Source organism: Pteropus alecto, unplaced genomic scaffold, assembly GCF_000325575.1.
Source record: "Pteropus alecto unplaced genomic scaffold, ASM32557v1 scaffold110, whole genome shotgun sequence".
NCBI lineage: Eukaryota > Metazoa > Chordata > Mammalia > Chiroptera > Pteropodidae > Pteropus > Pteropus alecto.
Window position 1 is genome coordinate 12,006,764 of NW_006431920.1, and position 71,029 is coordinate 12,077,792.

The 71,029-nt window shown below is 49.1% G+C and overlaps 2 protein-coding genes and 1 long non-coding RNA gene across 3 annotated transcripts in view; 1 reads left to right on the forward strand and 2 right to left on the reverse strand.

The window, feature by feature from the left end:
- The first annotated feature begins 27,783 nt into the window (after positions 1–27,783).
- Positions 27,784–43,327, forward strand: IGFBP5 (insulin like growth factor binding protein 5). Its single transcript, XM_006906735.3, has 4 exons — positions 27,784–28,870; positions 40,420–40,649; positions 41,228–41,347; positions 42,226–43,327. Exons 1-4 carry the CDS (start codon positions 28,537–28,539, stop codon positions 42,355–42,357), a joined length of 816 nt encoding a protein of 271 aa, XP_006906797.1. The 5' UTR covers positions 27,784–28,536; the 3' UTR covers positions 42,358–43,327.
- A 7,075-nt stretch (positions 43,328–50,402) lies between these two features.
- IGFBP2 (insulin like growth factor binding protein 2) overlaps positions 50,403–71,029 on the reverse strand; it is a 24,664-nt gene continuing 4,037 nt past the window's right edge. Inside the window, exons 2-4 of the mRNA XM_006906736.3 lie at positions 53,936–54,159; positions 53,071–53,211; positions 50,403–50,900 (exon numbers count right to left, since the gene is read on the reverse strand). Coding sequence (XP_006906798.1) covers positions 50,751–50,900; positions 53,071–53,211; positions 53,936–54,159 — 515 coding nt within the window. The 3' untranslated portion in view covers positions 50,403–50,750. The remainder of the gene's footprint in view (positions 50,901–53,070; positions 53,212–53,935; positions 54,160–71,029) is intronic.
- LOC107195303 overlaps positions 65,995–71,029 on the reverse strand; it is an 8,243-nt gene continuing 3,208 nt past the window's right edge. Inside the window, exon 2 of the long non-coding RNA XR_003044701.1 lies at positions 65,995–71,029. This exon is cut by the window's right edge and continues 1,344 nt beyond it. This is a non-coding gene — a long non-coding RNA (uncharacterized LOC107195303).

Genomic DNA, 71,029 nt, shown 5'->3' on the forward strand with positions numbered 1-71,029 from the left:
TCCTGAAGCCTTTCACTGAGCTTAGGAATCCTCCTTGGTTTTCCTGGCACAGCACTTAGCACACTGTATCCCTTGGAGTGTTTACTTCTCCACACCACACACTGGACCGTGGCTCACCAAGGAAAGGGGCTGCTAGTAAGTCTCTGGTACTCGGTGTGGTGACTGGTACCTAGTACGTACTGAAAAATGATCTGTTGGAGGTCCAGTCAAGATGGCATAGATGGCAGACACTGTGCTCACATCTTCTCATGACCACTTCAAAATTACAACAAAACTACAGGACAGCCATCACTGGGAGTCACCTGAAGTCTGGCTGAACAGAAGTCCCACAACTGGGGACACACATAAGAGGTCACCTGGAGACAGGAGGGGCGGAGATGCGAAACAGGCTGGCCCCACAACTGCGTGTGGTGGTTGAGAATTGGGCAGGTTTTTTTGGCTACAGAACCCCTGTCCAGGGTTCCAGAGATGGAGACAGAAGTCCCCACAACCTCTGGCTGTGAAAACCAGCAGAGACAGGGGCTGAGTGAGACGGAAGGCTGTGGGAGTCACAGACATTCCTCTTAAAGGGCCCACACGAACTTACTCTATGATGGATTCACTCGCTCTGAGCTTCAGCACTGGGGCAGCTGCTCAAAGAGTGCCAGGGACACTGAGTTGTCTGGCTTCAGGGCGAGGCCTGGAGGGGTGGCTTTCTCCCAGTTGTGCTAGCAGTGTCCATTGAGCTCTCCCTCCTTCCAGAGTCAGATGCAGGTGGCCACCATATCAACCTGCTTAACACAGGTCGCCCTGCTCAGGTGATTCCCTGAGACTCCGCCTCCCCCAACCTGCGGCCTACCCAAGCTGCCTCAAGTGTTTTTTCCCTTACAAATGGCCTGTCTTGGCTCATACTGCGGACGTTCCTAAAATCTCTGAAAGGCTCACAAAACCCAAAGAAGTAGCATCGGGCCTTGGTATACTCCGTACATCTTGCTGAGCAGCCCTAAGCCCAGCACTAGTGGCAGCTGGCCTTGGTTCCTGGCTTCGCCTCTCAAAACACCTATAAGCCCAGCGCAGGTGGCAGCCAACTGTGGATTGCTTAATAACTCTTACCAGGTGGCCCTGGAAGTACACAGGCTACAGCTGAATTTGGCCTGCAACTGGGCCCCTCCCAAGAAGCCCTTGGACCAGCTTACCTGGTGGACTGCTTCAACCAGTGCTGGAGCTGGAGCAGCACCCAGGGCTGCATCTGAGGAGGACACACCCAAAGGGCAGACTGGGCAGGCACGAGGACCCTGCTGAAGTGAATCCTTCTCCATAAGGTCAGCGCCTCACCAGCCAATCCTCACAACTGTGAGCTCAAGGGTCAATCCCTCCCACATACATGCAAACAGCAACCAAGGCCCAACTACAACAGGAGGGCACACCAGGAGTACCTGGCTCAGGTGACCAGGGAAGACTATGCCACTGGGCCCCTCAGGACATCTGTTACATAAAGCCACTCTACTAAGACCGGGAGATTTAGGAGCCCTGCCTAATACACAGAAATGAACTCAGTGAAGCAGCCAAGGTGGAGAAACAAAGAAACATGTCCCAAATGACAGAGTAAAACAAAGCTCCAGAAAAAGAACTAAACAGAGACAAGCAAACTACCAGATGCAGAGTTCAAAATACTGGTTATAAGAATCCTCAATGGACTTAGGGGGAGAGGAGATAAACTCAGTGAGAACTTTAACAAAGAGATAGAAAACATAAAAATGGAGATGAAAAACATTTTGAGGGTTACCAGATGAGAAAGGGTTGGGGGGGGGATCAATGAAAAAGGGGAAAGAGATGAAGAAATACAAATTGGTAATTACAAAAAGTCATTGTGATGTAAAGTATAGCATAAGGAATAGAGTCAATAATAATATTGTAATAATTATGTACGGTGGTAACTTCTATGGGTACTAGATTTATCAGGGTGATCACTTCATAAGTTATATAAATGTCTAATCACTATGTTGTACACCTGAAATTTATATAATATTGCATGCCAACTATAATTGAAAAATAAATAATATTTTAAAAAATTGAAAAATAAAAAATGATCTGTTGAAGAAATGTATGGGAGTTGGATATGAGACATGGCTATGCGCGCCCTGGTGGAGAAGCCTAGTCCACTTGGATTTATGAAACTGGAATTGGGGAAAAGGATCAGGCTTAAAATCAGATTTTTAAATCCCAATATATGGATGGCATGTTGGGACCATAGGTGGGACTATTCTTGTCTAGGAAAACTATTCTTGAAGAAGAAAAATAAAGCCAAAGCACACAAACAAAAACCCAGCGGGAGATGGGGATTCTTTGGGGGACTGACATAGGTGGCTCAGTGGGTCAGAGAAAAGCTGAGAGCCAGATTCAGAAAGGCTGGGTCCAGAATAGGTCAGGGTGTCTGTGGAGCAGGAAAGAAGCCCACTCTAGAACACGCCAGCATGGCTCAACCTGCTCACTCACTCCAACTAAGTCCCCGAAGAGAAAATCCACTCGCACCACTTGGGGCACGGCCCCGCCTCTTGGTTAGACCAGTATGGAATCTTATTGAGACCAAAGCTGCACCAGGGGTAACGCTGCCATATGAATATAGGATGGTGTTATCAGAAAGCAGAGCAAATGGATCCTGGTCAGCCAACCTACAAGAGTCCTTATAATTATGAAGCTTTGCTGAAATGTCAGAAGGCAAAGTACTGGAACACGTGACCCAAGGACACTGCAAAGTCTCCTGTGGTGAATTCTAAGAAAAATCATATGCAAACCCCTTCCTGAGATTATTTGAATGGAGTGTTAACTGGAAGTTGCAGAATAAGCTAGGTAACATCTTTAGTTGTTTCCAGATCTACATGAATCAATCTTTCAGAACAACCGAGGGAGCCTGGAAGGTTTGATGTCATCTTTTAGTATATCATTCCTGTGTGAGACAGAATGAAGCTGTGGTATTTCATTTTTGCTGTGGTAGTGAGAGGGGTGGGGGCCACGATGGGGTGAGCTGTTGGAATGACCAACTTCAGGTTGGATGGATAACGTCTAATTTATGGGTAGCTGTGCCTTTAGTGTTACAGGCGTGTATATCAAGATAGACATCTGGACGTGTTGAGATGCTGCAGGCAAGTTGCCCTTCCTGTTGGAGCACCTGGGATTTATAGTTTTGGAAGAGGCCTCCCCATGCAAGCAACTGTCAAGAATGATGGGTGCTGAAATCTCAGGAGAAGAGCATAAACGAGAGCCCTGAGCTCTGGAAACCTGTTGGAATTTAGTTCCATTCTCTTTATCCTCAACTATCAAAGACCAATGATTGGTGATTCTTTCCAGGACATCTGACCCAAAGCACCAGAGATGTGATTGCAGAGGTAGTAAGAATAGCTTAAGAATTTTCCGAGGGTAGTGGGGGAGAGAAGGAGAGGGGAGGGAAGCAGAGTGGTGATGGGGGAGAGAGATGTTGGGGCAGAGACCCCATGGAGGAGATCAAAAGGTGGCTTTGCATGTCAGTAAGAAACCAGGATGATTTTCTTTCGAAACTATTGTCTTGGACAAGAAATTCTATTCTCAAGCTGTGATATCAATCATCTTCCTCCTAATTTTTAAGACTCAAGAGTCTCTTCGTGACATTCCTAAATTGCCCTGCCCAATTAATCTTTCCTTCCACTTCCCATTCCTCTGCTTCCTATTTAAAATCGAGATGTGACTTGCATGATAAGCATTCAGATGTTGGAGCCGACAGACCCTATGTCTCCAAGATTTTTTAAAAATAGCAGCAATCCTTTCGTGTCCGTCATCCTGACCAGATTAAAAAGCATTTTCACTAATGCAATCCCTCCCAATTGTCACATCAGCCCTGTGAAATAGGTGGGGCTGGCATTATTTTGCTTCAAAGCTGAAAAAACCGTAACAGAGAAATAAAGAAATGTGCTCAAGATCGATGTAGCTGGTGAGGAGTAAAGCAGAAGGGTTAATTTCAATCTTTTTTTTTTTTTCCTTGCTATTAGAAACATCTTTTCTACCTGTGTGTTTCACACCATTTACACGGTTGACAGTGTGGTGGGGTCACATTCGGTTACTGAAATAACGCTGACCTTCAATCTGCACACAAGTAGCTCCTTGAAGTAATGGGGACACAGTAGCTGTTCTTGGTGCCAACTGCAAACAAGTCCGAAAAGAATGGAGCTCCACTACAGCTGAAGAGATTTGAGTTAGGTATCAAGAAGAACTTCCTTACTCTACTGGGGCTGTGATACACTTTCAAAGGTCATAATGGTTTCTTTTTTGGAGATTTTTAGAAATGGTGGATATCTTTCTAGTATGGCTTGTGTGAGACGATAAGTGGACAGATGTCTAGTGTTCTTTCGCAGGCCTGGGTCAAAGGAGCAGAGACAGCAGAGCCATGAGACCTGACCTGACCGTCAGGGCCTAAACATCCGGGCCGATGCCTCTGAGCCGGCCACGGAAGCTGTGCCCAGGGCTGCCTACAGCTTGTGCAGGTTCGGGGGCAAGGAAGTGGGGGATGGGGTTGTGAGGAATGAGTGATGTAATTTCCCTACGGCAGTCTGAGCATCTTAGGAGAAAGGTGTGGCATGAATACCAGGTATTATTATTATGAATCAGAATTTCTTCTCTTTAAATCCCTTCTTCACTTACTGCTCTTAACAAACCATCTCTAGGAAGAGGGAGTAGGTTTTCCAGTTGAGTGGAGTGTTTTCGAGACTTTCGACCAGGCTTTGCAATCTTTTTTTTTTCCCCTCTCAGGATCAAACGTCACCGACTGACCAGACACCATTCTGTCTAAACAGGAAATTCCCAGCCCTGACCCCAATCTTCTCCTCCCATCTCCCCCCACATCTTATTTGCCCTTTGACCTGAACATAATATAAATATTTAATCTCACTTATTACCTGAAAATGATCTGTATTTATTCTGTTTGTGATAGTTATGTAAAAACAAAACAAAAACTACAAGATTGGGGCAAACAATCTTGGCCAGGCACTTCAATTGGGTCAATGTATCCGACTTTTTTCCCACTGAGGTGGGAAAAAAACCTTTTGGTATTTAATTTAGATAATTGACTGGTTGCTCCCCCAAAACACACCACATATTTTCCCAGCACTCTTGCTCACACTCCCCCACCCCCATTTCCACATCTCTTCTCTGCCGGGAAAAATCCCACTCACCTTCCTAAACCTATTTCAGATACCCCTTCCTCCAGGAAGACTTCCCTGACAGCCCCTCCCACCTCTGCAGCAGGACTGGGGCTCCCTTCTCTGTTCCCAGAGAGCCTTGGGCAGACCTGCATCGTTGGTCTCATTGCAGCATGCTATTTGCTGGGACTTCCAGGAAGACAATGAAATGGAGATGTCTTAGCAGAATTCTAGTCACATTCTGATACAGACTCTACAGCTTTCTAATCCTGAGACCAAAGGCCAATGTCTGAGATTTTCTATGGGTCAGGGAGTCCGTGTTATAAGGTTCTGCTTGATAAGCTTCTGGTTTCTAGGGAATGCTATGCGATCCTTGGAGGATGGATAGATAAGGAAGAAAAGAGAACTAAACAGAAGAGTAAATAAAGATGGGAATGGGGAACGCTAGAGGGAAGAGGCAGGAAAAGAGGAAAGATTTTTCCAATGAGGAAAGAATGTATCATTTGTGAGTGTTTGAGATGACAAATGTTTAAACCCCTAAGTTAGTCTCCCACACCCCAATCTAGCAGTGGCCATGGCCTATGGTTTGGGAGTACAGTTCAAGCCATCAAGAGCTCTGTGCTCCTGCAGACCGGTGAGGTCTGGAGCTGAAGCTCGGGTGCAGAGGCAGGCTGAGACATGAGCAAGCAGGTTCCACGCTCCGTCTGTCCTGGCGCTGCTCACAAAGTCTGCCTCTAGGGCAGGACCTGGCTTTGGGACTATCGCACCCCCTGCTCTACCAAACCAGATCCACTCAGCCTGGAGCTAGAAGCCCAATTCCATATAACTTGGGATCAACTTATCTTTTTAACACGCAAGCCGGTCACCATGCCAGTCCCTTGCTCTCCATGCCTTGATGGCTTCCTCAGTTACTCAGGATACAATCCAAGGTCCTTCCCGTGGCCCAGCTCTCCTGGCCACTTCTCTGCCCTCTGTCCCCACCTGGCCTCCTTGCTGTTCCCTAAATATACCAAATGGGTTTCCTCTAAAGGCTTTTGTATTTACTCTTGCTTTTCTGAGACTCCACCCTTCCAGATACAAGCAGGGCTGCCCGCTCCTTTCATTCAGGTCCCTGCTCAAATGTCGCCACTTGGGAGACATCTTCCACAACCACGTTATCTAAGGCAGGCTCCCTTCATCCTCCCCACGCTTACCCTGCTGTACTTACCTTCATCTCTCTCATCTCATCTAACGTGACATGTTACCTCCCTGCTCATTGCTTTACTTGGTTATCATCTGCCTCCGCCTCTACACACGCTCCGTGACTGCAGAAACCGTATTTCGTTCACTGCTGTATCATCGAAGCGCACACTAGGTGCTCAGAAAACGGTTGTTGAGTGGATGACAGAATGAAGGACACCAATCCTCCCACTCACAGTGGGGAACCCAGGACCCAGAGCTGGAAGAACTGGTCAAGGTCACACTCACCAGCTCACATGTGGCAGATCTTGAACTTACCCCTGGCTCCCAGATGGAGGCTGTGGTGCCACTCTACACTGTGATCTGGGTAATGGCCCCATCACCCCCACAATTCGTGCACACACACACACACACCCCAGGGTAGACTCTGTAAAAAAGGCTTAGCTGCAAAAAGCCCACCGTGCACCCACACTGCTTTCTGTGCTGTACGCGAGTCTCTTCACATCTATTATTCCAAATAGGTTCTAAATCTGAATGTAAAGTTGCTTTAAGAAACTAGGTCAAGATGATCACAGGCTGGTGACTAGTCATGGACTATGTCCACAGAAGGTAGGACAATGGTCCATTGGATTTGGTTGGCACAGGGTTAGAGGGCAGAAGGAAACCATAATAACAAAAGGCAGTCAGAACTGGGAAGGGTTTCCAAGACGGGGTGACATATTATTAGAAGCCTGCAGAGACAGGAGAAAGCCACAGCTATCCATTTATGTAACATTCATTCAAACATTCAGCAAATATTTATTGAATGCCTACTGGAGTATTTTAGTATACCTAAGGACAGGTGCATGGTTAGGACAACCTGTGAGGCCTCAAAAGCCCAAGGTGCCTAATCCTGTATGACTTTGTCCTCAAAGAACCTCTTTAAAGAACAGCTTCTTCATCAGCTGAAGTCCTAAGCACTAGGGACAGGAAGTATCCAACGAAGTGACACACTCTTCCTCTTCCTCTGCTCTGCTTCAGCGACTTGCATAATGGCCTATATCACAGAGTCATAGATGCTGGGCTTTCTGGGCCCTCTGTGGCTCATTTTTCCACCCCCTGCCCCTAAGAATAAACAGCACTTCCTTGGGCCCAGGCAAGGGTGGGTCATTCTCAGAGATTCCCCAGCACAGTCAATCCCATGTCTCCTTTGCTCAACAGTCAGTGACTATACCACTAGCCTTTTCCATCAGAAAGCTCTTTCTGAAGCCTCATACCTTCCTGCTATACCTCGAAGTTCTTTTATAAATTAGTCTCAGTCATCATAGATAACTCTTCAGATACCAGAGCTCCTTTTGTATCATTTAAGAAAAGATACATTAAAAATGTGATTGGCCAACAAATATGCACTGGTCATCAGTTATATGCAAAAGTCTACGGTAGATTTAGGGAGCTGTATAAAGAGAAGGTGGAGGAAAGAATGATGGGTCTGGAGATGGAGACTAAGTTGGACTTACATCTCTGACACTTCTCTCTAGGAGGACGAATTCTCTCCCTCGTGTCAGGTTTATTGTCTGTGAAAAGGGGTGAGCAATTCTTGCTTCATCTCTCACGCTGGGTTGTCATGAAGTTCAATAAAAGTTATAATAAGCAGGGGCTTTATAAACTGTAAAATTCCATAGAAATGTGAGTCAGATAGAATATGGGGTAGTGGAAAATCACTGAACTTACAGCCGCAGGGCTGATGAGCCTTACCCTAGCAGTACTAACTCTTGTCTCTTACTTCCTCTGGGGCTTTGGGATGGTCATTTAACCTCAGGTTTTTTCTCTGTAAAAAAATGCTTACTGTGCAAAGGGAGACATCATACATACAAGCCTTCATCATTGGCTCCTGGTACCTAGCAGGTCCTCAGTGTGTATCTATCTGTTCATTCATTTGCAACTGCTGAGGAGAGTACAGTGCAAGCAAGCAGACCCAGAAGAAATGTAACAGCCGTGAACACCTTGGTCTGACCAGGCTTGAAGGGTCAGCCTGAGGAGCAATGAGAGATGAGACTGGAGAGCTGTGAAGCAGGGGAGAGGGAGAGTGAATAGCAGACTAAAGACTTTGGGCTCGAGAGAAGCATTAGGAGCCATTGATGAGCAAGGGAATAATAGATGCAAGGTATTTCTGTTCTTTATGGGAAGTGGCTCAGGAATGGGGAACATTCCGAAATTGTTGGGTCTACAACTCCAGGGCTGGGCAGCTAACCTGTTGGAATGGAACACAGCTTCAAAGGGTCAAGGCCTGACTAATATTTCATCTGACATAGCTAGAGCTGACAGCAAAACCTGACCAGCTTTCTAGAACTTGGGCCTTGTATCAATCATCTATATAGCTGCATAATAAATTACTTCAAGAAGTGGCTAAAAACAAAATAAATGTTTATTATATCACAGTTTCTGAGTATGTCCTAGCTGAGTGGTTGGACTCAGTGTCTCATGAAGTTGCAGTCAAGATGTCAGCCGGGGCTGCTGTCATCTGAGGGGCTGGCTGGGGCTGGGGATCCACTTGCAAGATGGCTCATTCACACAGCTGGAAAACTGCTGCTGGTTGTTGGCAGGAGGCCTCAGTTACTCACCACATGAACCTCTTCATAGCGCTGCTTGAGAGTACTCATGACATGGCGTCTAGTTCCCCAGAGCGTCAGAGAGAGAGTGAAGCTACAATGTCAGAGAAAGAACAAAGCTACAATGTCTTTGATGCCTTGGCCTCAGAAGACACATGCTCTCCCTTTCATGGTATTCTATTGGTCGCTCTGACCAATCCTTGTACAATGTGGGAGAGATCAAGGATCATGGGGACCTTCTTAGGGGCTAGCTTACCACAGCAGAAAGAGTGAGGTGTTGAAGAGAATGATCTTGGAAGCAAACACACCTGGGTTCAATCTCAGGTCCTTAACTTACTGTGTGACCTCAAGCAAGTCACTTAAATCTCAGGCTTTAGTTTCTTCTCTGTAAGTTGAGAATAAAAATAATAGTGCCAGCATCAGAAAGGGTTGCGAGGAGTCAGCAAGGCTCTGTGCACAGAGCACTTGGTCCAGCTCCAAGCACAGAGTTTGTGTTTGGTAAATGGTAGCTTTGATTGCTTGTATAATGCACAGGCAGGTGGGTGGAGAGTTGAGCTGCACTAGAAGCGCAAACGATGCCTGTGGTAGCCTGAAATATGCCCCCCAAGGACATCTACGACCTTATCCCTGGAACCTCTGATTAGGTTACTTTATATGGTAAAATGGATTTTATAGACGTAAGCCAAGGATCTGAGAGGAAGAGATTGTCCTGGATTAATTAGCCAAGTGGGCCCAATGATGTAGTCACAACAGTACTTCTAAAAGGCAGGCAGTGGCTATAGAGAGGGCAGAAAGCCATGGAATGAAGAAAGCAGAAACTGGAGTGATGCAGCCATGAGCCAAGAAGCCAAGGCATGCCAGCACCTTGATGCTGGAAGAGACAAGAACCAGATTCTCCCCTGCAGCCTCCAGAAGGAACCATCCCTGCATTCACATGATGTGAGCCTCCTTTGGGCTCATTCCGAGTTCTGAACTGCAGAACTCTAAGAGAATAAATTTGTGTTGTTTTCATCCACTGAATGTGTGGTTAATTTGTTACAGCAGCAATAGGAAACTAACGCAATCCTTCGATGGGAACTAATTGGCACTTGAAGCCTGGAGGGCAGCATGATGGGGAGAGAAAGGATAAAGAGAGGAGGGAGGGACAGGTGCACGTTACTGAACTACATCGAGGGAAACCCATCGCCTTCTCCCAAGACAGTGACAGTCCTAATTCTGTGGGCTCTGGTGCTATCTGAGCTAGAGGCATGGATTCAGGACCCAAGCAGGGGTAGGGATAGACAGAAAGCAAAGAGTGATAGAGAAGTTCTGAAGATGACTGGCCTGGCCTGGAGATTTCAAGTGCCTTTTGCTTGGCTGGTTGCATTGGCCAGTTCCCGATGACCTTAGTGGCCCTGCTTGAAGACGGGCATTCTGCAAACTTCTTTCTCTCCCAGAAAAGGGACTAGGAGAAACCATCTCCTGCAATACTGGGGAGACAAAAGAAGAGGGAAAGAAGGAGGCTCTAGAGAGGGGGTCGCCACAGACAGACCCTAGGAAAAAACAGGCACAGGGTTTACAGGCAGAAAGTGTTCTTCTGTCCCAAGCGCTGCCACTTGCTGATTAAGGTCACCCAGAAAGTCAGTTTCTCATCTATGAGCCTCGGTTTCACCATCCGTTAAACGGGATTGTGATGAGGATTACATAACAGCAAGCAATTAATAAATGTTAGCTATTAGTACGGTGACCACTTTCATTTAGAAAGCATTTAGTAAGTGATTACTATGTATGAAGAGTGTAGATACTAGACAAATGTGATTCAATCTCAGCTCTTAATGAGTATGTGGTCTGGTAGGGGACACAGGCAGATTCCCGTGTGTCCCTAGTGTGGCACCCAGGGCAGGCAGGCGAATCCTGGGAATCCTGTTAACACACTGCCCAGTTACAGCTAGAAGTTTTTACCTGCAGGGAATCCCCATCCTTCCTGATGAAACTCAGATCTGGATAGGGTGAAAAGGCAGATATGCCCGTCCATAATCAAAGTCATGTGGTCTTCTGCAAGAACAGTCATAATAGAAGCTTCTATCTGTGCTTATCATGTGCCAGGGGCTATGCTGAGCAACCTTCTTAAGAAGGTATATTACCATTACACCCACTTGACAGATGAGGAAACTGAGACACAGTGAAATTAAGTACCTGGCTGCAGGTTACTCAAGTGATAAGCAGAGAATCAGGGTTCAAATCCAGTCATCTGATTTTGGAGGCCCAGCTGTTCTCCACCAGGCCATGCAGGTATGCTGCCTTGGGGACCCACGGTGCGCCATTGACAGACAGCCTTGGACTCCGCAAAGCAAACAGGAGGCGGATGCTCACATGGCCAGTCACAAGAGGCTCCCTGCCTGGGGGAGCCAACTAGACGTTACTCGCCCTTGCTGGACCCTGCACCCCCTCCTTCCTTCTGCTCTGCTCCTCCCAGGACCTTTGCAGAGTCGCCTCCCAAATCATTGGCGGAGAGAAACTTGCTTCAACAAGTTCTTCCTGCCATCTCCAGGCCAGCCCTAGGGGGGTGGGGGGGGGGGTAGGAGGCTTTTTGGCCAAGACTCTAGAAAGTTTCCAAGCCTTCACACCACCCGCTCCAGGCAAGGAATTAAAATAAAAAGACAGACAGGGAGGAGGAGCCATCTGAGAACTAAGCTCTCCCCAAACCCTGAGCAAACCCGAAACATCCTGAGGACCGAAGGCCAACAAGTTGCAACTCACCAAGACTTCTTCCCCTCCAGCTGCACCAGCTAATTATAAGGGAAAGGCTGAAAGGAAGTTTCACGCTTTTCATGACAGCGCAGTTTTCTCCTTTCTCTTTCTTCCTCCGTTCTCCCTTCCCCATTCTCTCTCGTCGTCTTCCTCCTTCTCTGGTTCCTGGCAACACGCTCCTGCAGATAGCTATGAGTTGGCTGTGGGCATTGAGCACAGATTAACACGCTGGAAGGCCCTTCCGGAGGTCACAGAATTGATCCTGCCTCCCTACACAAAATCACTGCTCACCCGTCAGGATCCCCCAGGCAAAGGTTAGGAAATGGCCCGGACTTCTCCCTCTGAAGACGACCTTTAAAAGTCATGCTTATTTCTTCTTGTACAAGTAATGCAAACTCATGCACAAAGTACAAAGAGGACATATAAGATTGTCCATTATCCCAACAACCAGAGAAAACACGCTATCGACATTTTGATGTACAGTAAACTCTTGACATTCCCGAGAATTATATCTCAAGATCTCCAAATTTAAGGAAATGGATGTTAGGGACAACCCCAAGAGACTTCACAAAGAGATTCTTAACTCGACATCTAATCTACATCATCATAGGTTTAAGAAAGGGATGTCCTAATTTGAGGTTGGGAATCAATAAGGTGCCACCCACTTTACAGATGAGGAAACTGAGGTCAAATGGACATATCCATTTGTCTGTTCCCTCAGCTAAATGGGAGTCGAAATGTTGGCAAAGAGAAGGCAAATGCTTTAGCAGCAAGGTCTGCGGAGAACTGACTGGTGCCTGCATTGCCCAGGAACTTGGAGGCACACGGAAGCCTGCAGAAATCCTATCCTCCCACTTACACTAACAGGTCAAGTCTCCAGCTTGATCGAACCCAAGTTTTCCAGAATCTGCAGCCAGGTGTATTTTCTGTGTCTGGAGAATGAGACACTGGTGGAGCTGCACAGCCTCCCCCTGACCCAGGTGGCCCCTCACTGAGACAGGGTATGTGCTCCCAGGTATTAGAGCTGAGAACAAGGTCGCCAAGACAGAGAGGAGCAGATGCCCGCCCTGGGTCCTGGATGCCGTAGGAACACTTGGTTCCAGAGTGCGCGTCCTACCCAGGCAAACAGGGAGAGCTTGCCGGGGCTGGAAACCTAGGGCCAGCCCATCTCCTTACCCCTTCCTGGCACTTAACGCTGCTTAATCCTGGTCAAGCCCTCTGACAACTAGCATCAAGCTGTGGCAAATCTGCCCTGAACAAAAAGATCCAGACATCCCAGACTGGTGGTTGAGCTCACACCTCCATTCCGGGGCACCCAAAGAGCTCAGGGCAGTGCTTTGGAGTTTATTGCAACCAGTGATGCTGCCTGTCCCACCCTTTCCCCTCCAGGATTTAGCCTGGGACTAAAGGCCTCACTTGCTACTTCCTTTGCACAGCCTGGAGCCAGCTGTGTGGAGTCTCCCATTCCTAGACCCGCAGAGGGCTGACTCATCTGCAGCCAGGTTTCCCTGAGTCCTAGCCCAGGGCCTATCCTCACCCCACCCACAGAGCCATTACTGGATGCAGGAACCTCTAAGAGTCGATTTATTTTTTCCCCAGCCACGCCTAAGCTCCTACAGCTTCTGTCTTCATATTTTATCTCCTCAGTGGCTCTTCAAACAGAAGAAAGAGGAGTGTGATGAGAACAACTCTAAATAATGATAAAAAGAAGCGGGGAAAGGTTTACATACTACTCTAAAAATCCTAGCTAACTCCTTCTTCCAAATGACCTACTGGGGACACTTAGAAGGTCAATCGTTCAAAGTTTCCGGAGGGCCTTTGGAATTCTCCAAGGAAATGTTTAGAAATAAAAAAAAAATTAATAATTTTGGAATCATTCAAAAAACAAAAAATACAAACACTGGAATGATCTCTGACCCAGATATTGTTTCCTCCAAAAATACAGATACATTTTCACACATATGCCCATCCTATTTGTTCTGGTACCAATGCCTCCTACATGCAAACGTATGCACATGCCACCTCCACGCTAACCTGGAGATGCCAGAGATTGTGCCCATTCCAGGTAGAGTTGTCAAGAGTTCACAAATGAAAATACAGGACACCCAGTTGAATTTCAATTTCAGGTCAACAACATATAAATTTTAATACGTCTCAAGTATCATATGGGATATATACATTCTGGATTTATTCATTGTTTATCTGAAATTCCAATTTAACTGGCCATCCTATAAGACATCTACCTCTAACTTCTCCCACAGAAGTACTCTCACCTAGCCCCGTATAGACACTCTACTGTAAACATGAACCTGGTAGACTGTGAATTTTTCCTATTTTCATATAGTCATCTGAAAAACACTAAGACTGAGAACCTAGGAAGCAGCAGGCTCTTTTCAGGTGCTTCACCATTTTCCTTACTCCTGATCTCACTCAGGAACGTGGTCAGGGCCTCAGAGTTCGGGGGTATAGGCATATCTCAAAAAGTCTTTAGTTCACTCACTCTAAAATTTCCCTCCACAACAGTGTTGGTTTGGGTTGAGAAAAGGCTGACAGTATTAGCTCATGGAAAGAGTTTAACCCCCAGGTACTAGAGAAAAGCAAAGAAGTGGCTTAGCTGGTTTCTAAGGTAACGTCACAGAGATGTTCAGGACAGCGGTGGAGCTGTCTTAACAGATCTGTGGTTAAAAGGCTAAAAGTGCATTTTGTGCCTATTATGAATGGCCCCCAACCCTGAACTCCATAGAGACTAACTGTGGCCATGGAGACAGAATCTAAGGACATCTCTAAGCTCTTTCGAGAGCTCGGCACCCTCTAAGTTGGTGGGCTCTCTCTCCTAATGGAGAAGAGCAAAGGTGTCCTAAGTCCTTGATGAGGTTCCTTGAAACATCTTTGTTGGAGGGCTTTCCTTGCTGGGCACGTGTGAACAAGACTCCCCTGTGTTTTTGACTCAGCCTGAAATGAGCTTTGCCCAAGGCTCGGGTCTCTAACTGGCAGCTTGGCAGTGAGCCTGGGAGAGTGGAGGAAGGAGGGATTCTCCCCAGGTTTCCAAAGCTGATTTGTCTCAGAGACACGTACTACCAACCAGTCTTGCTCCGAGCTTCTATTTCCAGGTTGATAGAATGGGTACATTTAGCCAGCCAGGTACTGCTGTGAGCATCAAAGTGATAAATATCTGTAAATATATAGTGAATTGTCAGAAAGATAAGGTCAAGGTTCGAAACATCAAGCATCTTTGGAAAGCTTTACAGTTTCAAACTTTCAAAAGAGATTTCATTTCTTGAGTACCATTCCCCTAAGAAACTCAGTTTTTGGGACGCGGAAACAAAAGATTTCTGGTCTCCTAGAAACCAAACAATTTGAAGGGAAAAAAAGAGCTATGAGACTCACAGAGGGAATAAAAAGAATGATGGAAAGAAAGTTCAAACTTCAGCATAAGGACCAATGTTTGATACCTCAGGCGTTTCCTAAGAGTGAAAGATTTCTATGTGTCAAAATTGATAGGGTAATCACCCCTTATCATATGGTATCTCGCAGAATCAACATTCCATGAAGACACACAATCCCCAACATGGTTCAAGGTGTGAAGGAGGATTTCAGTGACAAACCAGGACCACTGAACACTTTACAATCCGTAAAAGCTCTTTGGGTTGCAAAGAACAGAAATCTTCTCCAACTAGTTCAAGAGGATGGAGGGGTTGTTGAAAGGGTATCAGCAATGTCATGGAATCATGGGCTCCCGCAACAAGAAAACCAAAGGATTGTGTGATTCAGGGCCATTCACTCATCTCTAGCCTATTGGTGCCATCATCCACACTTCCTACTAAATATGTGTTCATGTTATTGTTCCAATATCCAAGCTTCCTAAGACTTCTCAGTACCCAAGGTCACTACCAACTGGTTCCTCCTTCTGTGTCTTTCATTCACATTTATGAAAGAGAAAGTCTAATTGCCTCAGTTTTACCCATAGGTGAGCCCTGATGGTGTTAGGTGTCCTACCTTGAGCCAGTCACTGTGATGGGACAGGGAAGGTTCAAACCTTGCTACCCAGGAGCAGAGGTAGGACAATCATCATTATGCTGGGTAGAGAACTACATTGAGAGGGGAACCCAAGGCTATCAACAGAGGAAACACTCTCCGCTATCCACAATGAGTCTAAGAATGAGAACTTCAGGTCAAAAGCCCATCTATCTAGTGGGCAGTGTGCTAAGAATTTTACATACATTATCCTGTTGGGTGATCCCACCAGTGCTGCCTAGTAGGCTAAATTATTTCTATTTTACAGGCAAGGAAAACTGAAGCTCAGAAAGGTAACTCACCAAAGTCACTCGGCTAATTGGTGGAAGCAATATAGTCCAACTCAGGTCTGCATAATTCCTAACCAGTGTTTTCTCAGACACAGTCAGCCGCCGAACAAAGTCCTCCCTCTGCAAATGGAGTCAACTAAAATGCAGACAATAAAAGGCAATCAACTCTCAAAATCATCCTAAATGGGGAAGAATGGGAAGAAAGAGGGAGGCCAGGCAGAAAAACAGATTTGCTTTTCCTAGGTAGATAGGAAGGACGAAACAGTAGAAAGGTGAAAAACGTTTGGCCTGTCTGAGGACCTGGATGGCGGGGCAGGGGGTGGCAGAGAAAAGTGGAATCCAAGCCGTAGAAAAGTGCTCGCTTTAAGGAGTGATTTTTCTGTTGTTCTTTGTTCCTGTACCAGAAGTGGTTATTAAAAAAAAGAAAGAAAGAAAATCACTGCCGTTGCTCCAGCAACAGACAGAACCAGAGCCCTGCAAGGCCTTTGCCAGGTCAAGAGCTTTTCCCATCCCCCCACCCCCAGCATTTCCATTGTCAAGATGAGGGGCAGAGGCTTGCCCACACACACCACTCAAGAGATGCGGCAGAAGCCCAGACCTCACTTGAGCTAGAAAGGAAGCAAAAGGAAGGGACAGGGAGTAGAGAGGGGCACTGTGGACTCTGCCCAATCGCACCTGAAGACGGCGACAGAAATTGAGATCAAAAGCAAGTCCCAAAGCTGATCTGCAGAGTAAGAGGAAGGGGAACAGAGGGAAATGATCAAAGCTCACACGTACACACTCACACACATACATACACGTACACACACACACACATACACACAAACACATACACACACTCACACACTCACACAGAAACAGAGAAACAGAGACCAGAGTGAAAGGAAGGCGGCCTTGTTTATTCTCGTGAAAGGCATCTGGATTTCTCGGTGCGATCTTGACTTGGGTCTTTTCCTCATTTTCCAGCTGGACTGAATGGTGAAATGCTTGGCATAGGTCGGGCTATGAGTCAGCTACAGATTCAAACCTGGTCCCTCTGTCCCTCTGCTCTGCTCTTTGCCAGACCACACAGCCTCCCTCTCCTTCCTGCCAAGCATGGCTTAGCTCACCATCCAGGTAACACATTTCAAAGACTTGGGGGTGAGATGGGGTGGGCTCGGCCAGACTCAGGATGGGACCGGATTCTACTCCCAATCTAAATAGTCCTCATTCGTTTTCTTGATGTCTTCCCCTCCTCTCGCATCCCCGAGACTTTGAGTAACCCCTGGAAGTCAGAACTGGAAAACCTAATTCTTCACTGGGGCTGTCAGTCCCTTCTGCACTGCAGGTCTGTGTGGCTTTATTACTGTGGGGTTGACCAGATGTCAGCCAATGCCGAGGCCCAACCTGGCAATAATAGTTTGCATGTTCTTCCCTAGAATTGGTCATACTCCTTAGGGCACTCAAAAAGACAAGGATGCTTAAATGACCAGAAACCACAGCACATCTATCCAGGTGTGTGTATTATAAGAATGCCCTGAGTGTGGTCTTATGGCCCTCAGGTTGGTTCCTTACATCTCTTAAGACATTACCTTTCAGCCACTTTGTACTAACTATATGCATCCGATCTTCCACAAAAACTGTAAAGATCTCTGCAATCAGGAAACACACTCATCTTTGTGTCCCTGATAATACAAAGTGGAGGACAGTGCCTCTTGCTAACTACTCTCGTTAAGTGTCTGCTGCCTTGAGTTTATTTGCTGGTAGCCTCCTCTGACTTTTTTGAAACACTACAGCATTTGAGAAGGGTGAAAACAACTTAATGTTTTTTCCTCTCTTAAATCCTTTCTCTCTTAACGATTGAGATTTAGCACTGATCCAAGGACTCAGAGTCCTATTGTTTTACTAGTGGGGAACCTGAAGACAACAATGGCATTGATCTGTCAAGCATCATGGTTGGCAGAATTCTAAGCTGACCCCCAATGACCTATACTCTTGTATAATCTCCTCCTCTTGAGTATTAATGGGACATGCAATTTGCTTTTAACCACTAGACTATGGCGAAGGCGATAGAATATCACCTGTGATTATGTTACTTTATAGGGCAAAGGCAAAGGGATGTTGCAAATGTAATTAGTTTTAAGTCAACTTTGAGTCAATCAAAACATAAATTTTCCTGGGCAAGCCTGACCTAATCAGGTGAGTTTTTAAAAGAGGGTCTAGATATTCCCTGAAGTTACAAACTCAAACTAGCAGAGGTTCTTTCTCTCTCTCTCTCTTGCTCTCTCTCTCTCCTGAAATAGATACTTTTGGGCATGGGTAGAGGGGCTTGCTTTCTGGGTAAGCAGGCAGTCACCTTCTCTTCCCACTTTTCCATGAGTCCTCCCTCCCACCCAATCCATTCCAGCTGTTTCAAATGCTCATTTCTCTCCACACATCCCAATCTCTTCCCACCTTGACATGATGACCAGCTCTTGACCTTGTTCACCAAGATCAAACCGAACGGATGTCCTCCTCCCCTTCTTCCTCCCCAGCACCGCCTCTCTGCTTTCCTGGGACACTGAGTATGGGTCCCGGCAATAAATTGAGTTCGCCTCAAAAGCTCAGACCGAGATGATCCTCTGCATAGTGCCCCCTCTCTGGGAGTTCATGCTTATACTGCCTCATTCTTGTGGATGATCCCCAGATCTCTACCACCAGCCCTGTTCTTTCCAGACCCGCTGCATTCTCTGTGCTCAGAGTAGCTTTGCCGGATATCCACCTACTTCACTGCTTCCTCTGCCTGGATCATGTACCTCCTACCCCATCCTCTCAAATGTCCAGACTGGAAATTCAAAGTCCTTTACCTTCCACTTTCCTCAAATATTCTTTTATTGGTCACCAAATTCTTCCTCCATAACGTAAAAGGAAATCATCTATCTCCAAATTTATTATTTGGGAATGTTCGGGTGAATTTTCAGGGCATGAGAAGCAGCTCCACAAACACAGTAGCGTACCTGAAGTTGAAGAGTTATATTTTCCTCATATTTTAAAATTCAGTCAGTGGAAATAGCAGCAGCGAGTCGAGCTATGTATGTGCGGGGCAGGATGGCCATGGTTATTAAGGATAAAGGATGGGCTTATGGGGGGGTTATTATACTATTCTACCTACTTTTATGTATGTTTGAGGTTAATCTCCACAATAAAAATAAAAAAGGTTTTTTAGTAAAATTAAATATCCAATTAAATCTTTTTTAAAAAAACAAGAAAGAAAAGGTCAGACAAGGGTGAGCCAATGCTATTTTCACAGTCCCAAATGGTAACAATAGGCTGAAAGTGAATTGCTACTGCCCCTCTTGAACCCAATGTTTCTCCCCAGGCCCCACCCGGCCTGCATCCTTCCTGGGTCTTGCCAGGGGCTATGTGCATGTGTGGCATCTGTTCTCCAGCTGTGAGAAGACTTAAGCAGATAGACAGATACATAGGCACATAGATGATGCCAGTCAGTGAGCAAATTATGAGTGTGTTTTTCTGTTTTCAGTCATTTCTTCTTAGCCAATGACAATTCATCTCTGGGTCCCAAGAATACAAAGCGTTGTCTCCTTACATTTCATATTCCAGTTCCTGCCCAAGTCCAAGATCTATACAACTCCTGACATGATTTCAGACCAGGAGCCATCTGATACAGGTAGTCACATCTTTTGGGCCTGCACTGGTGGTTTGTGGACCAGGAAGTCTTTGCACCAGATGAAAAAGGTATGCATCACACCTTTCTGAGGACCAAATAAAGCCTTATGCCTTTCCAGGCCTGAGGGTCCTCATTTAGATTTTGACTTTCAACCTCTCAAGCAATATTGACCTCTCTGGTTTCTTCCCAGACTCTCAGAGTAGAACCGGGTCCCATTCACTTCGAAGTCCTAGTAGCCCTGGCCAATATCGAGCTTTAGGAAAATGCCCAGAGTGGGCTCTAGCTGTCTGAAACGCAGTCACCTTCATCCCCACCACCACCAGCATCCCCACCGCCCTTTGCCATCCGGATGGCTTTCTAACTGGCTGCAGGGAGCAAGTGATTAGGGAGGATTTAATAATTATCGACAAAGGAGATTCAAATTTGTTTGGTTTCACTTCAATAAATCTAGGCAATCTAGGAAAGAAAATAGGGAGAGGGGCTGGCTACGGAGAAATCAAAAAGAAAAAATGGAAAGGAGAAAGGAGGAAAGAAACAGACTTTGTTCATTTGTCCACATTCACTGAATGTCTGCTATGTGCCCATTGCTGTTCTAGGCACCAGGCAAGACAAGGGTGAAAGCAATATGAAATCTCCTGCTCTCGTGGCACGTTCTTTCTAGACATAAACATGGCTGGAAACACGATGAGAATAGAGATCTGAAAACTGCGGCTCTAAAAATACCCCATTGAGAAGTGACTAAAGAAGGTATCTTGAATAATAATAACTAGAACTTGAGTGTTCATGGGTTGAATTGTGTTCCCCCAAAATTCATGTTAAAGTCCTAACCCCCAAAATATGGCACTTGGAAATAGGGTCATTGCAGATGGAATTAGTTAAGACGAGGTGGCACTGGAGTAGAGGATACCCTGGATCCAGTATGGCTGGTATGCTTATGGAAAAGTGTGGAGACAGACACACATTCAGGTAGAACATCATGTGAAGATTAGAATTATGCTGCCACAAACCAAAGAAATACCAGAAGTTGGGATAGAAGCCTGGAACAAATCCTTCCCAGAGCCTGCCAACATCTTGATCGTGGACCTCTAACCTCCTGAACTGTGAGACAATGAGTTTCTGTTGTTTGAGACTCTCTGTTTGTGGTACTTTGTCATGCCAATCCTAGCAAAGTAATACACTATGTACTAGGTGCTGCGCTAAGTGATTTACATAAATTGTCTCATCTAACACTCACAACAACCACAGCCCATTTTACAGAAGAATAAATTGAACCCAAGGAAGTTAGGTAACTTGCTCAAGGTTAAGTAATTGCCTTAATGGAAAAAGACAGTGGTATTCAAAGCTTGGGACTCAGGGACACCTGACTTCCACACCCATCTACCTTAATTAAGTACATCCCATGTCTCTCTCCACTCAGCCTTTCAATCCTTGTTCCAAACAGATGTTGTCTCCTTGATTGGCTTATAGTTAAACTGTTTCCATTCCCTGCTTGGTGGTCAAATTGGTGCCTTTTCTTGTTAAATCTACACAAACAGCAGGACTAGTGAGTCATGATACTCATTATGTGTGTAGAACCTAACTCCTACCTCCTCATTTATCGACAAATTGGTAGCCAAATCCCCTGGCCTCATGCCATCTCTGTATGCTGCCTCCAATATATCTCCCAAACACGCACGCACGCACGCACACACACACACACACACACACCCCAGCCATAACAATAGAGATCGTTCATGTTGTTTTATTTGTGTTTTGTCACAAGTTTGTCACTCAGTTGTGTGCAGGTTCCTTATCTCAGCCTTCTATTCAGTTCTAGAAGACATTTTCCATTTTCAAAGGCATAGGAGCTAAGCAACACCACTCTCATCGTCATTTGCTAATGGGCTAAAGAGCATATGTGGACTTGATCCTGAGACAACGTGGAGGAGTTGAGTGAAACCTGGGTGACATGATACAGCTATAAAAAAGAAAGTTTTGCAGTACTGTTTTGTTTTGCAAGTGATTTAAAAGGTGTTCATGGGTCATTTTGATTATACTCAATTTTTGTATTTCAAACTGAGTTTAACCACTATATAAACTATGACTCCAGTCAAAAGATAATTATATATATATAATATATATATAGTGAGAGAATTAATAATATATATATAGTGAGAGAATTAAATCGCCGAACAGGACATCAAACATGTACATGCCAGCTCAAAAAACTTGCACCATAATAGTCAACCATAATCACAACACGAATAGTAATTTCTTTTCAGCAAAACATCAACCGAACATCAACACACTAAATATTGTCATTTCACATTTTGTTGGGCTTGTAGTTTTGACTGAGTTTATTTACATATTTGTTGGATTTGACACTGAGATAAGTTTATGGAGTGCATGCCTTAATATGTTCACATATATTTAGGTTACGCTACAATTAACATATTTTAAGTCCAACCACAAGAATATATTGGAATTTATTATTATTTTAAAAGAGTCCATAAATTACTCACATTTGAGCATAAAAGGTTGACTAGACTAGGGTATAAAGGGACAAAATTGAAACACATCAAGACGGACATTACCACCAGAGGGATGCAGAAATATAACTAGGTGTTCAGGAAGACGTTGGAATAATTAAGGGAAGATGAATGTTTTTCATTCAAAATTAATTTATTAAGTGCCTCTGTGCTAGGAACTGTATTAGGGGCTCATGGCCAAGACGTAGGAAAGAAAGAAAAGTGGAAATAAGATACCAAGATTAGTAAAACCTTGGGTCCTTCGAGACAGTCTAATGGGAAGATAGAACTATAATAGGTAAGATTGACTAAGCACTAATGAGGTTCACAGAGACTGCCTCATTCAAGGCTCACAACAACCCTATGAAGTAGGCATATCATCCCCCATTTTACTGATGAAGACACAGAAGACCACATGGGATAAATGTTGCTAACCAGCCAGGTACCTTTAGGGAATTACTCAGGAGAGTGAGGGAAACCTTCCGAAGTAAGGGATTTCATCTGGGTCTTCAAAGATGACTAAGAGTTCATTAGTCAGCACAAAGGAGAAAGGCATTCCTATCAGAATGATTAATTTGTGCAAAGCCATGGGGGCAAGGAAAAGCATGGTTTCTCTAAAGAATGACACAAAGGTGTAGGTTGGCCCAGGTGAGAACATGGTCAGAGTCAGCTGCTTGGAACAGGTGCAAGCCCACTCCGCAAGCCTGATAACAGATCAAACCGTGTCACTGGACCAATCCTTTCTTTCCTCACTAGCAGAAAAAGTGTTTCCTGATGACTTGGAAACGCTTTCAACCAGGGCCAGCACACACAGCTGGGCAGGTTGTGTACTTAGCCTCATCTAAGTGGCACGAAGCAGACATCATAGATAGGTACATTCATCATGATGATTTCCTGAAAGGGTAGTAACACCTCTTGTTCTAACGAAACCTGTATTTTATAACAACTTTCTGACAAATAGAAGTAATAAGTCTTGAGGAAGGGCACCGCTTCCGAATTTACACAAATTTGCCCTACGGGCTGGTAGTGGTGGTAAGCTAGCTCTTATCACTTCTCGCTCTTGAACTTTAATGAAACCTAGATTCTAACCATGCACTGTGATTTTCTTTGGCTTTTTCATGGCTCAAATGCATTGTATTAAACCTGCTTTCAGCAGTTAACAGTCTTTCCCTTTCCTCCTGCCCCATGTGCTTCCATGTCCCCACCTATCCTAGATCTAGATCTACCAACATTGTCTTCTAACTCACAATAGATCACTTTTCTTAGTAAACCTCATTTTCTCAAAATTTAAACATGGCTCTGAGGTTGTCCAATCTAAAAACACACCAGAATTCTATGATCCAAGAAGATAGGAGGCCTCCAACCAGAAGCTGTATTTACGAAGCCCTCCCTCTTCTGCCATATCTCCCTGGAATGGCTCCAGGGGCCTCTTAAAAGTCAGTTCTTAAAACTATTACCTTGTGTATGGCTCACATAGAAATATAAATCACTCTGAGTCAGAGTTGGCTCCAGCTCCTTCAAAAGTCAGCCGGAGGGTCAATTTAGACTCTAATTAAATTGCCACCATCACAAGCACCATTACAAAATTAACTCTAAAGAAGCACGTGGTTTCACCTTCAAAATCATTCTAATTCTGTTTTATACGAAACTTCATGTAAAACCTAGAAAAACATTGCGCAGGAAGAATGCAAAGCTGTTTCAGGAGAGTGGCTACCTCCGCGGAGGGGAGCCGGGCGTGGGCTAGAGCCGAAAGTCAGCAGTTCTCTGTATTTCTTTTTAACAAAATCTCAGACAAGGGTGGCAAAATGTTAACATGTGTTAAATGTGTGTCGTGAGCAGAGGGTATGTTATATTCTCTTCTGCTCTTTGGGTGTGTGAAATATTCCATAATTCACATTTTAAAATGTAAAAAGGTCATTTTTTATGCACTTTGGCTTCTAAAGACCACATCCTAATTATTCATCAGAGGAGCTTTAGGGATTCTTTGATGAACCCAAAGTAATCAAGTTCTGACCTGGCTAGACCTCTTCTCCAAGGTAAAATGACCATAAATATTGCTGCTGGTGAGGCTTGGAGGCCCTCCCACCTCCAGCTGGCTTGGTGCTGTCAGGACAAAGGGCAGTGCCAAGGCTAGGCCAGCGCACGGTGGACCCCCAGGGTATGGACGTGGCCCTCTCCCCCTGCTTTTGCTTCCCCTACCCCCACCCCCATTGTTACAGACTTCCACTAGTGTCTGCTTCTTTCCCTTCTGGAAAAACAGGCATGTTTTAAATGGTGTATCTATTCTGCCACCTAGCCTTCAGCCACCTCACTACAACAAAGCTGTCTCAAGCTGCTCTTCTCTTGATCTTGCTGAATTTCCCTCGTCTGGGCAGGGACCTGACTGACTGGGTACTTTATTTCTTGAAGGTCACACCGTACCTTAGTTTTGCACCAGGATGAGGTAGCAGCATTAGTATGCCTGATGTCTGCTGGCCTCTGGGAAAGGGACTGGTGTTAATCTCCTAAGGTCTTTAAAACAGAATAATTACTCACTGTGGAATAGTAGGCAAATCTCTGAGAGAGTGGTGAGAGCAATGTATAGGAGTGAATGAAGACTGTTAGTTGACATTTTTCCTTTCCAACCGGAGGAATCTATGATATTTTATGTCCTACTAAAGTCTAGCATTCCTCATCCATTATATCAGGCATCACCCTTGACTCAAAAATGATCAGAGGAAAGGACTCAAGCTTTATAAACCAAGAATGCTACGTACCCTTTAGAAAGTTGTACATATAAAAGCACAAATCTTTTACTCAGTTACTTCCTCGAAATTTGGTTTTGATGCCGAATTAATCTTTTTTAAGGAATGGGGAGGTGTGCTCTCTGAGGAAAAGGACACAAGTGGATGAAATTTAGCTTCTTATTTCTCTAAGAAAGATGTGGTTAAAAGGCATCAAAACTCAACTATGCCAGAGCTAGGAAGCAAGATAGTTGGGAAGCTTGTAGCAGTGAAGGAAGGAAGAGAACCTGGCATCTGCGTGTGCATCTGGCAGGAACAGATGAGTCCCTCCCCATTACGTTCATTGATGCTTTTTTTCTAAAAGCAATCTTCTGAAGGTGATTGTGAACAGGTCTAGGCCTTCAGAACAGAGAGGAGGGGGAATGGAATCGAGGAAGGCTCCTGGGCATATCCCATAATCTAACTCCCAGGACAGACCTTCCCATTCCACTGTCATACATTAATTGTGGATTCTTAGAAGCAAACTCATCCAGCCAGTATCCCATCTTTGAACAAAATGACTATAGACAATCCCAGGCTACTGAGAATTCTTTCTCATACCCTCCCAGGAAGCCTACCTAAGTGTCCCTTGGACAGCCGCTGACATCCCATCAGCTCTCCACCATCCCCACCTCCCCAGCCCCAGGACATAAGCCCACTCCTAAGTGGAGACACAGAACGGTCACTCAGCGTTTATGGACCTGCCCAGTACCCTCTGCCCCCCTACCCCAAGGACCTGCTCCTGCCACAACCTCCTCCTTCCTTCTCCCTACCTTTTTCGTCTTCCCTATGAATCATTCCCTCTTTATTTTACCTGTCCTCACACATTTTTCCAGCCACTGGAAGTCTGCTAGACAAAAAGACATGTCACTGGAGACCGTCTCTTTCAGAACAGAGGGTGACTGGAACTAGGCAACTCCCGTGTCTCTGGAAGCAGCACCACAATTTCCCCATTCATCTTAAATGCTACCGGTGTGTCTGGGGTCGGCTTTGCTGCTGAGTTGATGCAGAAATAGCAATGGGGGCCAGATGACACACCACACACTGTTCGGCCATTCTTCTGGTTTGAACTTGACACAAAGGGGAAAATGACCGCCCTCACTCCTCAACTATTTCGACCAATTTTTTAAATATTAATTTCCCCCTATCTTACCAGGTCTCCAGAGAGAGGGGAGAAGAAATGACAAGGAGCCTCACTGCTTTTGTATTTTTAATCATGACACACAGCTCCTTCTCCTTCTCCCAGCCAACATCTAAAACTCCTCTGGAGATGCGAGTGAGAGCGATTTAAACTTTAGCCTCGTTTTTTAAGATATGCCTTGAGGCAAATACATAAGTGAGAAGAGAGACAGGATCTGGGGGTGTCAACGGCATAGAGAGAATTGCTCCCTGAACCAAACCAGCTAGAGAAATATTTTCTTAAAAGCAGTCCTGCAAAAAGAATTCTTATCATAGATAAGGGTGCAGTCTAGTGGCAAACTTCATGAAATGCAGCCCCTTCTCCCAAAGAAAGAGCACTTCCAAAGGGATGAAAGGAAATGTAAGAAGTAACACTCCCGCCCCAGCTTCTCCCACATGGGACAGCAACGGCTGGTCATTTCTCTCTGACCTGGCTGTGAAATCCACAACTCATCCAGATCAATTTCAGAAAAAAAACTAAAATCTCCACATTCTTTCTTTTAAGACTTTAGCTTTCTTTCATTTTACTAAGGAAAGAAGGGATCCGTAGTGTCTGAATAGATGCCTGAGGTTCCAAATGGGATAATGTTCCTGGTCAGAATCTTTCCACAGCAGGTCCTCGGCTCATATTCCTAGGATGTGCTGTGTGCAGCAATTAACCTTACAACGAGGTATTTTTCTGGACTGTCACCCATTCCCTCCAAAGATGTGGCCCTGACCAATAGAAATGCCTCTTTAGAAGAACATGGAGGGAAAGTATTACTCTAGTCTGCCTTCCTTCCATCTAAAAATCCCACCCTAGGACATTTTAGGCCACCAGGCAAAATTATCAGACTGTGCATTTCCTCCAAGTGCCAGTCTCTGTAACTCACTGCTCCCCACAATCCTGTGGTCTAAATGTCCTTTCCTGAAAGTATACACAACATAGACACACACACAAAGACAAACGCGTGTGTGCATACACACACACACACACACACACACACAGAGCTTCCCTGGGCCAACGATGTAGCCAAAGGAAAGAAGCCATGTCTGGACCATATGCCCAAAGACAGTTATTGCACCAGCAACAGACTCTCCTGATTAAATCCCCTTCCCCAGGCTTGTAGGGGGAAAATCCAGTTTTTCTTCTTTTTCTTTCTTTTTAATTAAGCTCATCATCCATCGCTGGCCATAGTACACTAACAGCCCCCCTTCAGCACGCGCGCACGCATGCAGGCACACGCGTGCGCCTACACACACACACACACACACACACACACACACCCCTTACATGGTAACTTAGACACCAACAGACAGCCATTTCCCAAAGCTTGGGAAGAATTTCATGGGCACTGGATATATTGAGTTGGCTACTAAGAAAATGCTTTTCCCTCAGGCCTGGGCCAGTTAAGAAGGGTGGGAGGGAGGGGAAGACCGAGTTACTCCTCATTGTGTCCACCGTGCTCCGTATAACTCTCTCTTCCACTCGCCCCCCAGCTCCTCCGCCCTCGCACAGCCCCAGCCCTGTCCCCCGTGCCCCATTCTTACATTCCGGGGGGAGGAGGGCGCTGTTCAGGGAGCGAAGGGGAGCCCCCGTGTGTCTCGAAGGCCTCTCCCCACCCCCACCCCGTGTGAGTTCGTACTGCAAAGCTCCTTGGCATCCTTGCCTGGGTTGGGTGTTGGGGAGCTCAAATTGCAGCTACAAACTGGCTGGCAGCCAGGGGCCGTCTATTTAAAAGCGCCTGCTCGACCCGAGCCGGTAGTCTCTTTGGAAACTTCTGCGGGGGTAAAAGAGCTAGGAAGAGCTGCAAAGCGGTGTGGGGTTTTTCCTCTTTTTTGCTCCTTCTAATTACCCCCTCCTCCGTTTGCACCCTTCTCCGAGCTTCACGCAGAACCTGCGAATTTCGAAGAGGTGGTGGCAGAGTGGGAGAAAAGTGGTGTTAGGGTCTTGGATTTTTTTTTTTTTTTTTTCTTGATTTCAACATTTGTCCCCACCCTTCGCGGCTGCAGCCGCCGCCTCCTACCTGTTCCGCTGCAGCAGCGCGGCGCTCGCCGCTGAGGGGTAGAAAGGAGCAGGGTGTACTTTAGATTTTAAACAAAATTTTTGAAGACAAACCCATTTTTGTCCCCCACCCCGTCTTCTCCACGGCCTCCGAGCCCGTTATTCTGGTGGTTGCTTTGGGGTGAACAATCTTTGTCTTTTCTCCTTGCAGTTCTGAGCAGGTCCGGCTTGGGGGGTTGTTTCTCCCGCCCCGATCCCCGTGCGTGTACCTGGCGCTGCTCTTTTCCCCCCAACCTGTTGCAAGTCTTTAATCCTTGTCACCGGGACTTGCTTGCAGGCACCCCTGCCCTCCATCTCTCCCCACATTTTACGATTGTCTAGGGGAGGGCACCTGCTCTACCTGCCAGAATTTTTTTTTTTTAATACAATTCTCCCGGCGCTCTCCTAGCCCCTTATCCCCCGCACTCTCGCTCTCCTGCCCCGCCCCAAGGTAAAGGGAGAGATTCGAAGATGGTGCTCACCGCGGTCCTCCTGCTGCTGGCCGCCTGTGCGGGGCCCGCCCAGAGCCTGGGCTCCTTCGTGCACTGCGAGCCCTGCGACGAGAAAGCCCTCTCCATGTGCCCCCCCAGCCCCCTGGGCTGCGAGCTGGTCAAGGAGCCGGGCTGCGGCTGCTGCATGACTTGCGCCCTGGCCGAGGGGCAGTCGTGCGGCGTCTACACTGAGCGCTGCGCCCAGGGGCTGCGCTGCCTTCCCCGGCAGGACGAGGAGAAACCGCTGCACGCCCTGCTGCACGGCCGCGGGGTTTGCCTCAACGAAAAGAGCTACCGCGAGCAAGTCAAGATCGGTGAGCGCGCTCAGTGTGCCAGTCAGTTGCACGGCTCACGGGCGGGGGACGGGGAACCCGCTGGCCCCGCGCGCTTTGCCCAGAAAGTGGCTTGGAGCCGCGGCGCAGCCCAGGAGGGAGCGGGGAGGGTCTTTGGACCTCCGAATTGGAGTCCTGGGTGATCCAGCCACCCTGGGCTGTCTAACCCGGGCTCTCACGGTTTTCGCTCCTTCTCCTCGCCCCGTCCCTCACCCTACTCTCCTCTACCCCTTCCCCTCGCCGAACACCGACTCTGAGCTCCTCTTCGGTCTCAAGGTTCAAATCCTCAGGTACTCAATCTCCAGTCTGAAAGGGTGCCTGTTTTATTATCAGCTTCCTCCTCCACTGCCTCCTACCCACCCAACACATTTTTTTTTTCTGAATTTGAAAAACAAATCTCTTTGTTAAAATATTGCTTTAACTGGGATTCTGGAAAGAGGCGTTATTACGGTTCTTCTGTGCTCATTCCACCTTTGTCCCTCACAGCCCCTGCCCCCCTACCAGTCCCTTCTGACGTTTCTATCCTTCTACCCCGACACGCGAGCGCGCGCGAGAGCGCGCGCACACACGCACGCACGCACGCACGCACCCTTGTGATAGCTAATGCCTTACGGGTGGGGGCTCTGATGCCTCTCCCACCTTCATACCCATTACTTTCGACTTAATTTGATTGCGGTAGGTGGTAAATGCAAAATTCCTTTTTTCCTTCCAAGAAGAAAAAGATTACTTTAGGCAGGAACCACGGCAGCAGGTAGGTTAGTAGGGTATTGGGGGCGGGGGGCGAGGCATAAAAAGCAAGGATTCGGTGTTGCAGCAGGATTTGGTGTTCCTGTACTGGACGTTCATCGCTGAATCGAATTCCTTTTCCCCGCCCCAATTCAGATTTTACCTAGGAAGAAAGGTGAATATAGGATCGGAGACGAGAGGGGATGTGAAATTCAGACATCACAACTTCTCCGTCAGTACTAATCCCCCTCCGCCCTCACCTCTCAAACCTGATCACAAGGGATGTGGTTTAAAAGAGGGGCCCTGGTAATGCAGAACGTAAAATAAAGGAGGCGGAGACTAGCAAGGCCACGCCCCCACTGCCTCCCGTCCGCCTCCAAGTAGCCCCGCCCCCTGGTTGCCCTGTTCCCAAATTCTCCGCGCCAGGAGTCTACGGTTTAAAATGTTGACAGAGCTATTTGGTTAATTAGAACGGCTCTGCCTCCCTTAGACTGTTTTTGGTGGGTTTTTTTTTTTTTGGAAAGAACTACCTCTTAAATTTTTAAAAAATAGCTTAATGAACTATACACAACAGTATTAGTTGTGAGACTTCAGACTAATTATTGATTCTCTCCAAAAGGAGTTAAGACTTGGCTAAATGTTTCTTCTAAGTAGTTTCTTCCTCTCTTATCCCCTTATGTTACAAACACCCCAACATGAGTTTTCTTAAACTGCAAACTACAGACACTATCATGTAGGAAAAGAGTGCGTCGGCGATTGAGAAGAGGCAGAAGGGCTTTCCAGGGTTCAATCTTGATCTCCGAAAACGCGGCGGGTTCTGCCTGCTACAGGCGGCCACCCCTCCAGCTTTGCAAGAGGTAGACTCTCTTGGGATCGCTGCATGCAAAAAAGGGGCCAAGGGCCACATGCAGGCCCCGGAGGCCCCAGGGGCAGGTTTGTGGAGTTATTTTTAAATAAAAGCCACTTTTCAAAGGCGGTCCCGCCCGCCTTCATCTTGGGGGATATGGATTTGGAAAGCTTAGCACAGGGGAGTGGAGAGAGGAGCTATGAATCAATTTCCTGGCTTGGAAGCGAGCGCTCTGGGTAACAATCCGGTCACACCGAGAAGTATGCAAGGTATCACTCAGCCGCATTCTGGCCCCACTTTTATTTGCCCAAGTGTGGTTTGTGTGATGTGGTTGGTGTAGAGAGTGTGCGCGCAGAGCGCGCGCACGCGCGCAATTTCTGGAAGTGCAAATAGGCGCGCGCGTACACACACACACACACACACACACACACGCTTTTGTCCCAAGCAAGATGTTATTTGGATTTCTCTGCAGCCCCTTCCTCTCAACCTTCAAGGTACCTCTGGCCCACACAAAACAGCCTCGAGGTCCTAACCCCACCCCGGCCCCAGTCCTCACCCACTCCTCCCCGCTTTAAAGCAGGTGCCTGACCCACTGCAGTTGCCCAATGGCCGCGCTCAACTGGTGCCCAGGGCTGACACCTTTCTGTGGGACAGATGGGATGGGGGTGGGCGCTCTTGGCTATAGATTTTCAGCTCAAAAATCATTGGGAAAGTCCCCCAAAAGTTGGAGATGGCGCCTAGGTCAGTTCTTAAGAAAATGAACAGAGAGATGGAGGAGAGTGTCGGCTCCTTTGGACAAAATTCCTGCTCCCCAACACCTACCACCACCCTCCACTACGAAAACCAGCAATGCGAACTTGGGTTTGCCCCTCCCTCCCGTGGTTTCCGTATAGATATAGATACAGGTATAGATTATACACACGGAGAGAAAACATATGCATGTATGTATACAGAGAGAGAGAGAGACCTTTTTTAGTCCCCCCAAAAGAGTGCATTTCTAGTATCAGTAATAGCGGAGGAGAGCGAGGTGGCAGGCAGCCAAAGCTTCTGGGAGGAAGAGAGGAAGGCGGAGGGCGGGTGGAGACTAGTGTTTTGCTAGGCGCGTTGCTTCGCAACGGGAGAGGGAGTCCGCCCGCGAGCCTGGGGCTGGGAGCGCGCCGGGCCCTGCCTTTTATTTTGGCCAATTCAGGGGCAAAGATAGATATAGAAACAGAGGGTAATGTGTGAGAGACTGGAGAGAGGCGGGAGAATGCAGTTATTTATTGGGCCGAGATCGATAAATATCGGTGAGCTGGGTCGAGTCCAGGAAAGACTGGGCTTTGCTCCGGGCTTTGTTTGCCCAACGAGCCTTGCGGCTTTGTGGGCTGGAGGAAGGCGGCATCCTTGTCTCTGTCTGGGAGATCGCTCCTGTGCCTGGGGGACAGTAAAGTTAGGATACAGAAGTGGATTCTGGGTTGCAGTACCGTCATTGAGAAATAAGAAAGACAGAAAATATGCTTCTGGGGAATAAAAAAATAAGTTGCTCAATAAAAATGAATTCAGCCTTTGCTTCTTTCAGGGGTTTGGCCTACATTACCTTGGCTTCCACTCCAAACCTGGTCCAAATACCATGTTGATGTTAAGTTCCAGAGTTATAAGTTTATTGGCCAAATTTATGTCTGGGTTGAACAAGATCATGGAAAACTGAAAGAGGCAGATTCCTTTCCCACCCGCACTCCCTCCCTTTGACACAAGCCTTGGGAGGCTGGCTGCACCCTGTGCCAACCAAAACGGGAATGGGGAGACGAGATGCCGCTTTTTGCTTGATTTTTCCTGCCGGCACCCACCCCCACCCCCTGCCCCTTTCTGCTGTGTCAGCTCAGGCTGGAAGAGAAAGCACAGTTGGGCACATTTTCTTTCCATTCCTCTTTTCCCCTTCCTTATCCCTCCCTCCTACTCCCCCCTCCCTTTCTCCACCCCCATAGGCCAAGGCATCCCCTGAGGGCTTGAGTTTTAAGTCAGAGCAGCTGTGGTTTAGTCCAGGGGATTGGGCTGGATTTGAGCAAGCAGGTGGGCTTGCAGCTGCAGAGGGAGGACAGGGCTGACCCCAGGAGCCAGAGGTCACAGTGAGGGTTACAGCAAAGGGCATGAGAGCAGAAGCCTTAGTCCCCTTAATGGGGCATGGGGGAGGGGGGGAGCTAGTGGGAAGAAAGGTGATTTTTGTCTAAAGATTTTACTTTGTACCTGAGCAATGCCTTTGAAACTCTGCGTTATTTAATGTGTGGAAAATTAAAACTTTGGAGAAGGGATCACCATGCTCCAGGCTCACTGCATCTAGAAACTGGAAGACACCATAAAGGGACCAGGTACCAAGGAGGAACCAACCAAGAAGGAGAATGGATGTGGTGAGAGACAAGGAGGAAATTTGGAGGGGTTTTGAGTTTTCGTTTTGCATTTTTACTACAGTTGGTCCAAGAGTTGCGATCTCCAAAGACCATCTTTAAATTGCCATTTGGATATGTTTTCCAGAACCGTGAAATTTATTCCATACTTGCAAAAATAAATAAGCACATAAACAAGTCAGTTCTAAGCTTCTGCTTCCCTTTCCCCTATATCCAGAAGGTCCCCCAGTTTTGTTTACAATTCCATTTCTTTCCATGATTTCCGTTATGTCTTTTTTTTTCTAACATAAATCCAAAGGAGTGACTAGAAATTTTTATAAGAGGCAAAGTGGCCTTTCCTGCCTGGCCACTTGGCTTAGTTTGTTCCTAACATCTCTCCAGGAATTGTCTGGGTATTGGCCAAAGAATGCTAAAGCGGCAAGGAACCCACGTGATTCTTGCAGTCAAGGCCCTTATTTTTACAGATGGGGATGCTGAGGCCCGGAGCCCAGTGTCCCTTGTCCAAAAAGTGCAGGGCACAATCAGAACTAGAATCAGCTCTTCCCTCTTGATTTTAGGGTTCCGTTTTGTTATTCCTGGCTTTCTTCTCTAGTCACCAGGGCTCTTGCCTGGGCCTGGCCTAACCAGCAATGAGACCTTTGGTAAATATCACCACAGCTATACCATAGTGGGGGTTGCAAATATGAAATAAAAGCCCAAAACTTCGGGGTGCTCTATTTTAGGAGAGGAAGTAAAGTGGCCTCGAAGTGGAAATACAGGCAGCAGTCTGTAGTCTCTGAGGAGAACACGGCACAGAGTGGCCTGCTTCTCATGGCCACCGGCCTCCACCAGCACAGGCCTTTCATGGAGCCTGGGAAGCAGGATGGTGAGATCTAAGCCACTCTTCTCTGGGGGACGTAGAGTTCCACGTAGAGTTCCAACCAGCTGCTCCTTGCGCCCCCTTCTGATCATTCAGGACTATAGGGAGAATGTGGATGCATAATTGTAATGTTCTGAATGGGAGTTTTGCCAGGTCAGAGAAATGGGCTGCTCCCCACTTAGCCCCTCCATCGCCTCTGGTTTGGGATGTGTAGGGGAACAGATATAGCCGTTTCTACTGCATGCTCCACCTTCCCCACCTCTGGAGAAACCTGGCAGGAGACATCTTGGGAGATGTGCGTAAGTGTGTATTTCCTATGTGTCAATTTATCACCAGCTATCTCCCAGGGATCAAGAAATGCTTACAGGAGTCGACACGGCCCTGAATTCTAGTTTGGCCCCAGGGGGACAAAATGAGGAGGATCCTTTCTTCACCTCTGGTCCCTGGACAGGAGATGTGTGAGTGGTACCTAGCCATTTATTATGGAGAAGTGTCACCAACTTGACACCTGCCACACATATACTGTGGAAGGCAGTAGGTCACCATTTCTCTCTCTATCTTTAGGGAAGGTGACTCAGTGCTTTAATGCAGCATGAAGGAATGGGATTAGACAGAGGGACAGACTCCCAGGGGGAGTTCTCTAAGTGAGGAGTAGTTCCCAGCAGCATTTGTGCAAAGTCCCTCTCACCAGGGGTTGGCAGTCAAACTCCCCGGAAACAAGGATAAAGCCTTCACTTTCCGGCAGACCTTTCTGCAGCCCCAGGAGCCTTAGATCTTGTGATCTACAAGTAGAAATCTGTCAACCAGGTGCCAGGCGACCAAATTTGTAGTTGATGATTGGCACTAAGGAGGCGAGAGCCAACAGAGACCTTTGTTGAGAGGTAATTAGCACATATCGACTCATTTAATCCTCATAACAACCCTGTTCAGGTGAGAAAACCGAGGCTAAGAAGAGAAGAGACTAAGAGAGGTCCAAGTAAATCTGCACCAGGGCTTCTTGAACCTTGGTTAGCAGCCCCTTCTTCTTCCTCAGAAGTGTGACTGAAGGTTAAGGGCAGGTAGTCTGGCTCCTAATTCTGAATGTTTATCTGCTTTTCTATGTGGTGTCTTTATTGCTCTGCTCAGGTTAGAGATGTGACATACCCACATCGGCCAACGGTGCTGTTGGTTTAGAGCACCTAGCCACCTTAGTTCTGGCCTGAGATGGGGCAGGGGCTGCAGACAAGCTCAGTAGGGTGAGCCTTTGCCCTCACTGACCAATCACTGACTCAGAATCTGCTCCCCCCTCTGCCACTCACCCCAAGTCAGCAAGACTCCCTTCTAGCATCTTCTTGCAACTCCTCCCTTCTTGCAACTGTTCCGAGGATGACTGGTTGTTTGGGTTTGTTTTCCTCTTGGAAAGTCGGTGTTTCTTTCCTTCTCAGCTCATAATTCAGGTTAAAAAGAACCCAGAACATGCACGTCTGCGACTGACCACAGAGGAAAAGAAAACAGTGTCTTCCAAGAGAGGCTGGGGCAAGGCAGTGGCTGGGCAGAGTGGACCGGCAGGAGGAGGAATGTTGCAGCTCCTGGATGGCTCTGCAGCCCCTCCCTACCACCCCATCGCCTTTCTATGCAAAGGCACGCACAGCGTAATTGAGTCATTTGGCATCTGCAGCTGGGAAACGGTCAGGCTGCAGGAAACTGAGATGTGCCTTACCGTTTTTTTAAACAGTGAGCAGCCTATTTGTCATTCTCAAAAAAAGCCCAGTGGTCTATCAAAGAACAGGAGGCTGCAGGTTGGCTAGGAAACAGGGCAAGATGGGGAGTGGGCCCAGAGCATCTAGCCATACCCAGAATGGGTCAGTGCCCTCCGACCAGCTGTCCAGTAGAATTTTCTGCCATGATAGATGTGGCTAATGAACACTTGAAATATGGCTAGGGCAACGAAGGAGTTGAATTTGCAAGTTGATTTAATATTTATTAGTTTCATGGCCACATATGGCTAAGTGGCTGCTGTATTGGACAGTGCAGCCTCAGACCAAAGAGAAGCCCAGCAAATCCAAGAGGCCCCTCTTTCTGTCCCTCTACTGTGAAGCTCATTTCTCTGCCTCCTTGATCCCTCCATGGCAGTTATTATGCTCAAAGACAGAGAGGCCAGTGACATGACCCCTCAGAGCATCCACTGAGCTCTAACACACCCGAGCTTAAATACAGAAAAGTCTCAAGAGCCGCTTCTCTTTGTCTCTTGCAAAGATCCATGCATCTCTCCGTTTAAAGATTATTTATCGAATACCATAGACCGGAGAGACAAAGATAAATGACGAGCCTCTGCCCTTAAGAAGTTTACTGTTTAAATTCCACAGAAGGAGCTAGAAGGAGAGCCGGTGGAAACCCAGCTCCCTTCTTCATTCCTTGTAATGAGATTCTGGGCGAACCCATCTTGCCTTCTGGCTAGAAAAAGAGACTTTCCTCTCCCCAGGTCCCGGTGGCCTGGCAAAGCCTCACATTCTTCCTAAGCTGTGAATTCCAAGTACGCCTCAGTTTCTAACGTTTCCGTAAGCAAAGTCGCAAGATCTGGGCCACCCAGTTTTCTCTGAAGTTTGATTATGAGGTCAAGGTAGAGTGGGAAACAACCACCAGCCCCAGACTGGGCTGTTAATGGTGCCAGGGTGTGACTGAGAGCCCCAGGGAGGGAGGTCAGATTGCAGGGAGCAGCAGGTCCCGGACTAGACCCACCCATTGACTAGACGCACCCATCGCTGTGACTGGGGAGCAAGGTGGGATCAGAACGCTTCTTAAGGCACATGCCTGGTTCTGCTGCTAAAGCATCCTGCCCCTGAAAGAAAACAGTGTCAGCAAATGGGCATGTTGGAGAGAGTGGTGGAAACTGGCTCTGCACCCAGATGCCCCCTGTGTTTGCTGCGGCACGAGAATGGGGTAGTCCTCCAGCCGGTGTTCGTATTGCTAGAGAGAGGGTCCACATACCCGTCTGTGCCTCAGCGGATGCTGCTGCATCGGTGTGGATGGGCAGTGCCTCATGAAGGAAGGGTGAATGAGTTGGCCACCTTAACATGACAGGGGCTGGGGCCATCAGAGAGCCGGGTGGCGAGACTGGGGTTAGAAGTCAGAGCAGAATCAGAACCCACCCCCAAAGGTAAACAGAACAATATGATAGCCCTCGCTTCTCAGTCATCGATAAGATCTTGGACTTAAAGGAGGGAACGATACTGAGCATTCCACACTTCCCGTCCTCTTTCGAAATGACATTTAGAGATGGAAAAGGAGGTCCCAGATGTGTTTCACTTCTTTCTCTGATCACTTTTCAATGGCAGATGAAAGAAACAGCAGGAAGTTGGGCACAGGTCAAGCTTTACCCCCTCCCCTGGCCTCCAGTTCTCACACCTGCCTTCTCCACCTTCCCCTCACCTGGGTCCTTTCCAGTCCTCGCTTGTCCGTCTCCCCAACTCTTTAAATACGTGATGCAGACACACAGAGAGAGGGAGAGGGTTTGGATGGTTATCAGAGAAACGGGAGAGGGAGGCACACAAATTCCAGATTTCAAAATGACTTACAGTCCCTAGCAGTAAGCATGAGTAGCATGTGTGGCCAGCAATCTCTTCCGCCACCTACTGGCCGTGTGGAGGTATCGACCTGTTCCGCACACAAGTTCCAGCACCCACTGCACTGTTGAGTTCCTCCAATTGCTGTTCACCTGCAAGGCAACCTCACTAGGAAGTCCTTTCCCATATCTCACCTAAATCCCTTCTGCAACCTCGGTCCATGTTCTCTTGATGAAATAACTCAGGAGCTGCCAGTCTACTCATGCCTTCATGTTCTATCTAAAACTTAAACCTTTCCCAGATTGAAAGCCAATTTACGATTTGGCCGCACAGTAGCTGAGTGGGGCTAGGAGGCTCTGGTATTCTAGCTGGAGGCCAAGGCTCCAGGCTTTTAATCTCTGTGGCTCTGCACTGGTTCCGCTCCAAGTTTCCACTGTCTCTCTCGAGCCTACAGGTGACCACAAGCCCCTGATTAGTATCTTTGATACTCGACTCTCCCCGCTGCCTAAGTAATAAGTCCCATGGGGTTAAGTGGCACCAAAAACTGGGAGGCACATCAAAACTCGTAGGCTGCCTTTCAGAAGCAGCTAGAGAGCCAGCACAGTGTGGAGGGTATGCCCTTGGGAGCCCCGCCCTGGTGAGACCCCAGGAAGGAGAGAGGGTTTGCAAACATGTTTTGAGTTCTTAAAGAGGGAGAATGCAGGAATCTACATTTTGTTTTTCAGCATCAACATTGCTTGGCCCCAAGGCCATCCTTGAACACTATCAGAACTAAAAGTAAATTTGCCCCAAAGTTCATCAAACCATTAACAGCCCCACCTTCCTCCCAGGAAGGGGGACTCCGAGTTAAGAGCAACCCACAGCACTTCTTCTAAGGAGTTCTAAAGACAAGAGTCTTGGGATGAGCTGTCGCTACACACAGGGCTGTGAGCCAACATGCCTCTGTGTCCACCAAGGCCAGAGAGAGGGTCTACACCCTTCTTCCATGCACTGGTCAGCACCCTGTCCTCTCGTCCTCTTCCCCTCATTTCATCTGATTACAGTCTTGATTAGGAAAGGGCTGTGACCGTGCTCCGCCAGAATGCTCCCAGCCTTTCGATGGCAACCATCTCTTGCCTTCTCCCCTTCCCTAGTGGTCAACTGCTTTTTGAGAATTAAAATGTTTGGCGATGCCCAGAGAAGTTTAGTGAAATGCCGTGTCACTCAGTAAGGCGAGCTCAGCAACCCTTCCATGCCATAGTTAGCTTTTCCTCTCCTCAGCCCCTCTCCCCAAGACCTGAGCCTCGAGTTCGGGCTTGAGTTACTAGGTAACGGAGCCCTAGCCGGTCAGTCTGTACAGAGTCCCCCAAACCAGTTAATACTCCTCCCTGCATCCCATTCCATTCTAGCTCATCCCACAACTGAGAAAAGTCGGTTTACCCCAAAGCATCACTCTTTTCTGCTAATTCCTAGAAGGCTGCATTCCACTGACCAGGCACATCACCATGTCGATGAATCATCACAGAGGTTTTGATACAGTCGAGACAGAGCAGCGTGGAGACGTGGTGGGAAGAGGGAATGAAAGGCCAAACGTGGGGGATGGGGATCCTGGCGTTGACTTTGGTTCAGGGAGAGCCTGTCCACGGCTTTGCTATTTGCTTTCTCCCTGTCATCTTCCTCTCCAGTGACCATGTCTTTTCCTCTCCTATGGATAAATGCCCAAATAAGCTAACCACCCAGAATACTGCAAACCTGTGGAGGCTTCTTCAGGGCGGGGAACTTCCTTGCCAGGGCCTTAAAGACAGGATACCCGTTCAATTAAATGTGACAAATCCTAAGCCAAGAGACAAACAGGTGGCTTGGGTGCTTCCTGCCACCTGCCATCCTGACCAGGTTTGGCTAGGTCTCCAAATACCTCCCTTAACACACACCTGGGACTTCCCCTGGGTAGAGAGCACCTGCCCCAAGGACATAAAAGAGTTTTCTCACCCAGCTTCTCTCCCTGCACCGCCCCTTATCCCTACCTCCTCGGACTCCTTCTGTTTCCCACCCCAGGACCTTGCCGTTGGGCTTCTGGGTAGCCCAGTAATAGCTGAGTGGGTGGAGCATAGGATTTTCCTGCACCTCATCTGAGTTATTTGGAGGCCACCTCAAAGCCCTATTTTCTTTTTCTAGAATTTAAAAAGAAGACAATGAAGGCAGGCCTCCCTGCCCCCGCCCGCCCCGCCCCGCCCCAGGTCTCACTGTGGGCACCCCGGCCACACCCTGCCCCCCTGGGAAGAGCAGGGGAGACCTCAGATCTGGGTCTGCCTGGCCCGGTGGGGTCAAGGAGCTGAGAAATGGGGCCCAGAGGAGCGTGCCTGTGAGATAAGATTTAATGGAAATCTGTGGGCCAAGAAAAGGTTGGGCAGGTGAAATTAACAGATCAACAAATAAATGAACAAAATCCTGCTTCTTTAAAGGTCATAAGTGAGCTAAATATAGACTGTCACCAAGTCACTCCTATATATAACCACACCAGTCCCAGCCAGCTGTCAGCCTTTCTTGGCCTGGAGCTGAGTTACGCACCATCCTATCCAGGGCCCAGAGCACAGAACCAGCTCAGAGCCGGCTCTGGGTTCCACGTCCCTCCCACCTCACTGTTCCTTCCGGGCCCCACATTTCCAGTTTTCCAGGACCCTCTTCCTGTTCTTCGTGATGGTCCCCTCCCCCCAACCCCCAACATCACCCTAATAGCCCAGACGCCAAGAACCCTCCCACCTCCGGTTCCCCAGGTCCAAATAAATCTCAACTCCGATGGTTCTCAAAGCACAAAGTCTGTAGACCTGGCCTTTCCTGTCCGGCCCTGGCTGTTCCCTATTGTCTTCTAACAGCTGAGATCTCCAAGTGGTGTTCTTATATGCAGCCCCGCCCCCATCTACTTAAGCAGACCCCTCCACCCCCTACCCCCACAGCAAGCAAGCCCCTAAAGATGGCCTGAGCTCTCCGGTAGACCCCTTCCTGCCCCTAGAATGTCCTCTCAGCCCTGTCTAACTTGCCCTTATCAGCTTGAGTTTTTCAACACTCTCCCACGTTATGAAATCTTACTGGACTTGCTCTATTGGACTCACCCGCCACCACCCCAACCTCCCTCGGAGCCTTGGGCTCTGCAAGTCTGTGTCAGCCGTAGAGGCTCACTCTCCACTGCCTCCCTGCAGAGAGAGACTCCCAGGAGCGTGAGGACCCCACCACCTCTGAGATGGCAGAGGAGACCTACTCCCCCAAGATCTTCAGGCCCAAGCACACGCGCATCTCCGAGCTGAAGGCTGAGGCTGTGAAGAAGGACCGCAGAAAGAAGCTGACCCAGTCCAAGTTTGTGGGAGGAGCCGAGAACACTGCCCACCCCCGGGTTATCTCTGCACCTGAGATGAGACAGGAATCTGAGCAGGTGAGTCTCAAGGGTTCTTCCCCATCTCCCTCTGCATCTGCGGTGGCCCCAACTTCTGACTTTTCCCTGCGTCTAAATGCGCATTCGTGGCAGTAGGAGATGCTTAGGCTAGACTGAGCGACGGACCTACCACTTGCAATGGAGAATTTTTAGAGCTTCGGTTTATCGGGGCCCAGGGCTTGTCTGAATGAGCAGGAAAGTGCCAGCCAGCCACAGCGAGCCCGGAGCACGCGCCAGCTGTGCCAGTGACCCTGAGCGGCGTCCTCTCCGTGGCGGAGGCCACCCCCCACCCCTCCCTTCTCGGCAGCACCGAAGAACTTAGGGCGGCTGGTGTGGAACACAGATGGGGCAGTGTGCTTCTGCACCTGGTCAAAACGCAGCTTTTGCACACTTTACACACCCAGGACACGTGACAGGTGAGAGAAAGGAAAGATCTTTGGTAGCAACGAATTGGAACAAAAGGTGGTGACTTCCTCCGCAGACCCTTTAGTCCCCACGCCCCGGGCCCCGCGTTCTGCGCCTCTGGGTGGTGTCCACCTCCGCCCTGCCACACCTCTCATCCTTCCGTCCGCACACAGGGCCCCTGCCGCAGACACATGGAGGCGTCCCTGCAGGAGCTCAAAGCCAGCCCACGCATGGTGCCCCGGGCCGTGTACCTGCCCAACTGTGACCGCAAAGGATTCTACAAGAGAAAGCAGGTACGTCCCCACGCGGAGCCTCTAAGTTCAGCGGGCTTCCGAAAGCGTAAGCGCACTCGCCAGGAAACCTCTAAGTGGTACTTAGCTTATTAAATCGGTCCACATTATCATAAGGTGATGGTTCCCAGGCTTCTTAGGGCATCGGAATCACCTGGCAGGCTTGTTAAAACTAACCACTGCCCGCCGCTCTCCCCAGAGTGTCTGACCAGTAGGTCTGGGGTAGACTCTGAGAACTCTGCATTTTTAACGGGTCTCTCCCATGTGGCCCTGATACTCTCTAATGGCACCCCTCAGGTAAGTTAGGGGTCCAGGGCCAGACAGCCTTGGTTCACTTCTTGGCTCTCCCACCGAGTAGCTGTGCCCTCTCACCCCGGTCATTTAACATCTCTGCCTCCGGTTTCTCATGTAAAATGGAGAAGAGTTGTACATACTGTTCTCACACAGTTATGAGGAATAACGGGCTAATCTCTGCAAAGCCCTTAGAACAGTACCTACTGTATAGTATTAAGTAGTAGTGCTGGCGCATGGTGATGGTGCAAGTGATGCCTCCTGTCGCTATTTTATTATTAATCATCATCATCATCATCATATTATCAAATCACGTAGCTCTCCGGAGAATGCCAAATAGGAAGACCCTGAATGGATGACGTAAAAAAGAGGTTATAGGAGGTAGCCAAGGGCAGACTACCTAAATTAGCCTTTTCCCTGGCCCCTACACATGCAATGGGGACAACAGAACCCCAAGGATTGGATGCAGCCCCCTCAACTCTCTAGGGGTGAGAGAGAGTCTGTCTTGGGGCGGGAAGAAGAAGGGCCGGGCAGGAACAGAGCCTTGGGGCACGGCCATCCTCAATGCCTGTCGCCCTCCCCGCCCCCAGTGCAAGCCTTCCCGTGGCCGCAAACGTGGCATCTGCTGGTGTGTGGACAAGTATGGGATGAAGCTGCCCGGCATGGAGTATGTCGACGGAGACTTTCAGTGCCACACCTTCGACAGCAGCAACACTGAGTGATGCGTCCCCTCCCCCACCCTGTCCTCACCCCATCCCACCCCCCAGCCCCGACTCCAGCCAGCGCCTCCCTCCACCCCAGGACGCCACTCATTTCATCTCATGTAAGGGAAAAAAAAAAAATACATATATCTATCTATTTGAGGAAACGGAGGACCTCGGAATCGCTAGCAAGGTCTCAACTTCGAAAATGGCAACAACAGAGATGCGAAAAGCTAAGGAGATCCCCGCCCCCCCAACACCACCCCTGTGAAATGGTTTTCTTTTTGAAGCAAGTTGAATGAACAAGGAAGAGAAGAGAGGAAGGGCAAGCGAGAGAAGGGGCGAAGGCAAATGGGTAGAAGAGAGAGAAAGATGAACAGAGTTACGGGAAGGGAAAGAAACATGTGGGCAGGAAATAAAGATCGCGGGACTGTGGCTGGATCCACCTTTCATGAGCAGCCCTGGCCCAAGTCGGGGAGATGGTTGGGCACAAGAAAGGGTCGCCCAAGATGTGGCATTCGATGACGCACTTGGGATTGTCCCAGTTTAGACTGGTCACAGGGGGAGAAGGGAAAAGACAGGCGGTGTCAGTGCCTCGCCTGGATCTGTCTCCTCCTCCAGCCAGCATTTTGGGCGGCTCGAACCTCCCTTTCTCTCCTCTCGCCCCCGCAGAGTGTTCTAAACACCCCTCCCCCCAAATTTAGAAAAACTGAAATGCATTCCATTCCCCTCAAAACAAAACGAATTAATAAGCGAGCGATATGAGATAGATAGGTTTCCCTAAGCAGATTCTTAAGTATGGAGTCTATGTGCATATTTCACCCTCCATGCAGACTTTTAGAAATCAGTACACACCCCAACTGTGGAAAGACTTGTTTGTCCTGGGTCACTAAAACTACCACTGAAGCGTGTAGTTTCGGCCCCTCAATGCATTCAATTCCCAGCTAGCACAGCCTCTGTGAGGGAGGATAGGCTGAAAAAAAAAAAAAACGTGGGCTTGTATTTATCTACAAGGCTCCATATAGTCATATATAGGCATCTAAATCTATCTTTTTTTTTTTTTTCCTTTCTTACTTTAAAAGTTTGCATTAACTTTTCAATGTAGGTCTTATGGGGGCATTAAGGAGCTTCCTCATTCTGGGCAAACCAAGAAAATCCATATTATTCTAACATGACCCATACCATCAGTTTTGCCTGCCTCCCATGAGCAGCAAACTCAACTCTTTGTGGGACACAGTGTTGGACTCTTTCATGATTTTCCATGCGCACGTGTGTTCCGGCGTGCCACCCAGCCAGATGGCTGAGGTCATTCACTGCGCACCCAGCATGCTCCCCAGCGCACCTGGCCTTCAGACCCACCAGAAGAAACTGTCTCTGGACCCCTTACTAAACAAGCCCACCAGGTCCAAGTTTGACCTGCTGGTCCTGCCCAGCCTTTGCATTCTCTCTGGGCAGAGCCTGCATTTTGAAAGCCTCTCTCACTCTTCACGCTGGCAGAGCAGGAGAGAAACCGAAATGAGAGGTGGCAGACAGGGGAGATGGAGGCGGAAAGGTGTCGATACAGAGGAACGGTAAACGTGATTGTTCGGGCCAGAGCGGGTGGAGTGAAGGGACCGAGGGCTGGAGGGACGGAGGCTGACGGCCCCGTTCTGGCATTGAAGCAAAGCAACAGACTGGGGGACACGGGCAAGAGAAACTTCCCCATCGGCCCTCTGGGATTCGAGAGAAAGGAGAGAGGAAATGGGGGGACAGATTGTAAGAGAGAAACGAGCTGAATCCAGGCCGTAGAGCCAGGGAAGGTGGGTAAATTTAGGTGGTTCTAGACTCAGCAGCTGGACACAAGGATCCAGTAGAGACTGGTATTCGAAGGGATGAGATTACGTGTTCAATGGCCACCGAACCCCTGCAATGAGGGGCCGAGGCCGGAGAGTCTTTGAAGCTCTTCGTCCAGGCTGATCGGTTGAGATTTCCTCCCTGGGGTGGAGGATGGAAGAAAGGCTCCAGACGACCAGCGAATAGCTGCGTGGGAAGTGCTGTCACTTGGCAGCCACAGAAAAACCCCACGCTCCACCAGCTTCCTCAATGGACGGGGGGCCTTGAGGCTGTCTTCTGAGGCTGGAGATAGCCTGCCAGGAAAAGGGCTTGGACACTGGCAAGGAGACCCTTTCTCGCTGTGAACACAGCTCTTTCTGCTCTTTCCTGATGCCATGACACCGTGGAGACCACTCCGACACTGAACTTGGGGCAACGAAGAGGGACAGCAAAAAAGCAAATCTAATCCATAGCAGAAAACTTGCAGCTGCGGAACTTGAGGGATGTCCCCTCCTCCCCCGGACAGGACAGTTGGCTAGGGATGGGAGAGGTGGTCGATCTTCATAGGACAAAGGGCCTTACGGGAATGGCAGCCGCGAGGACTTACTTGGCCTGCTGCGTCAGCGCACCCCATCTCTGTGCAACTGTCCCCAAATGTCCGACTCACATTTCTGTGTCTTAGGCCAGTATCCTGAATCTTTCTCACTTCCCCCTTCTTTCTGCCCATTCTTCCTTCGGATCTTGAGCAGTCGTCTAACTGGGATCTGCCAAGTGGATACTGGGGCGCCATTCCCCCTAAGAAAAGACTGAGCCAGGAACTGCACATCCCACCCCAACCCCTCCCCAGACCTGGACCTGATTCCTGAGAGAGACTCTCTCTCCCGCACATCACTGTTTACGGACTTTGAATGGCCTCTGCCCCTTACATTGGCTCTTTGCTGTCAGCCGGAAGGCAGGGATTCTGGCCTGGTTTAACTGCATCAGTCCCACAGGTCTCCGAGGTTCGTGATGACTAACCCAAACCTGTAAGTCTCCCGAGCTTGCAGCGGGTGATTCTGGTCAGCTGGCCAATCCCTAGAGGACACTGGACCCTCGTGACAGATGGACCTAAACCGTTAGAAGAGGAGGTCTGGGCTGAGCCCAAAGTGGGGAGACCAGGGGGATGGAGTCACTGAGGAGGATGGAGCCCGTGCGGTCCGCTGGGCGGGGGAGAGGGAAGGCCGCTGTGGAGTGCTGCCCGCAGAGAAGTCCTGGGAGGCGTCGTCTCGCCTCCCAGCTGCCTGTTGGCCACTGATGGCTCACCTGGAGGCCTTAGGGCCCAGGTTTCCTGTGGCCTCTAGTCTAAGTGTTGCCCCGCTACAGGAAGTTTCTCCCCACCCCCCTTTCGACTCATGCCTCGCTCCAGCAGCACAGACTTTGCCAATCTTCGCCCACCGCTGCCAGATGATTGAGGGAGGTCCAGCCAGGACAGACCCTTCTTCCCCCAGAGCCACCTGACCCACCCCGGCAAAGCAGGGCGCCTGGGAAGGAAGAGACAGGAAAGTTTCTCAGACAGCCAGGCCTGCGCAGACAGGCCCGGAGACATTCAACCCCACACGGGCAGGAGGGGAGGCCCTGCGTGGTCCCACCACCTCGCCCCTCACCCATTCCCCATCGCCACCTTGGTGGTCTCCACTGTAGCCCTGCGGGGTCAGCCTCCTGCAGGGCCATCCTTTTCCCACCACCTAGCTCATTAGCAGCCACCAGGCTGCCATGGCAACCACCAAGCTCCCCTCAAGAGGGGGCAGTGTTCCCCCTCTCCGTCTGTTCAGCACCCCCCACCCCCAGAGGGCTCCGGCTCAGGATGGGGACTTCAGAGAGGAGTGGGCCAAGAACCCTCTGGCCTTAGAGAGGATATTTGTGGCTTCCAAGAGAAAGGAGGCTAAGTGCTGAGACGTGGGGGTTCTACCAGCCGGCAACCTGGGCGTTGTACTGTCTTGATTTTTGAAACCACTACAAGTGCAAGATGTATTTTGCACTTTTCTCCACTTTTTTTTTTCTCTCTTAGGTTTCGTGTCTTCTTCTTTTTTTTTTTTTTTAAACATACTTTCTTGGTTTTCTAATGGAGTACGTAGTTTAGCCATCTCCACAGACTCTGGCCTCCTCTCCTTAACTCCTTCCGGCTGGGGAAAAGGGAGGTGGAGGTGCCGGCTGCCCTGTGCCCCTCCGCCCGCTTCTCTGGTCCCCGGACACCAGCCTGAGTGCCACCTGCCACCACCACCGTCACACAGTAGCCCACATGGATAGACAGTTGTCAGACAAGATCCTTCAGATTCCGAGTTGCCTACCGGTTTGTGTTTTTGGTTTTTTGTTTTTTTGTTTTTTTTTCTTTTAAGACAGCAATAACCACAGCACATATTACTGTAGTTCTTGATAGTTTTACCTACATACATACCATAGCTCTATTTTCTCTTCTTTTTTGTTTTCAACTTTTTTTTTTTTTTAAATAAATGCTCATAATCTTTACTGGTGAAAAGGATGGAAAAAAACAAAGCAACAAACAAAACCAGTTTGTGGTGACAAAAAAAAAAAGCAGGAAAAAAAATCACCTGAATGCGGAAGAACTCGCCTCCTGTTTAGCATTTTGTACCTAAGGAAATAAAAAAAGAAAAAAAAAAAAACAGAAGATCTCACGTTTTATTAAAGTGAAGATTGCTGTATACTATTTATTCAACTTATAATTTATGTTACTCCTTGATCTTTGTCGTTTGTCATGACAAAGCATTTATTTAATAAAGTTATGCATTCAGTTAGCCTGCGTCAGCTTCCTCCGGGTCCCAGGGAAGGTAGGTGAAAGGTGAGGACACTCCTCAGGCCACACTCCAGGTGGCGGCAGGGCCTAAGGGACCCCGCAGACCCACACGCTCATCCAGAACTTGGGTTCCCCCATCTTGATCCCTTCAAAATTGTTTCAGTGAGTTAATGTACAAAACACGCTTAGAACAGGGAGTAGACAGCGCAGTTCAGCTACTGTTATTACGACTACTATTATTATTACTATCATTTCATCTCAGCCCCTACTATTAAATAGAGTGGCCTTAATCTACCCTTAAGCTAATGATGAGTCTCTTCTCCTTGGAAACAGTTTTAATGAAGGCATTTCTAGAATGTGCTTCAGTCACTTATTTTAGTGCCTGTAAGATCTTAACTCCTGAGAATCTCTGGCCAAGGGGAATCCTACCTCCCGCCCCTACCGGGCCCCACTGCTGCTTCCGCCCAGTGAAGAAGAAAGCTATGAAATGGCTAGTCTGATTTCAACCTTCTCGGGGCTTAAAGAGCGTAGATGACACATTTTCTTACCTTCTGCCTCATTCACACTGTTGTCATTCCTTCCTCCTACTCCCCTTCTTCTCTCGAGGTCTCTCAGTCTCCATGCCCCCTCTTCATCTGCGGAGCCCCAGCCTCTCACCCCCGCCCCCAGCCCCATGCACACTGCCCTTTGCGCGTCCCGCTGGCCGCACCCTCCATGGGCGCAGCAGTGGAGAGACGAGTTGGCAGCATCTCTCACTTTTTCCTGCCCGAACTCCGTTCAGAGACTGCCTTACCTCCAAGCCCATGCTCCCAACTACCACGTCATATGTAGCTAGGGTTCAGCACATCTGAGAGACGCATTCGCTGCAGCGGTGATCCCCAAATTCAGAGGGCGCAAGCACAGGGCCAGCTTCATGAACATGGCAACCTGTACAGTCACACGAGACCCCGTGCTTGATTCAGTGCTCTGCTGTCGCTGTCTTAAAATTCTTAATAATTTCTGAGCAAGGGGCCCTGTATTTTCATTTTGCCCTGAATCCTATAAATTAGGTCACCTAGGAATTAAGTGATTCTACAAATTCGAATCACTCAGGAGGCATTTTTAATGCAAATTTCCAGCTCCCTTCCTAAGGTTCTAGATCAGGGATAGGTCTCCGTGATTCCACAAGTTTAACAAGCGTCCACAGTTGAGTCATTCTGGACTCCTGAGATCACCCCTTAAACAAGATAGACTCCCAGGCCCGGTGTAAACTCAGCTGTAGTTTCCCATGACGCCACACGGTGGCAGTATAACCCCAGTGTCTGTCAACTGCCAGAGGGTGAGCATTAGGTTTCATATCTCCAAGATCCCTGTCTAGCCATCCCATCTTCCCACACGGGTGCAATTTTGCTTTCCCTTAGCAAAGGTTTCTAAGTCATATTACACATCAGTGTGGTTCTTGTAGCTAGAGCCACAACAGAAGTGCTGCTCACACACCCAGAAAATCCACCTCTTCAGAGAGTTTAGAGTGTGTACAAAGAAGCTATGGGCAAGTGACATGAAACTGGGCAGGGAGATTGTGGCGTCCTCAAGAGCATTCTACAAAAACGTTACAGAAAGGACCGAAGCAAGTTGGCAACCTTGGGGCATGGGGCTGGCATGAGGGCTGAGCCCAGCAGTGGCGCGATGATAATTCCTCCCATTTTCTACGGTCCTAGTTCTCAAAGCACATTCACAACCACCATCTCACATTGATCCCACTCTGTTATTTGAGGCTGAATCACCCTCATTAGACAGATGAGGCAAACCGAGGCTCAGAGAAGACAAGTGACATAGCTCCAGGGCAGTGGAATTCAGTGAGGGGACTGGATTCAAACCCAGGTGTCCTGACTCAAGCATTCTTCTCGTCTCATCCCTGGCTCTGCATTAGAATCACCTGAAAAAACTTTAAAAAGTAAGATATCTACCTGGGGTCCACTCCAAACCAATCAGATCAGAATCTCTGATGGCGGGGCACTGGCATGAGTGTTTGTTTGTGTTTGTTTGTTTGTTTGTTTGTTCAGCGACCCAATCAATTCAAATGTTAGCCAGTTAGGAACCCCTGTACTTCCCTGGAGAGCCAGCAGGGGCTGCCCCACCCCGGGACAGCAACCACCAGCAGCTGACTATGGCTGAAGGGACAAGAGATGGGTGGCGGAACACCCATCAGTGGATGAAATAAAATCAGACTCCAAGTAGGGACTGCGGACCTACAGGGCGCAGATGGGACGGATGCCCACAGCACTGCGGGCTGGGTCCAAGCATCCACCCCGCTTCCACCACAAGGGAGCGGTGTAACTTAAGGTTGAGCAGCTTCTCCGCTGTGCAGTTGGGGCTCCCAGGCCCAGGGCTGTGGGGGGTTGGGCACCTCTGGGGACCTTTTCCTCGCCTATAAAGTGGAGCTAATAATAGCATCTCACTTGTGGATTCATGAAGATTAACCGAATTAATGTACTTCTGGAGCGGCCAGCCACTAGCTGAGGGACCAACTGTCCTGCTGGCCTTAGGCTGGCGCAGCCGGGCACTCGCTGCCTGCGGATCTGTCTGCTTTGCGGGACCTAGTAGTTTTCTACTCGCCGAAGGGCTCATCTCACCCGCGTAAGGGCGCACGTGTCCGCTGCCCCTCCTGAGCCTCCCGTGCCCTTCTCTGTGGCAGGAAGGATTCGGACTCCAGACACGCAGAGGGAGTAACATGAAAGGGAGGAGTCCGCCGCATGCTGCGGAGGGAAAGGGGGTAGCCCGTGGGCCTTCGAACGCTGAGCACGGCTTCCTCCGTGGCTCGTTGCAAAGTGGGGGTGCCCCTGGAATTCACCACGCGTTGAGGGGCCAACAGAACAAAGCGGTGGAGGGCTCACATCGAATTCTGCTTCAGAAGCAAGGCCCACACCTGTGCCCCAGTTCCCCGATCCCCGTTATTCGCTGCTCAGGAGCCGGCGCCTTGGCCCCTCGGAGAGCAGCGCCTTCCTGAGCACGCATGCCCACAGCAGCCCCGCTTTTTCCTTGCGGGGCTGAGCTGACGTCTCCCCTTGTGCCTGTTGCTTCAGGGGCCAGAGCCCCCAGTTCCAGTGTTTCCTCGTTCCCTTTCTCCTTTTGCTGTGTCATCTGAATGTAGGGAAGGGGAAGACAGACACCAGCTCCACCTCTCCTCACCCAGTGCCCACCCAGGGGCGGGAGGGAGGCCAGGGCCTCGGCTGGGAGTCCAGGCAGGAGACACGCTGCACAGGAGGGTCCCACCTGGGTTCAGAACTTTCAAGTTTCCGCAGACCAGAGATCTGCCTTCCTCCTGCCCCATCCTTCTTCCCGTTTTATGAATGGGAAACCGAGGCTTGCCTTTCCCACTTCCCCAGGAATAGGGCAGAGCCAGATGGAAGGAGGCCAGCAAGCCTTGCGGCCTCTTTCCCAGCAGGGGAAGGGGGCAAAGAAAGACAAGCAAAAGACACACACGCTTTGTTTTTCCATCCTTTAATCTTAAGCAAAAGAGACACAGGGGTTCAAAAATAAAAATTTCTTTTTTCCCCCTTCCCAAACCTTTACCCAGATCTGCCTCTGCAACCACCGCTTCCTCCCCAGCAGGGGCTGGGGAGGGGAAGGTGCAGGCCACTCCCGCTGGGAGGAGCAGGGGGCCTGGGAGGGGGGTGCCAAGCTCGGTGCCCGTCTCTTTCCAAATATAAATACACGTTTCAAAACTCCTGGGAAATCCTCCCCCGCCCACCACCCAAGCACTCTGCTCTCGCCAAAGGTGTCTGGAGAGGGGCTGGGGCGTGGGGGGTGCCAGGCACCGGCCGGCTGTGGTTTACTGTACTCCGCGAGCCTCCTGCTGCCCATTGTAGAAGCGATGACACTCGGGGTCCCCGCGGACGGTGGGGGCTCCCTCGATCGGCTTCCCGGTGTTGGGGTTCACGCACCAGCACTCCCCACGCTGCCCGTTCCGAGACATCTTGCACTGAGGAGAGAGAAGAGGAGGCCATGGAGGACATGCCCCCGGCCGCCAGCTTTCCCTTCGACACTCAAGGTTCCCTGAGCAGCAACCGTGTACCCTGAGCCAGCACTGCAGGTTGGTGCCTCTCAACCTTGAATATGAGCCAGGGGATCTGGATAAAATGCCCGTTCAGTCTGGGGTGGGTCCGAAATTCAGTATGGCTCACAAACTGTGACATGACCCTGCTGGCCCAGGGACCACGCTCTGATTAGCAAGGCTGCTGGAGACACCCCAGGATGAAAAGGCTCAGCTCTCAGCTGCAGGAGGCATCCCAGCCCTTAGCGGGGGACCCAGTATACTGGAGTTCAGTCATAGTGTGAGGTGAAAAACGTACGTCATGGTAAAAGTTGATGTAGCACTGGTCCTACTATGTGCCAGACACCATGGAAGCCATCTTTGTGCTGCTCACTTATAGTTTATATCTAACATATATTCATTGAATCCTCACAACAACCGTGTCAATTAGGTACCATTATTTCACCACTTCACAGATGATGATGCAGAGGCACAGGTGCCCAGTGTCACACAGCTAGTAAGAGCCATGGCTGGAGCGCAAATCCAGGCATTCTCCTCACAGGGTCCCTGCTGTACCCACAGATGAATGACTCTGCAAATGCCTCTGGTTCCCCATCAGGTACAGCACACAGCCGTTTTTTTTGTTTGTTTGTTTTTTTATTAGAAGAGACCACTATTTCTTCTTCTGAGCTCCAAACGAGATAGCTGGTTTACATTCAGAGGGCACACGCACAAATAAATAGCTCTTAACACTAGACTGTCATTTACAGGGGCAAGGTACCTATGCTGAAGGAGGTAGGGAAGGGAGATGCCCTCTCCCAGGGATCAGCAAGCCCCATATCCCATCTCCTGGCTCCCGTACACCCACCCTTCACGGCAGTCCTGGCTGCCCACTAGAATCACCACGGGAGTTTTGAAAGTCCCGGTGGCCAGCGAGCACCTCAGACTCACACAAATCCGAAATTCTGGAGGTCAAGATGCCTGCGCTGAAGGAGGTAGGGAAGGGAGATGCCCTCTCCCAGGGATCAGCAAGCCCCATATCCCATCTCCTGGCTCCCGTACACCCACCCTTCACGGCAGTCCTGGCTGCCCACTAGAATCACCACGGGAGTTTTGAAAGTCCCGGTGGCCAGCGAGCACCTCAGACTCACACAAATCCGAAATTCTGGAGGTGCGGCCCTGGCATCTGTGATGTTTTAAAGCAGCCTAGCAGGTCCTGGTGCAGCCAGGGCTCAGAACCGCTGCTTGGAAATGGGAAACTGGACGGCCAGCGCAGCCCACACTCCTCACCCCATTCCCCCTCTGCCTTGAACGAAAGGCACGTATGCTACGTATGCATGCTTGTTCTCCCTAGAGAGGGGACGAGCTGGAGGAGGTGAGGGGTGGGCTGCGTGAAAGGACGACCAATCGATACTGAACAGCCACTGAAAATTATCACAACTCTATGCAGCTATGTGAAAAATACTGATAATGTGGAGAAGAAAGTCTGCATAGGTACACAGATGACTGGAAGGCACAGGAACAGAGGGGAAGGGGCGGGGGAGCGGGGAGGGATCTGAGTGGTTTACTTACACTTTCCTAATTTTCTCTACGGTACTTACAATGCTGCTCTATTACCATTTTTAGAAATATTTTAAGTGGCATGTCTCCAGCTCTGATTCTCCATTCCCTGAGATCCTTGAAAACCAGACAGGCTACTTGGTCAATGGTTTAAATCGGTAATTCTGGAAGTGTGGCCCGTGGACTCTCAGCATGCCCTGGAGCTTGTTAGAAATGCCAACTTTGGTCTCCACCCAACCTTCTGAATGGCAGTCTCTGAGGGTCAGGCCTGAGAGACTGACCCTCAGGTGACTCTAATGCTCAATAAAGGTTGAGATGCATCGGTGGAGGCTCACATTTCTTCTCCAAGAGGCTCCTCCCAACCTGGACACCAAGCACTGCTGGTGGGTGGCTGGATAAGTGGAGTCAGCCTCTGCCAGGCCCCAGGCCAGGGAGGGAAGCCCACCTCGCCAGCCCTGGCAGCTGACACCCCCATCACACCTGTTACAGAAGTCTGGTCTAGCTCCCAGAGCTTGGGGGATTACAGGCGGGAGGGGCAGGAACAAAGTCCTTCTCTCACCTGTTTGAGGTTATACAGGCCGTGCTTGTCACAGTTGGGGATATGCAAGGAATAGAGGTGCTCCAGAGGACCCCGCTCATCCGGAAGACGCATGGTGGAGATCCGCTCCAGGACCTGGTCCAACTCCTGCTGGCAGGGGGTCTGTGGACACAGCCAATGCTTAGAGAATGAGTTCACAAAGCACAGGCCCTGGGAGCAACCTCAGAAAGTAGCTCATGCTTGGGAAAGGACTTCTCCCAGGCCACACAGGTAGAAGATGGGCTTGTGCCCCCCAGCCCAGGGAGCTCACTCCCACATCACTGCGGCCCGCCCACCCCCTAAAGAAAGTCGAACGGATGTGAGTTTTCACTCCTCTCCTTGCTGTGTCAATGGCTGTCAGGAGTAAAGATGAGACCTACTTGCAAATACTGTATTTAAGAAGTTGTCTTTAGATATCTCTACTCCATTCCTTTCCATAAACCCAACCGAGCCCAAGACCCAAGACAGCAGAGCTAGGCTGGCAAGAGGAAGTGGGCAAGCTGAGGAAGGGGAGGACACTGCAGCAAGCGTGAGCAAGTTCAAGTGGATCCATCGTCCTCATCTCTAGCATGTTTTCTTTGCCTGTGTCCCAACGCCAAGTAGAAATGTGGACATTTTAGAAGGAAGAGACTTGAAGAATCCACACGCCCAGTCCATTTCACAGCCAAAGATACTGAGGCCGCCAAGAGATATTAATTGGCTGATTGGCCAGAAGGTCACTGAATATGTTGGGGGCAGAACCCAGAAAGTGCTTTACCTGCAGGCAACACAGGTCATGCCCTTCCCCACCATGAGACTCCCTCCGTAGGTCCTCCCACCCTTCCGACCAGACCCGACCCCCTCTGACCCTGGCAGGTGGCGGCCGAAGCTTCTTGGGCTCCTCCGGGCCGGGGTGCTGCTTGCCGCCTTTGCCCAGCTGGCGGTGCTGCTCGGTGACCTTCTCCCGTAACACAGCCAGCTCCTTCATGCCCGACGTGAAGGGCTTGCGGCCAGCATTGCCTCCACCTCCAAACATGCTCGTGGTCACGTGGTTCTCAACCAGGCCTCCGTCCGCGTGGTCATCGCCATTGTCTGCAGAGAGGAAATGAAGCGGAGTTCCAGGTCCAGTTTCCAGAGTCGGGCCCTCTGGGGCCGTCTGGACCGGGTGATGACGGGACCAGAGAGAACTGACATCTGAGCCATTGTGCTGAGCCATTCACGTGGAGTATCGATGTCGGTCGCACCCGCAGCTCTTACGTGGGCCCTGTCACCACCACCCTTTCTTAAACGCCTGCCATGCTTGCCCTGCTCTGCTTGCATCCCAGGAAGCCGGGGCAAAGCACAGACGAACGTGCCTTCTAGGCCCTCGCCATGGAATACAATTCAGTCCCCTCTGGGGTCTGTCATTCTCCCTAGAAAGACCTCCCAGGGTCACCTTCCACCAACCCCCAATCTAAGGGATCCATCGTTCACGGTCTGAAAGGGCATGGATGCCTAGTCTGCCGAGGGTGAGAAGGTGGGGCCTCGGCACCACCGGAACCTAGTTCCCAACACCCCTGCTGTGGCTCTGCGTTTGCGCGTCTGCCCCTCTTCGTGTTCCCCTGACGCGGTACTCCCACGGCTGCCACAGCAGTACCCCAGTGACCCTTTGTCCCCACGTCTGTCCAGGCACACCACTGCCACCCCCCATTACGACGAGAGCCCCAAGAACAGGAACGATGACCTCAACTTTGAAGCTTCGTCTGATCGCATCCAGACTTTCGTCCAAGGAGCGCCCATGACGTCTCTTCCGGCTTTCTTCAACTGCCAGTTAGTCAACAACAGGGAAAGGCTCCTATCATGTGCACAGCTCAGGAGCAGGGGGGCCTTGGGAGCAGTCCCCGACTACCACGGTCTCACACTGGCTTAGGCGCGTCCAGCCAGGAACAGGCCAGAGGCACAGAATGGGGTGAAAGAGTGAGAACCAGGTAGACAAGGGCCCTGGAGCTCTAGGGGGGGTCAAGGGGCTCAAACAGCCCCTTGCAGACACAACAGAGCAAACCGGGCCACAGACCACACTGCCCAGAGCAGCTCGCCTGCAGCTCCCAACAAGACCTGGGGACGCAGCGGGAGTGTTTCTAAACAGATCATGCACATTTTTTCTTCCCTTTTAATACACGTTCAAAAACTTATAGCCCAAACACGACCAAATGGCTCTTAAAATATTTCTACACACAAGTTTCAGGCTAAGCGCCTAGTATCTGGCAGTCCCTTCAGAAGTTAGGCACAGCATGGTGGCTCAGACGGTCGCTGTTCTGGGCCGTGCTGTATGGTGGAAAGAGCTGGTCCTTACCTCTAAAAGTGGGGCTGTAATACCCATACCCTCTCTGGCATTCACTCACTCACCACCTAAGCGACAAGGCACTCTGTGCCATTGGCGCTGGCGCCTACTTTCACAGAGCATGCTCCAGCAGATTCCAGGTGACAAGCCACCAGCACGGTTCCGACAAACGGAAGCGTTCAGCAGAGGTTTGCTCCCATCCCTCCCCTGCCCGCAGGGCCTGATGCCTGGTCAGTTCTCACTAGCGACAGCAGCATCCCTGTAGAACTCAGTGCATTATCTCCAGACGAGCAAGCACTGGGCAAGAGAGTGACTCGGGTTAAATCCCAGCTCTGCCACTTTTTACAGCAGCTGCATAACCTCTCTGTGTCTCCGTTTTGTTAACTGTAAATGGATAATAATAGATCCTATTTCACAGAACTGTTGAGCATACGTTATAGGTAGAGCACTTAAGATATGGCCTGGAACACAGAAACTATGTCATGGTGGTGGTGGTGTTGGTGGTGGTGATTACTTATGATGATGATGATGATGATGATGATGATGATGGACGGTTGCCTCAGTGAAATGCTACCTCAGCAACGTGGAACCTGACACTAAGAACCAGGACACAGAAAGACAAGCCACCGAGCATCAGAAGAGCTGTCATCACATCCATGCATTGTCAAACTGGGGTGCCTTACTCCCCAGCACATGAAAGAACCCTGGCAGTTCACAGCCCCATTACTCCCCTAAGCCTGCTTCTGGGATGTCTGGTTCCCGAGGCCACCGCAGAATAAAATCAACAAAATTAAAAGGAGAAAGAAGGAAGGCAGGTGGACAGAGGCAAGCAGTATTAAATGGCAGGGAGTAAAGAGGACACTTAAAAAAAAAAGCAAAGTAAGAGCTTTGGGGACATTTAGTCATGGCGAACAACTGTACGCCCATCAGTGACTTCCACATCTTACAGCCCAAAAGACGAGTTTGTGTTGATAATGATGATGACCTTGAGCTGTCCGAAAAGGAAAGGGGGATAACACGTCAAATATTTAACATTAAAAAAAAAAAGATTTCTATTCAAAATTGTTAAATTTTAGAAAAATAAAAATTGAAATATTTAAATGAGTAAGCCTCCTGAAACCCGGAAAATCCTCTCTAGAGAATGGCTACTTCCCCGGGGGCTCTGAGTAGCTTGGGTTTTACCATAAATAAACCAAGCGCAGATTAAATCCGATTCCAGAAGCCCCAACACCACCTGCAGGACAGGCTGATCTGAAGCAACTGCCACCAGACTGGGTGGGAGTCCTATTCTACTCCGTGTGATCAGACCCCCTCCCACCCTGCCCTCCTGTTTCTGCTCCTTGAGGCAAACGCGGCCGAAATCCAGAAGCCCCGGGAGAAGTAGACGCAGTTCCCCAGCTCAGCTGCCCGCCAGGACCCCAGGATGGAGACACACAGCAGCCCTGTCTGGCTGCACAGGTTCTCTCTGTCCCTTCATGTCCACACAGAGCTGCCCTTCGGGACTGGTCAGGCAGGTGGGGCCAGCTGTGAAAGAGACCTCCCCCTTTCCCTGTTCAGATAACAGGTGGAGGGCAGGCAGGAGGCTGGAGGAGACAGGCTTGGGAGAGTCTGAGAAAACCTGGAAAATACATAGGATGTTCTGATTCAGTTCCTCTCCATCTCCTTCATATTAATCTTTGAAGTTCACGAGGCAGATGGCACAGGTGGGGCCAGGCTCACCCGCCTTCTCAGCGCCTCGGTTCTCCTGCCATTTCCATCTCTACAGACTTCTCTGCACTAGACCTGGTGGGACAGTCGCAAGCTCCCTGACCCCACCCCTGAAGAGGCTGCCCAGGGATCACAGGAGGAGAGCAAGGTGCCTAGCCAAGTCCTGTACCCTGCTGCACTGCGGAACCACCCAGGAGCAAATGAGAACAGCCCAGTTGCCCTTGCTCAAACCCCATACCTGAGGTCACCCTTGGCATAACCCCCTCCTCACGGCACCGTGCCCAGCTGTCGGCTTCCTGTGGACAATGTCAAGGAGGATTTCCAGAGATCTCAACACCACGTCCAGTGCTCAAGACTGTGTTCTGTTGACGTGGGATTTAGACAAGACGAGGGCTCTGGGAATCTGCTGACATAGCACACTGTCACCAGCTTCTGGAACCAACCACTCTGCTGTCAGAAGCCTGACTCTCAGAAGCTCAGCTGGCCCCTCTCCTGGGAGGAGGCCTGCCTGCTGGTCCCTAGGCTCAGTAAAGACAGCAGTCTCCACTGTGACTATAATTACATTCTCTGGCTGAAGAAGGGAAGGCTCCACTCACCTGAACCCAACGTCTGAAACACCTTCTGGACCAGGGTCTCCTAACCCCAGCACTACTGACACTGGGACCAGATGACTCTTCATAGGGGCTTGTCCTGTGCATTGTGGATGCTGAGCAGTATCCCAGGCCTCTACCCACTATGCCAGTAGCACCCTCCCCAAGTCGTGGCAATCAAAAATGTCTTCATACATCGCCAAATGGCCCCTGGGAGGCAAAATCGCCCAGTTGAAAACCACTGTTCAGAAGAGTCAGGCATTATCCAGAAGCCTAAAAATTCCCCATCCCAGCGCTGAAGACCTCTGCCCCACATAAAGCAGATCTGAGCTCTACTATATCCTCCCCGACCCCAAGGCTAAGACCCCACCATTCCTTCCATCTCCAGCCGCCCTTCCGGCCTACTAGTCCACCTTCTGGGGGTGGAGGGGTCTTCCCTGGGCATCCCAGAGGACTCAGCATGCTGCTTCCTCTCCTCCGACCTCTCCTGGGCACTCATACCACTGATGGAGCCAAAGATACATCCCTTGGCTAAGTCTGAGAAGTCAGGGCTCAGGACAGAGCCCTCCGTAAGCTCTGGGAACATGTTTGACAAGGTAAAAATACTTAAATGAGTCAGGTAAAAAGGTGCACAGATGAGTTCATTAGGCACAGCAGGCACAGGGCCCAGGGGCCTGGAAAATGTTTCAATTCCTTTTAAAATCAGAAAGGACAATAAGCTTTTAGGTCAAAGAAAACATCTTAATATACAATACTGATGTGTTTGCAATTATGAGGTGCAGTTATAAAATATGATTTTAGAATATTTTTTAATGGGAAAAGGGGCCTACAAAGGCAAAAATGTCTAATGCTGTCCTCCAGGTCCCAGAAGACAAGGGACAGCGTTGGCTTCCTATCCTGAGCTATCCACGACCTCTCTGAGGTGAAGGTCGGTTTGTCCACCCTCACAGAGGTCACCTGGATTCAAGGGTATATCTCATTCCATGCCTTTATTGATCTCATCACTGCCAACGAACATGCCAATTAGATGAGGACATCCACGGGCCTGGTCTGCTGACGTACATGCTGACACTCCACGTCCCGAAGTAGAAGCCCCGGGAAGGAAAAGGAAGTAGCCGGCTGGGTGATCAGAAAGGATTCGAGGCTGCGACAAGCCTTGATTCCCTGACTGTTACCATTCTCAGCCAAAGAGGTTCAAGAATTCAGGCTCCCAAGTCTAATCGCCTGACTGAACCCCAGCTCAACCACTTAGCTGTGCAGCCCTAGATAAGTTACTTAAGCTCTCTGTGCCTCCACTGCTCATCCATAAAACACGGACAAACAGCAGGCACCTCCAATGGGCTGCCAGAAGGATTTCGAGAGACGCTATATGTATTCATGGTGCTGGGCACTCGAGGTTAGCTTTTAGCTGCCCCCATTTCTCCGCCACCCCAATCCTGCTCCCCCAGGGGAAGGAAGTACCCACACGGCCTCCCACACTCAGTCAGACAAGGCCATTGTCACACGTTACCAACTTCTTCCCATACATTCTCTCAGGGGAGACAGAGACAGAAGCAGTCCACAGGAAAACATTCCAGATGTAGAACTCCAGCTAGAGATGGAATTTGCCCTCAAAACAAAAATACCAACTTGCATTTTTTTCTGCCTAAGAGAGTTAGGTTCAGAATAATATTTATTAAGCAACCACTTATGTATGCAGCTCCGTGGGCTGCAGTGCAAAGGTCACTTTGAGAAACAGTTCTTAGCAACCCAAATCGCATAGCTGGAAACAGCTTCGGGCTTGAAGATGACGGCCAGGGACCTCCAAGGCCCATGAAGAGATTCTCCCCCAAAGATAAATAAGCATTAGTGGGTCCCCCTCACACAGCGACCCAGGCAATGGGTAACACTGAAGCGGGGAGTTTCCCAATTACATACAGAAGGTAAAGCTTTTCCAAAGAGAGGTGGGGGAGAGCAGAGAGTCCCGATCTCCTGTGGGGAGGGCTGGAAGAACAGAGAGAAGCCCCATCGGCTTCAGGTGTATTGCCACGCTTTTCCACCTTACGCACCTGGGGGAGAGCTGGAGATGAGAAAGGCCAGTGCGATGAGAAGAAATGGACAAATTGTCCCATTTTACAGATAGTAAGCCCGAAGCCCAGACGGACTACCGTCTGGGTCTACAGCACAGCAAATGACCTCTCTGCCATCATCAGTGATGCTTCCTAATTGGCACGGGGTCCCCACACTGTCCTCTGACCCAGCCTCACTAATCTAGCGGAGGAGGGCGGCCAGAAGATGAGACTCCAGGAAAAAGAGCTTTATCTACTTCTATGCATTCACACCCTCATTTTAAAACTTCATTTTGGCATAGTCCTTTTTCCCCCATGTAATCTTGTTTGACTGTAGCACTGACAGCCTTACTCAATGAATGAAAAAAAACCCTTGTGTCTGGCAGACCCTTGCACTTATGAAACCTCATTTTCTCCTAGTGCGATGCTCTGACCTCAATGTTCCACTGGACAGCTGGCAATTCCTGATCTCTGGGAAACCTTAAAGCACTCTTAGGAAAATACGCTCAGAGGATCTAAAAGCAACCCCTAGTCCTTCCTGCTTTGAGTGAGAGGCATCTGTGCTTTCTCAGGCCTGGTAAGAAAAGCAGACGTTTTTTCAGAAGCATCACCCATCTTCATAGCAGGTTAATAAGTCTCCTTTCTTGCTTCTGAAGAGACCCTAGTCATTTTCCAACCTTCTCCTTAGTCTATCTCCTGATTATTTAGAAAGCTAAGATCTGGGGCACCACATGATGATCTAACCCAACCACAATGGCATTTCCTCCAGTGAATTCACCTTTCAACAGGTAACGGACCAAGGCGATGCTGGATGCCTTCCTGGTTCCACTCTAGCTGGGCACAGAACTCACGTGGCTCCTTTGTTGATTTCTCCCAAAATGCACTTATCCTTAATATATGTTGGACAAAAGAATAAAGAACTAATTGCTATCTTCCTCCTCCCTCCTGGACAACTTCTCCATTAATAGCCATGGCAGTGGACGATTCATTAAGAAACCCTAATGGGCAAAGGACTTCGGGAGTCAAGCGCCCTGAATTCCAATCCTGGCTTTGCCACTTATGATTCACCCGTGATTCTGGCCAAACCATTTAACTTTTCTGAGCTCTAATTTCACAAGTCTGAAAAATGGAAATAATAATCCTACTAAAATAAAGGCTGCTACTTAAATAGGGAACACACAGGGGAAACAGCTTTTGTTGGAAAGAATTCGAAGCCAGTCCCTTTGGATGGCTGGCTGCTTGTAGTCACCTAACTACATCGAGCATGTGGCCACTATGTTCAATAACACAGCCCACCAAGAGGCTGGGTGGATAATTCAGGCCATGCTGGGAGGTGGGCAGGGAAGCAGAAATTAGAAAGTGGTGGGAAGGGGGGTCTAATTGTTATCTTTCAGTTAAAGTTTAACCTGCAGTCCTAGTCTCTCTGGGTGACTAACATTGTGTATGCGTCTTCCTCTACCTTTTTTTTCAGAAGGTCAGAGGCAGCAGGCGGCAGTGCATGCACAGTGGTGCACACACGGAAGTCTGCTGTGGTGTAGGCTGGCACCCAGGACACATTCCAGTGATGTTCTCCTGGCCAGTCCCTCCAGCCCCTGCTGACAGCCAGCCTCATCCCAAACTCCCCTCTCATTCTTTCCCACTCTGAGCTTGCGCTCCTTGCAAGGGAGCCAGCTAAGCAAACCCAACATTTCTCAGATGCCACCATGTTCTGGGAGAAATCCCCTGGGAACAGACCCGTAGCTCCTCAGCATGATTTTCAAACAAAGGGAGGTCGTTCCTCCCCTCTGCATTCCCTTTGTGAGAGGAAATGGCTGCAAGCAGCTTCCTCGGATGTTCGAAATCCCCCAAGTCATCCAGGTTGTATCACACAAGCACAGGCACGGGCCTTTCTCATCTGGGGACCATCACCTCTGCACCCCAGCTACTACAGGCCTGTCACCCAGCTAAGTGCTGAAGAGCTCAGTAAAGTCTGTGAGTGGAATGGCCAGTATGCAGAGGCCCCACCCTTGTCCAGGAAAAGAACCGCTGCTTGAAATGATGGCCTACAAAAGGAAGGGCAGAGAGCCGACCACCTGCCAGGCCACCACAGGCCCTTCCTGGATCTCCATGGGAAGACCAGGGCTCTTGGGCTCACAGCCTTGGCCTACCAGTTCTGGTGTGGAAAGAAGACACTGGAGGCCCAAGGTTCTGATCCCGATATTACTGCCATTCCCGGGCTCTGAGTAATGCCAGCAGGGTATTTAAGGTGTGTAGGCTTCAGTGTGCTGGTCTGTAAATCCAGGGAGTTAGACTAGGTGATTGGTTCCCAACCATAGCTGTTAACAGAAATCAAGAGCTTTCTAAAAATGGAGACCTGGACTCCAGCCCCAGAAGTTCAAAGACAACGGCCTGGACAAAGGTCAAAGAATCGGGTTTTTAACAACCCTCTTCAAGCTCTGGCATTTCCAGGGCCCCATTCTTTTGCGATTCTCTCTCTCTTACCTCCGTTTCCTGAAGAACTTCTTGGTGATGAGAGAAAGATGCCTCCTCTTTTCAAGAGATATGGTTTCACATACACACTTGGCAAAGGTGTAGTCACGTAAGCAGTTTCCATCCACTGACTCACAGGTTCATAAACAGACAAGCATGTGTGCTTGGATGCACAAGAAGAAGCCCTTCTTGGCCAGGCATCACGGAGCTTTCTAGAGCACGCCCTCACATCACCATCTCCTGAGCGAGCAGAAACAGCACTGTACAGAGCCTCCCTGCCTTCGTACTCACCAGGGTCATTCCTGGAATGACAAAGACCTGGGGAGGGTCAGGGCAGAAGCAGACAGTTTGAGAAAACAAAAGCATGCTCAAATTCAGCCAAGGTCCTCTGGGACTCTGCGAGCCAGGCTGTCCTTGAAGAGCCAGAGAAATTGATATCAAGATGGCAAATAGCCTTATCAGCTTTCTCTCCTCTCCGTGGGTCCCAAACATTTCTCCTCTGGTTCAACTAAAGCCACCCAAGAACCCACAAAGCGACCTATTTGCTGAAGGCCCAAGTGATCAGAGAGTGTGTTTTGGTGCAAACGAACCAGAGGCTATAGGAACGGAGAGAATGTGTCTGACACAACAATTCTACTTCTCTGACACATGTGCAAAAGGACCCATGCACAATATTCATTACTGCGTTATTTGTACTTATAAAAAACTATTAGCAAACTGACCTAAAAGTCTTTTGATAGGTGGATGGATAAATAAATCAGTAGAATAATACAATGGAATAATATACAGAAGAGAGTTTCATAAGTTGATCTCAAAAACCTAAGACTAACAAGGGAGAAGAGTTACAGAATGAAACCTTTTATGTACATTTTTTATTTCTTTTCAGAGAACAACTCTAGATAATGGTTATTCATTAGCAAATCTGTTTAGATAAGAAAGAGAAACATTAAATAATGCATGCTGGGGGCTGCCTCTGAGGAGGGGGGACAGGGAACAGGAGGCTAGTGACGAGGGCCATTGGAGGAAGCTAAAAAAAAAAAAGACTTGAATCAAATATGACAGCAAAATATCAACCACTCCCAGTTCTGGGTGGTAAATTGGTGTTATTATGTTATTCTTAGTACTTTTCTGCATTTTTTAAATTCTCTCTTTAAAAATTCACCTCTCTCACTCCTTACCCTCCTTATCAAGCAAGGATATTAGTAAACTTGGGGTACCCTGGGAACCCCACTGGCTGCAAGAAGACCAAACAACAGTGACATGGCCAACGTGACTCAGAGGCCAGTGCAGTGTTGCTAGGGTCACTTACCCACCAGTTGGAGACTGACCATGAGCTCCTCCTGGTCAGGGCTCTGTGGCAGGAAGAACTGGGAAATGAGTCCGAGAAAAGACTAGAAGGTAATGGAGGGAAGTCACAGGGTCAAGAGCTCTAGGGGCACCTACAGATGCACAGTGGAGAAGCTGCCGCAGGGCCAGTATGCGTAATGGAAGGGAGGCACCTGTTCTGGTTCCTTGAGGACCAGAGAGGAAACAGCCTTAAAGAGAAACAGGAGAGATCCAGGTGGGAAGTCCACTCAAGAGTTTCATGAGAAAGAACCAAAACAAGTGACAAATAGCACATACTTCCTCTGGTACCATTTAGGAGGAACTTTTGGAGGATGAAGGAAGATGGACAATATGAACTTCAAGTGTCCAAAGTCTACTTGGCTGAACTGACGAAGGGTCCCCCTGCCCAAAGCACTCAACTTCCTTCACAGCTCTCTAGCCGGAGTGCACTGGCAAAAAGCCATGGGTCCATGCTCCTCCTTTCTCCTCCAAAGGATGGAAGCTTCTTGAAGACACAAACTTGGACTTCGCTTCCAGAGAGCTTTTTAAAAAAGCTCTAGACATAATAAAAGAAGGTCAGGAAAGAACACATTCTGTGTGCTCAATTTACTTTTTTGGAAGGAAAAGATTGTGCTTTCTTTTTCCAAGACTGAAGAAGTAGATATCTGTTAAACTTGATTTTCTTGTTTCTATGACTTTATTCACCAGAAAGGACGCTCATTATTTCACATAATGATCTCCCTAAAGGGCCTTGGTCAAAATGCTCAAAGAGGAGCCCATTTATTTAGAGATATATTATATACATTTCTACTGACTTGGTTTCTTCTTAGATGATATTCAACATTTCAAAATGCTTTTCTTGCTCCCCTCACCAGGATCAAAAAGTATGTGCTACAGGTGTGACAGCTGCATTTTTTAGAGTTGGTCTCATAGCTTGCACACAATATGTGCTCCACGTTTCAGCATTAGGAAAGCTAACCATCCAAAGCGCATCTCCCCACACTCTGGCCTAGTATACCACATTATATTATTTCTTTTTATCACTATTCTTTTTCTCACTTTTCTGGCCTCTTCCTCACCATCTAGGCAGCAAGCAAATGGAAGCAGGAGATGGGTCCTCTCCCAGGATCCACATTCAAACAACTGTCCCTACACTCACTTTCGATGACGTGACACTACATACCTGCTCCCGTAGAGGGATAGAGACCAGGTCCTACCCAGTTCTCTGCTCCCACCCTCCCCTTCCACCTGCCTCTTCTCCATCCTCATAAGACTGTTCCCAGATACTCCAAGCCTGGCAAACTGAACCCATAGGAGGCAAAAAGAAACTAAAATCATGCGAAGATGTCTAGGATTGCTGGCCACACTCTCAAACCAGCACAAGAAGTGTCCTGAATATAAATAAGTGTCTTTAAATAGGTCACCATGCTTTTCCTTTTCTGTAACCAAAAGTTTACTAATGTTGTCTGACATATTACTGCATCACGTCACCTCTCTCCGTTGGTTATGCGCTCTTGATTTAGAGGCAGGAAACCAAACCAAAGACAACCAGCAGTGCCAAGTGAGAATCCTCAGCTCAGGGGCAGACATGGGCCATGATCGGCCATCAGCCATGGGTAGAACCATAGTGTGTGACAATGCATCAAAGGCCATTCTGGACTTAGCAAAGGGCAGCTATCTGGGGAAGCCACACCCTGTGGAAGAAGCCACATCTCCTAACAGGATTCTTAAGTATCTTTTCTTACTAAACTTGGTCAATCACAAAACACCCTAAAACAGGCATTTGCCATTTCCTTCTATTAAGTTGATATCAAAGAAGAAGGAAGGAGGAGATCAGAACCCGTATGACCACATGTGATTGTCTGAGTTTCTGTGTCAAGTGGTTCATGTACATAACTTTGTTTTATCATCAATCACATGAGGCTGATAATTTCTTATCCCCTCTCACGCTTGACAAAAAAAGCCACTGGGTTTGAGGCCAACTGTACAAAGTCACGTAGGCAATGGGAGAGCCAAAACCAGGTTGTCAAGCGTCATAGCTCTTAGCCAACCAGAATGGCATCTGGTCACTTGGTATCACCGAAGGAGACTCTCAGTCAGACCACTTCATTTCTTCTGTTTCCCATCACCTCGCCCCCTCCCCGTCTCCACAGGACCCCCATCTTCCCAGTGAAGGGAGCCATCAGTCATGTGCCAGCTGACCTCACCCAACCTCAAAAGCCTTCGAGACCCAGTAAACCCACCCCACACCCACCCCACTTTATCTTGCCTGACACACCCCCTGCCGCTGTTGCTATAGAAACTGTCCAGCCTTATCAGGCTGTGGCAGGGGCAGGGAACAAGGAATTGCCATTTGAATTTTTTTCTTGGTCTCAGGCACTTAAAAGTAAGTTCACCATCCAGAGGCAACTTGGCACCACCATCCAGAAGTCAAGACAATAGACCTAAAAAAAAATTTCCTGGGAAGTTGCATAAAGGAACATTTTTGAGAAGTTATGCCTTAATTACTACCTCCCAGGGAAAAGGAGCTTTTCTAAACAGCAGTATATAATTCATTGCCTCTCTGCATGTGTGCGTCTGATGGAATGAGCCCTGGAATGAGAAGCTGGAGACCCGGACTCCATTCTGGTCCTTCCGTTCTGGTCCGCGCCTGCCTTTGCATTTGAACCTGAATGCAGCCTTGATTCCTTTATCTGTCAAGTGGTGAGCATCCTAAGGCTAAAACAGATGAAAAAAAAAATGAATCTAAAGGCACTTCGGTAGAAGTAGACAATGTCTAGCAAAAAAGCAGTTTTAGGTATCATTATTTCGTCATTTACCCTTTGAGGTTGCCCCTTTGCTCACTGTACCCCGTAATGCAACTCAGATCCCTCCGGCCGGAAGGTCCCCATCTCTTCACTCCTATCAGGATGGAACACGCTAAACATGCTCCTCTTGCCTCCCCCCCACGCCCCCACTTCCTCAACCTCCCCAGGCCTTCCTGGGCTCAGTTCCCTCCCGTCCTCGGCTCCCTGGCTCCCAGAGCTCTCAATTCCTTGAATGAACACAGGCTGACACACCTACACCCGTCCACTCATGAGAAACCTCCCCAGGCTCTGCTCAGGCCAACTTCACCAGAGCCCGTGGGCCAACTCTCCTGCCTGGCAGCTGGAGGCCTGCCAGCCCCCCGTCCCCTCTCCCCAATCTTCACTCCTGCTCTGCCTCCCAACAGCCAAGGAGAGATGTGGGACTGGCGGCCAGAAGGGGACCCAAGGGCTGCCAGATGCCCCCCCTTACCAAAAAAAACGCGGGGGAAGGGAAACAATTCCCGACTACAGTCCACTCTGTACTTCTTTCCGGGGGAGCTGCTTTCTGAGCAAGGTCTCCCTCTGCGTCCTGACTGACACCCAGGAGCCGAGCCAGCCCAGATCGTCCCTGGCTTTGTTAAGGAACAGGAGTGGCGAGGAGGGGGAGGGTCGCGTCCAGGGTTAGGAGCCAAGTAGCCGGGGAGAGGCACAGGGGGATGGTCCATTTTCCAGGAGAGAAAAAGACCTCCTATAGCCCACAGAGACGCTACTCATTGCAGGGGTGAGGTGAGGGTGGGGGCAGTTACTCTGGAACCTGATAGCCAAGAAATTTCTCTGGACTGAATCCCCACCTCTAAAGTGGGCTTTGCCTCCCACCACACATACCATGAAGGCCCAGAGTCCACCCCAGATGCCCAGCGGCAAATACTACACTTTGTCCCTACTGTCCTGGGTCTCACCACAAGCATATGCTGAACCCCCAAAGCTCAAGCATTCATCTTCTCTGCTTCCTGGGGCTTCAGCTCCATCAGACGCCTGAGAACTGCCGTCACTGTGCCCCGACAGCCCACCACCCCAAAGGCTTTCTGGGACCACAGATGGAATCGAACATTAGAAAGAACTCCAGCGCCCCAAAACAGTCCTGCACCCAGCATCCCCGCTGAGACCCTTCAGCGCCCCCGTGAAAAGCAATGCTGCTCCCCCCTCAGAGTGAGGTAAACTCCGGAGACTCATAGTAAGGAAACGTCACTTTTTTTGGATGGAACATCCAGTTTCTTTGCCAGGATCACGTTCAACTTTCTGGCACCCTCGGCTCAGACAGGATGGATCTGAAAGCCCATTTTCCTGCAGCAGGAAACAGGCACCATGGGGTCTTTGCTGGCTCTGACAACTCAACAACTGCACCCCCTCGCAACGTCTTACGTCCTAACTGTGTTAGGGCCAGTTCATGCTTGACCCCCATTGGGGGTCCTCGCAAGTTTCCCATGGAGGGCCATCCGTACCGGAGGGAGCTTTCCGCCTGAGACGTGGCCTCGGAGATCTTCCAAGCCCCTGAACACAAGCAGCTGGAGGGCTGGACCCGACAGGTTGGCTGTCCAGGTGAAAGCAGTATTCGGCCCTGGGTCACCTGTTCATGAGCAGCAAGGCCAGCACAAGTACCCAGTGTCTAAATTCTGGGGCCACCTTTGTCCCGCATAGTCCCTCCACCCCAAATCTGGGCACTGCAGAGTGACGCTCCCGAGAACGGTCAGTCCCAGATTTTAGGACACAGGCCGCAGAGAACACTGCCTACCTCGTCCATAAACAGTGTGAGCCTGTTGACCTCAGCCATTGTTTATTGTCAACAGGGTTTATACTGCATTTAAAGTACGGTTTCATTATCCTTTCTAAGAAACAGTTTCACTACTGTCTGTGAAAGTAGGTCAGAGGTATGAATATTTCCTTTTTATAGGTGAAGAGATAAAAATCAAGTGACTCATTACAAAAAAAAAAAAACAAACCCAAGTGTTTAGGTTTATATGTATTATCTTTACACACATGTATGCATACATGTAACATGCATGCAGGCACAACTCAATGGAGCTGGTCCTATCAATTCTTGACTGACAGATAAGGGAACTTAGGCTCAGGGAGAATACATCTCGGATGAGGCCCCTACATGCTGTAGATGATTGGCCATTCTGACACAGACAGTGAGCATTCATTTTAAAGGAAAGGAGACATTGTTTGCCAAGATTAAGGCAACTAATGTGTGTGAGAACCTACTATGTGGCAGACACTCTCCACTGCCACAGCTGCCCTCACACACACCCCATTTAAGAGATACAATCATCCCCACGTCACCAACGGGGAAGGCCTCAGCCCATCACCACTCAGGTTCTGAGACAAGTCAGCATGGAAACCGAGGTCAACTGACAGCAAAGACCGGGCTGCTTCCATCATCATCTCTTCTCAACCCCCTCGGGCCCCCCAGTTCTCCTCTCCAGAAGCCCACCCCGGGACCCTTTTGCCTCTAACTGCTGCATGATGGCCACTTCTATTTCTGAAGTCCCCAAGCTCCAGAACTTGGGCCTCTCAGACGAGGCGAGAAAACGCAAATAACTGAACCTGAAGCCGACAGTGATGAACCGAGACCTGGGCATCATCTGCACATGGCAGGTGTCCACGAACAAATCTTCTGGCTGACAGAGTCAAAGGCTTTTTCTGCCAAGTTCCACTCCCTGGCTTGGCCAGAGGAAAGGCAGCCGGGTTAGTTTCTCATCCTATTAATTACCTGCTAAGGTGCCCCTTGACTAAGCCCGAGTCCTCACCTGCAAAATAGAGGCGAAAAACCTACGTCACAGGGATGTCATACACAGAAGACAAAGCAGGCAAAGAAGCCAGTTCACAACAGGATAAGGACAGATGGGATATGATCCATCTCCTGGCGGCTGCCTGCCACCTCAGCAAAACGCTGGCCAGAGATAGCAAGAAGCAGAGGGGCCTAGAACATCTGCCAACCAGAACACTAGCTCCCCTGGTCAATGGAAAGTGTAACCTCGCTCTTCTGTGCCTTGGTGTCAGCAGAAGCAGCCCAAGCATGAACCTTCCCGGAGAGAAATGGCTATTTCCCCCGCCCACTAAGCCCAGACCCTGCACTGCCAGCCAACCTCCCGCCTCACATACGGATTAGATTCGATTCAGACATTCCAGTCGCCATTCACCTCCGTGGTCTCCCTCCAATTGGATCCCTGAGAAAGCTTGGGGTCAGTATATTTTCCATGACACCTTCTCAATGCCTGTCCACCTACTTAGCATCCAGCCAGGTGTCCTAGACCAGGCCACGGTGAGAAAGCATGGGACAAAGGGTCTAGAGGGTGTTGAGAAGACAGGATAGAGAAAGCAGAGGAGGAAGTGGGCAGCTGAGAACACAGAAGAGATTGAAGCTAAATGCAGTCCCTGGATATAAAATTATTTTAAAAATAATAACAATCACCAAGACTTTTTGTTGTTGTTGTTACGGTATGGTAGAATGTGAAAACCAACAGCAAAACCAAATGTGGGCATAACTATTTATTTTCTGCTTCTCCCTCCTTCCTTTTAGCAGCCCCTGCCCTGCCCTACCCCCACCCCCAACAGGCTGAGAAAAATGCTCTGATTCTACATTTCATTAGAGTCGAGAATTTTCAGCACTTCCTCACATCAAATCTTAATTGCGTGTCCCATTTTCTATGGCAGAGAACAGCTAATCTGAGAACCAACAAGAAGCTAACCTGACAGTTGGGCTAGAGAGCAGTGATGCTCTCAAAGTACGCCCTCAAAGGCCTGGCCGTGGGTGATCAAATATGCCCTATTCTCAAGCAACCCACGGGCTTTTTTATAAGGCTAATTTCCATAAAGCTCCCCCCCCCTAATCCAAAGGACTGATCTCCGTGAAAAGTTTATTTTAAAGCTCAATGCTAAGGTAAGGTAACAATGAGAACTTTATAAGCCTCCCTTTTCCCTTTGCCTGCCAGGAAACTCAATCGTCCAATTTGGCCAAGAACTACTACATAGGTAGATCCTCATGACCACCTCAGGTGTGTTCTTATTCCCCACTAGACTCTACCACCTATTCTAATTCAGAGTCCTTAGTCCTGTTTTAGTTTTTGTGAGATCTTTTGACATTGCTATACAAGATTTGCTTTTTTACTAAAGCTTTCTCAAATATCTTGCCAAAGGAATGGATGGAATCACTGGTCCAGACAAAGGGAACTGACTTTAGTGAACACTTGACTCAGGTGAAATGTGAGTAGGGAGACTGCAGGGAAAGACTCCGATTTGGTGGCTTCCTCCAATTCCAGCTCTCCAGCGCAAGGGCAGGCCCAGGCTCCTGCTTGCCTAGCAGGCTCGGGACCTTCCAGCCACACCCTCCACAGCAGCCCTGCCTCCAAGGCCATGGGACACCCGTCGCCAAGGAAGCACATATCTCCCATGAGGGGACCCAGGCGCAGCACAGCACTCAGCTCCCCCATCTCCTCCTTCCAAAGTGGTGGTGACTCAGGCGGAGCAGCTTAGCAGAGCGAGTTCTGAGCATTCTGTCCAGAAGAGGGGAGGGGGGCGGAAGGTGGTGGTGTTAGCAATCAGTGACAGTGGGTCCCACTCATTCCCCGAGTCTATTTTACGACTTTGAACTCAGTATGCAAATTTATGCAAGGCAAGATGCAAAGCAGCGCTTTCAGCCAGAAGTCCCATTGC

Coding starts and splice junctions, on each gene's coding strand:
- IGFBP5 (XM_006906735.3), top strand. CDS start 28,537: ATGGTGCTCACCGCGGTCCTCCTGCTGCTGGCCGCCTGTGCGGGGCCC. Junction 28,871..40,419: donor CCGCGAGCAAGTCAAGATCG/GTGAGCGCGCTC, acceptor GCCTCCCTGCAG/AGAGAGACTCCCAGGAGCGT. Junction 41,348..42,225: donor GATTCTACAAGAGAAAGCAG/GTACGTCCCCAC, acceptor CCCCGCCCCCAG/TGCAAGCCTTCCCGTGGCCG.